Raw genomic sequence first — 72,089 nt, forward strand, 5'->3', positions numbered from 1 at the left:
TGGAACTCTTCTGGTCAGAGACACAAATGCAGACACAGCCCCACGCTTTACATCCTTGCTATCCCCAGCCCAGTTCCCGTCACCCTGTGCACCACACAAGACCCACAGAAATCCCTCAGATCCACAGCTTGCCTTTCAATCCTGCACTGATGTCTACAGCTTGACACATGGCTGCAAACCCCACAGCCTCCTGGCAGCCGCCCCCCCCCCAGTGCCTCCCGTCCCCTTGCCCCGCACCATCGTCACCCTCAGTCAGCCCAGGGGAGAGCCACCGACTGCAGGACCTGGGGCTGGACCTACCTCTGGTCCCCCTGGCTTATTGCTGTGCCCTAGGAGGGAGGACTGCAGTTGCCACAGGCCAGGTGATGACTTGCCTTGAGTTTCTACAGCTCTTCAAGTAACATTCAAATAACACTGCCGTCTTGGATCTCCAAGCAAGCAGGTGCTCATCCAACCTGTTCTGGCTCAGCGCTGCTCAGCAAGAGATGGGTGTGCTCTGCAGGGTCTGAAGCCACCACCTCCGAGCCCTGGAGGCATGGTGGGTGCCATGGAAGGCGCCATGGAAGAGGCAGGGAGATGCATCCACTCCTCAAGCACAGCTTGTGGATATAAGGTAGGAGAACGGCTTATTTCTGGAGAGGGTGGATGGAGATAGTATCTCAGATTTAGGCGAGTGCAACCATTATGCCTTATGAATACCTTGTAGGCATCCTGATACCTCCCGATGAAAGGTCTCTTGCTTCCTCCTGTATGCAGAGCTGTTCATTATGTTCCCAGTGATTCCTAGTCCCAATAATCCCTCATTTTTCTGTTGCAGCCTTGAAAAGCATCCTAATTGTAAGTAGTCTACTATAAAATTGGTAATAAACAAGAGTATTTTGAATGCAGCAGCTATAGCACAAAGTTCTTTGATGTCCGCCGTGCTGCCTCTGTGCTCTTCTGCTTGGTTACACACATTAGACAGCTTACACTCCTTTTGAAGGATTACACCGTGATACAGTATACGACATTTGTCCAAAGCGCTCTTAAATTGCAAAGTACGGGAAACTTGGTCAAACCACCACTATGACCTAACACAGACATCATTCTGATTCATAGTAGCTTAAACTAATTCTTCAGTAAAACACAGTTCTGGATTGGCTGATTGTTAGTAGCAACGTGCTTAGCCTTCACTAAAAATAAATCCAGCTCCTACGAGATCACTAGTTCAAAGCCACACGTAGTCTGATCATAGCTGCGATACCTCCACTTCTGTTCCTACCATTACTACGCAGCATAGCACGTACTTAGTAGTTTACTGTGGTGAGCACCTGCATCACAGAAATGAGTTAAGACCTGCTACATATGGAATTGGTAGCCAAGGAAGTTATTTCCAGATCATAGAAACAAATACAAATAACCTGTGGGGTTTTTGGTGCATTTTTTTTCTCCTCCAGTTGCACTTGTTACCCTTTTTGTGAGGTCCTCGTGATGTGTAACTCCAGGTTTAACCTTGTAATAAGCCCAGGCTCTTTAACTCATTAATAAATGAATTGCAGAGATCAATGGAGAATGACAACAGACTACCCTGGGCCAGGAACACCAGCTAACATGCACAGCTTCCATCACCTAGTCCATTGGCACAAGCCAAACATTTTGACAAGGTTCAGAAAAAAAACCAAGTCACGTTTGGAAGACACAAACCCCTTCTCAGTTTCAGCTATGCAATTTTGCTCAATTCTATTCTGTTCAGTTTTATCCCATTTTCCAACATCGAAGTGAAACAAAATAAGATGAACTAGAACACAGGAGAAAGAAAATAAAAAAATAAAAAAGTAAACCAGAAAAGCACATTCCAAATACAGTCTGACTTTATTGAAACCATGTTTCCTTTCAGCAGTCCTGCTGCACCTTGACATTGCAAATATTTATGCTTTTCCATTTATTTCAATTGGAACTTTATTGCTTCACAACTTCGTTATGCGTCGGGACGATCTTACAAAACAAACCATCAGCGCTGACAGGTTTCTTTCTAAATTCAATTATCAATTCAGTTGCACGTCGAGGGTTCAAAGGAAGGCAATACATGTCACAGGCTCCTAATTCAAAGGTTTTTACAACCTCTTTCTTTTTCAGGCAAAAACCTAATGGATAAAACAAACCTGCAACTATTCAAGTAAATGGCCAAGGCCTCATTAGTTTAAAAATTAGTTACAGATTCTGACAGCACCACTTGCTGAGTAATACGCATCAAGAGTAGTAAACTCTGAGATTAAAGTGCTGAATAAATAAGTCATGGAATACAACTTACTTTTGATCATCTTGTTACCATTGTTCCTTTCTCAAAATATTTATTCCTTTTAAATTATGTAACAACACAAAAATGGCCGAAAAGCATCAAATCAAAGATCCTGTATACAGCAGCCTGTAGCATAGCCCTGTATACAGCCGCCTGTAGCATAACTGCAGCTAAATCCAGCAAGGATCTAGAACAAAGAAAACTAAGATTAAGGAAAACACCAACTACTAGCGCTTTAATACAGCTTGTGTTTTCAAATACTACAGGAATATGAAAATTTCTACTCTACCCAGCTACTAAGCTTGATTCTAAGTGTAGCTTATTTTTATAAGCAGTGGAAGATAAAATTCTCCAAATATAGACACATTACATTTTCATAATCAAAATCAAAGAGGAACAAGACAGTAATTCAAGCACCATCATAAAGCTAATTCAGGAAAAAAATAGGCATCCTGCTCTGGGGTATTTTCAGCCTTTGCTACTTTTGTTTAGCTAAGGAAAAAAAAAGTTGAATTTTTATAAATAATTAAACTATAAAAGCCAATACTTCAGAAGAGGCTAGGATTTGCTGCAGAACTCAGGCAGATATCTACAGCAAAACAGTAACTGCTTGCAAATAATGCTTGCTAACTGCATCCTAAGACGCTCTAGGGACTTGCTCAGTAACGTGAGGGTGATACTGCTCAGGTGTCTAAACACAGCAGTATTTAGTAACGAAAGTAAGAATTTGGTGCACTGGCTTTGAAATAAGCTTGATCGAGCCTGAAGAATGAACTCGAGTAACTAGTTTCCTTTCAGAGGAACATCAGGACAGAGGTTTTCCCTTTAGAAGGTAATACTGAACCTGCAACAGGACAACTGCTAACGAGATACAGGAAGCGTTTTCATATTCTTCAGGCTAAAAGCCAGATCTCAGCCTTCCTGCCAAACAGGCAAAACAAGTGCTGCTTGCACTTGAGAATCAATTTATATATTGAGCATCCTGACAGGGTGGACTGGCCGCAGGGATCCTGCCTGGGTCCTCGGCCAGATATGAAGCTTGTCTCATTCATTCACTCCATGTGTTCTATCCATATCTCATGATCTATTGACAATAAGTGTTTTATATGTGCTGTAATAGGAAGTAATAAAGTTGTTGGACTACTACATGATGAACCTGCTCAAACAACTGACTATTTCAGACATTATGTGAATTTCATCTGTAACTGAGAACTACTACAGCACGAGATCAGAAACAAGGCAATTTGCTGGGAAGGAAGGAGATTCTGCCCTGTAAATCCTTCTACTCCTCTGTTCCAACCCAACAGGTCAGCTTAAAGCTCTACTAGGAACAGTTTGACATTAACATTTGACTTTGAAATGAAATAAAAGTGCTTATGTTGTATAGCTACAGCTCAGAACTTGTCACCGCACTGAGAGGTTTCACTGCCCAAAATTCCTGCACAGCTGACCAGTTCTCAAATCTAAAGTTCTGCATGCCATTTTATGTCCCCAGCCTTAATTTCAAAGTGTAATTATTCCTTAACATCCAAACTCTATAAATATTTAAACAGGAAGGTCTTCCTTTCACACCACATCAGCCATACTATTCTTTCCTCCTAGCACAACAGCAAAGCTGGCACGGAAAAGCTCTGCTATCAGTTGGGATCTGGATTCCTTTGTCCAGCTGCTGAAACAACTCAGGAGGCTCCTTATTCTTTTGGGTTTAAAAACATCGTGTTTTACTGCAGTCCTTCACATTATGCAATTTAGGTGAAACAACAGCGTTTACAGAAACCACACAACAACGCAATCTCAAAACAGATGTCCCAAGCCATAATTAGCATTTTGTAATTGCTTTCAACAATGCTGATTTCTGACAACCCCGCGATTACACTCTTCCATACATACTTGCTTTTGCTGAAGGAGTTTATTTCACTTGGGAGCGAGTCCTGCGATTTAGTTTCACTGTTTCAGCTGACTTGCAAAAAAAGGCGAGAACAAAGGCATTTTTCTAAATGGTAGATGAGAACGATGAAGCGCAGGGCGGCACTTAATAGGACTTGGCACCTTTGTTTCACAAAGGCACCTTATTTAGTCTCCTCACTAAATATTACGGCTTGCACAATTATTAGAAGTTTGATACCAAATTGTAATTGTGCCCACTGTACCAAAGAAACCTACTGCACTCAAAGCTAGCTGTGTTTCAGATTCCAAAAGACAGATCTGGATGATCCAGTATTACTTCAGGGACTGAAGTATTCCAGTTCTGTGCCTAGAATACTTCAAGGCCAGCACATACTTAAAAATTAACTTTCTTGAGTTAAAGATTTATTGATTAGGATCTTGCAAAGGGAAAAACAACTTCAGTGAGAGCTAAGAACTTCTGTTTTCTGGTTCAAGTTGCAGTGATAAGCATGTTAACATGGTGCTCCTACGTATAAAGCAGCTGTAATGTTTAAACCCAAATTTTCTCCTTTGGAATTGAGAGCAAATTACTGCGATGACAAGAAATTCGTAACACGATACACCCAATTCAAGAATTCCCATGTTGCTTCCCCAAAATCATATATTGCATTTTTTTACTTAATATTTTCATTACTAGATTTTATCATCTTAATATTAGATGAAAACAATTATTTAGGGTTTAAGACCAGTTCAAAGAGAGGGACAGGATAACATCCCTCAGCACAAGCTGAAAACTTAGTGTCTGACTATATACTCAGTAACAACAGCCACCTCCTCAAATAAGGAACATTATTTTGCTGAAGTACATCTTTGAACCTTAACTTCCAAATGTTTCTTTGTTCTACCAGTATTTGGGCTTCACTCTTGATTACTGGAGTTTAGAAATTTAGAACAAAAAGAGAGTAATTCTGAACCACCTTCCAAGTTCACTTTGCTTGTAAAGAGGTATTTGATATTTTCTCACTGTCTTTTCACGTATCCCTGCACCAATATTCCAAATAGAAAGGAGGACAGCAAGAGGTGTGTGAGTTTGGTTTAATTATCTGAAGCACTTCCGTGTATTGTTTAGTTGAGGCTTCAGCTGCAACCATATCTGCTGTGGCAAATTAAACTTCAGTTTAGTAGATATAAGAGCAGAAATGTAACATCCATTAGAAACATGAGAACGATTTCCATCTTTTTCTTTTTTATTTACACATAAGTACATGTCAACAGTTGGCATAAACTTCATAAAAATACAGTACCTGTTTGTGCTGTAACACTAGTCACAATGTTTATATAAAGATTTTTTTTCCTGCTTCCTTGAATTCAATTAACATTTTAAAAAGTGACTTCCCAAAAGCCCTTTTTGTGATAGTTTCCTTATAGAAATTTTTCCAAAATCTATTCTGTAAAAGTTAAAAAGCTAATGCATTTTCAGCCATTCTCCCTCACCCTCTCAATAAAACAGATTTTTAAAAAAATAAGAAGTTTGTAGAATACTCATCAGTTGTTACACTACTACTTTATCATAGGTTGCCATTTAATTGATACTGTGGCAGGTGTGATAAATGCCATTCCCATAGCATCTAATATTGCTAGATGCCATCAGGGCTAAAAAGACCAGTCATATCAACAGACTGATGTCGGACCAAAAAAAAAAAAACCAAGCCAAAACAAAACTGAAACATGGATGATATACAGAGAAACATTAGACTTCGTAAGTCTTAAACTGTAGAATCACAATTACTGTGATACTTTCCAACAGCAATAAATATACAAAAATTTTATCAGTTAAACGACTAAAGGATATCCTTGCACTGGGTATCTTGGAAAGTGAATTCTCTATTACCTACAACATTGGTGTGACACCAAGATGACAGACAAACTGCAGAACCAGTCTAATACTGTTGGAGCAATTATACCCACACAATTGACTATACCCATATCACAACCAGGTTAGATTTCATTTTTCATTAATTCTGATGACAAAATCCAGGCAGGATCTAATATAGGGGGAAAGAAAATAGGGCATAAATTTTGAAAGTAATTTCATGTTAAGTTAGGCGCTGGAGGTCTAGTTAAGGCAGTGAAGGATTTATTTTAGTATCTTTCTAAGGCTATGACAGATTTTCCTGAATAAAGCATTTTCCCTTAAAAATTTCATGTATATTATGCCAGCTTACTCTGAATGCATAAGAATGCTAAAAATCCTTGGACACTGAGAAGCTAAACTATTGCTCACTGCAAATATTACCCTTATTAGTCTTCTTTTTTAATATCAGTAAGATTCCAAGAACATGCACCTAAATAATGAAGTTTCAAGTTTGCCTACAAACTTTTCCATTTCAAAAGCAAGCTTAAAAGCATGTGTTACGTGATCCAAAATGATGAAAGTTCTTAATCCTCTCAAAGAAAGAATTTATTTCTCTCAGACGTGACTAGTGAAACTACGTGACTTTTAAGAGAACTTCTAGAATCACCTTGTCCAGAAGGGAGATGGGTAATGAAAGTGACATGAGAAACGTGATGCCAGATGCTATAGCACCATTCCTTTGTTCCTAGCTGTTAGCACCAAAGCTTTAAACAAACTTGCTTTGCTAAGACATTCTGACAGTCCCATTTCACAACATCATTGGTTTTGAGAATGGAGTTACTTTCCATAGCTACTTTTTAACTTTTTTTTGGATCAGTGTTAAATAAAATGTGCAAACATATAATCATTTGCATAGCAAATCTCAAGGGACTGACCCTGAAATAGAAATCCAAACTGTTAGGTTTAAGATATTTCTATAATCAGAATTCACTTAAAATGGTAAAAAATAAAATACATATTTTTCCATTTTAAGTCTAGTAGAAAAGGTATTTCTGATTTAGAATTCTCATAGTTGCTAGTTTAAAAAGTTGAAAGACTGATGGTTCTTCGCATTAAAATGTTATTCCTTTGGAATCTTCAAAACTCTGTAATTGCTATTTTCAAATACCGTGATGAAATATGGCCTGGAATCCTTGCTCATAAGGGTACATAAAGGAATTTTGCAGCTATTAGCAGGATCTTCAACATCCCAAATTTCAGGCATACTGCAACCAGGCCTAGAAAATACATGAATACAAAAAGAGAAATGAAGAAATGGCATTGGAAAGCCATACAGCTTGCTGAACTCAGTTTTGTAACAAGCCCCACCCCCTACCCCCCCCACCCGACTGTGCCATCTATTTTTTTAAGTTTGTCTTTGTATTAGAATTTTTTATCAGATTGCAAAATCTATGAATATAGTAGTAATTTAAAAAATAGTATTGGAATGTGTAAAATTTGTCTGCTTTTGTGGTTATATGGTAAGAATTAATTTAGAGGAGGAAGCATATAAAACAATTCAAATTATGCAATATGCATTACCAGGGACCCTTAAAACTTCCTATAAAATGGAGGGTGAGGTTCACACTCCTAACATTTCTAAAGAAAACTCAGGAAATAAAACACCTTTAAAGAAAGTAGTAACTCCCTGCATTTTTATTAAGGCACGTAATCAACATCAAGCACAGCTTTTTCTTAAGGACATCTTAAATGTGACAAAATTTTCAGTGACCAGCAACGGTTGTAATATTTTGGTGCTCAAACTATATTTTACTCTGCACCTTTTATTCATACTAAGCTTTCATTATACACACATGTCTGTTCTTAGCATCACAGAATAATGACTTGTTTCCTTTGTTAATCCTTTGTGCACATAAAGACCAGAAGGTTGCTAATGCGGGTAAAGTTAATTATACTTACTAATACATGGATAAAAAGGTATTTTGGACACTTTTAATAAAGCACAGGTCAATATTTGAAAGCTAGTACTTGACATGAATCTTAGACCACATGTTTGAGCGGCATATTATTCTTGTGAGATTACTCACTTTTTTCTGCTTACACACAATGACTCTTCCAGAATGTAGTAATTTACTCCTAGTTTTATCAATTCTCTTTTTACGTCTTTTGCAGGTTTTCGACTGTACATGGAATACACTACTTTAGTTCTGGCCCTTCAAAAAAAGAAATATAAAAATTATTTAGCAACATAGCATGCGAGCGTAAGCTTTAACTTTATACAGGAAGGCTGCTTCTTTCACAAGACAATTCAGCTAAAACAAAGTCTAAATCAATAGTGCCATTTGCTTTAATGTGATTATTTCTTCACAAATACAATGAATCCAAGAACAATGTATACAGCCCTTTGATTTTTCTGTAGCAGAGACAACTTTATAACAAGATCCTTGGTTACTGTGAACAGAAAATGTAAAGATGGCAAAGCAATGCATTCACCATATGATATCCAAGGGTAGAAATGACCTTGCTTGGACTGGAGGTGATCAGAAGAAATCACCAGCTCAGCCTCTCTGCAAAAGGTCATACTCATTCCCCTTGTTCAGACTTTTTAAAATGCAGAGTGCAAGACCTGATGTCTGGCTACGCTGACTCAAGCAAAATCATCACTTGTAAACCACGATCCTGTTTATATCACCCAGTAATATCCTCCTTTGATTGTGCAAAGCATGAGGTTGTTAATTCCTGTTCATTTTCTGACACTATATCATCTCCAGCTTATTTCCCAAAAAATGCCCCATCCTGTATTTTTGTAGTTAGAACAGAACAGAGTATTTCAGCTGGAAGGGACCTACAGTGATCACCTAGTCCAACTGCCCGACCAGCTCAGGGCTGACCAAAAGTTAAAGCTAGTTAATGCCAGACAGAACTAAGGACATAAGGCATGTAAAATAAATCCCCTTCTTTTCTGCTTCATCTCCATCTTCTTGCTTTCTTGTTATGTTGGGGGTTTTTAACCAGTTTTACCAAATTACCAAAAAAATGATGCTACGATACTACAGTCAAAAACAGACATTCATAACATTTTTCAGATGAATAAATTTCAATTTAGAAAAATATCCTGATTTTGAAAATAAGTACAAAACTCAGTAATTTCATTACAAAACTTCAGTTTCAATGAGTCTTAATATTTCAGTAATTAGATCTGTTATAATGAAAAAAAATGACAACCAATCACAGAAAGCTAATAGGAATAACTAGATTGACTATCTTGAGAAAAAAAAAAAAAATCAAGGCTGTTTACAATGTCAGGAGTAACTAGAATGAAGAAAGGATATAATTATACACAATTCCAATTCCACAATTAGGCTGATTTTTTTTTGTGTCTGTTTGAAGCCATATCGATCTTACAGTACATCTTTTTTCTGATGACCACAAATCCTGAAGAAATACTGCATGTGTTTTCAACCTGACTGAAATAACAAATCAAGCTCTATAGGGTTTGAACAAATTTTACAATATAACATGATGCCATTCCTGCTGTATATTACCAACACTGAGAGAATAGCAAATAAAAATCAACTCCCAAGTTCAAAATTTACCTTAATCCTGCATCTTCATAGTGAGGATGATTTACAATAGGACGAAGTGTAGACAATTTAACACTTGCCATCGTAGGCATTGCTCCTGCAAAAACTGCATCTGAAATACAGAATGAAAGGCATGTTTGAAATAAAGAATCAAGCAGTATAAAAGCAGAAAAACAATCTTCAAATATCTTAAGAGTAATCCTATAGAAAAACATACAGAGGGTAGGGTAGTCTTCTGGAAAAAGCCTTACATGGTACCAGCAGAAACGCACAAAACCACTTTAAAACAAACAAACAGTTTTTAATATACTTAATTAGATAACTAAACATCTGAGAATGGAGATTTAATAAATCTTACATTTCTTGAATGGGCAGAATAACATATTCATTATGACAACCTGTTTTTATTTGTTACTTCTTACACTAGAGTAAAAAGAGCAACAAAACCTCAGTCCACTTCAGCTTGATAGCATTTCCCTGCTAAGAAGGTAACTGCTTTGTTTCCAGATAGTTTTCTGATACTTTTACTCATTTTAGAAAAAGGATGGGTACAACCACAAAACACACACTCTGAACTCTTTTCTAGCAAATTTACGATCATGGACCCACATGTATAGGACCAGCGTCACTTCAGTAAAAGTCTATTTTAGTTGACTTCGCAAAAACACCTTTGTTGAAATAATACACCAGTGGCTAGAACCTCCAGAGTGGTAGCCTGGAGTCTAATAAAGCAAGATTTTGGTGTCCCTTTCATTTGAGATAGCTTCTATACGGACAAGTATATGTGACTAAACCATGGCTTTAGGATAGTCCCAAGGCAAAGCCAGAGATAGCAGCAATACCTCTGCAGTCATTCATACCAAGTTTTACAGTTACATCTCACAGTAAATGGGGAAAATCATACATTATTAAATACTTTACCTTGTCTGGTATTGACTTTTATCCACTCTAACAGTTCCTCCTGTGGCAAATTGCTGAATTCCCCCATGATGTTCCACTGAGTTTGAAGGTTTGCTGATCCCTCTATTGCCATCAATGCTAAAATAGCAAAGACCAACGTTTTGGGCTGGATTTTACAGAAGAGCCATCCAAACAACTGAAATGCAAGAATCAATTAATTTCTAGACAACAATTCTTTAACGTATGCAGTGCAATTCATTTTTATTTCTCTACAAGGAACCAAACACATATAACAATATGAAACATCTCTGCCATCGCTTCTCCACTGAACTTCTATGAGACCTCATACGAGGTATTCATGTTTACCAAATGTAGGGCATATTTGTAACTCTACAAAAAAAAAAAATTACATTAATGCAGCTTTCAGAGTTGTAGTTCAAATGTCAAACTCTGCAAGAAAAGATGATTCAGTAATGCTAACTGCACTTTGACAGCATTCTATCTCCTATTTAAATCAAGAATTTCTAGCTGTAATATATGGATTAGAGATTGAACTACAAACTTCCAAATTCATGTCAGAAAAGCAGACTTTGGGGATATAATGTTAATGCTGCTTTATATCCTACTCTTCCCTTTCTTAAACTGGAAACATGGCCCTTGCATTTTTTCCTAAAGAGAGTTTGCTGGAGGCTCTAAGCAAATACTCATAAATACGTGAAATGTGTATTTCAGAAGAAAGAAGTACCAAATTTGCTATGTTGAAGTTTAGTTTGAGCAAGAACACTTCATCTCATCCATATGTGACCTAAACCTTAAATAAGGCAAAGTGTGAATTTATTTTTTTTCAAGCTATTGTTAATTAGGAGTAAGGCTTCACATTTAAAAAAATATCAAACCTGCACTAAATAAATACATTTCATTCAGAGTACCTTTATCCATTTTTTAATTAAAGCATGAAATGATAAAATAAAGTTTCACAATAAAATCTCCCACTAAGCTGACTACACTAATTAGGTAGTGTATGTTATCGTTGTTATAAACTAATTGTAAACTACTTTAGATTATTAAAAATCTCTCAAGTCACCTCTCCAAAAATACAGCGTACTCCACTCTCATCCTCAAAGACTTTCTAAACAATCTAGCAAGTACAGCAATACTATCCAGGGAAACTTACTATACCAAATATGCCTCACCACAGTGTCGGTCTGGAAGGATGAAGGGAAATTAATTCATTTATACACTGTTCTACATGAGCAAACCTCCTTTTTACCAACAGTCACAAAAATCTCAATTCAAGAACATCTTAGAACTTTGGAATACTTTATTGAGTTCCATGGCTTTTCAAGTCAAAGAAAAATCACATTCCTATCATGCTTTTATAAAACCTCGTTAAAGTTTAAAATATCTAAATTTACCATTATTTTGTTTACATAAAGAGCCTAGAATGGTTGAGCATACAGACAAGGCAAAAGAAGCACTTCTACAGGATGCTGTTTGTAATGTCGTCATTATATTGATTCAAGGTTTTTCCCTTGGTTTTGTCAGCTGAATATGTTAAGTCTTTCTCCAGCTATTTTTCTTTGCTTTCAAAATTTCCACTCAGGGTAGTATAATTCCTCCTCACAGGAAGAGGAAATGTGTGGATGTAAACAGCTATCATTTGTATTGTCTACCAGGTGCCACAAGCCGCAACACTGAGGGAATGGAAAGCACAGAGATTCCTGCAATGGGCTGAAAGAACACAACATATAAAATTTCTTTCCCGTGTGCAGAATAATTCTAGTATGCCTTCTGCCTCTTTATTCGGTTTTGGGTTGTGCTACAAATGTCCACCTCGGGCTGACTGTTCACTAATAAAAGGATATATTTTGAAATTAACACATTATCTATCTATAGCCTCAAAATAAATTAGTTGTACTAGCATATCACTGCAGCTAAACTTTCATGGTCTGCTAAAGGATAGTGTTTACTTCAGTTACAATGACATAATTGCATATGTTAAATTTGCTTAAATTTTTATTGTATCTGTAAAAAAACAAATTGTTGCTTATTAACTTACTCTTTATGCAAACATCTAAAACTTTACATCACAGTAAAAGTACTGAGTGTTAATCAATTGTTTGGTCACAAGCCCCATCCTCCCCTTCTCATCTCCCTCCATCACAGCAATTCTTCTGAATCAGTATTGCACATATGGTCAAGTTTTTTTCAACCTCAAAATGCTATTTCTGCTCAGCAGCCAAGCAGGACAGAAAAAAAAGTCACTAAAAAGGTCACTTGATATTTTTCTGACTCTCAAAAAGAAAAGTTTTCTTATCCCTTTGCTTGCTTAAGTCAGAGCAGTCCTAGAAGTGGTCTGATTGAGAGCAGCCCAACAGCCTCACGGGCCGGCGTTTCTCTCACATGTTGAAGCCAGCCATGTGTTACCTGGAAGATTACCAGCCGCTCTCTACTAAAGAAAGCGAACGTCAGCCAGACCAGAAAAAAGTCTAGCTTGTTTTTCACAGGTAGAAGTCAGCACCAATCTAAGGAACACACTGAACAGACAAAAGAACCTTCACTGATAAACAAGACAAGGGAATTAATTTTATTTTTACTTACATTGTTCATGTAATTAAACAGCCTTACTATATGGGGCAGCTGGTCATTTATCATCTGCGGCACAGAACATCTGTCCAAACTGGAGTAATCTAAAGCTTTACCTTCCCTAGCATTCAGAACTTATTTGTTTCAAGCCAGCTATGGCACCATGATGCTGCAAAGGAGGAAGAAAGTCCCTGGACCCCAGCATCTGGTTCTACAGCAGCAGCTCCCAGAACAGGTTATCACCTGCAACTGTAGCTTCCCGAGAAGCTTACTCTCGCTCTACAACCACAGAAAACAGCAGAACCACCAAGGACCAAAATGCAATTAGAAGCAGAAGAAAATGTTGACAGAGTACTTTGAACCTGTCCTTCTTCCAATATTTACACAGTGATAACGTGTGGCATCCTCTAACATCCAATACACAATGATTTCCAAAAGCACCAGTTTTCATTAACTTGCCCGATGGCCTTAGCTGCAGCACTAAAATAAAAAACAACAATCCAGGATAAATTACTATAGTGCCATTACTCAGGTGCTTTAAAAAAAGAAAAATAAATAAAATGATCACCAGCTGAAAACTTCTACTAATTCGCCATGTAGCAGCTAGCTTACTATATAGAAAAAAGCAAACAAGGCTACAAATTAATAGAAACCAGTCCTAGCAGCTCATCTTTCAGTCATTACCAATTGCAAGATACTTTTTCCTATCTTTCAGAGACCATTTCTCTCCATATAGCAAAAAAACACAGTTCAAATTGTATTGTTTTTCAACTCGCAGAAGGCCAAGAGGCCTCTTCCTTTGGCATAAAACACAGAAATACTTCTAACTCTAAACTTCACTAGAAAATTCTACAAAAATTTTTCAGTTACAACAGGGCAGAAAAGGTGATCAATTTTATTTCAGAACACACAGTTAAAACAAGAAGAATTAAGAACAAAGATATTTACTTTGGACAGAATTAATCTACATGGGAATTGTTATCTAGAAATTGTACGTCAAAAGAAAACAGGCTTCTTTTTGCTTTTCTGACTTTTGAAAAGCAACTTCATTTCAAATTACTCATAAACACCTCATGGAATTTCATTTAGAAAAATTTAACCACAGTGGAACTGCTATTACTTAAACAACCAGACCACTTAAGAGGACACCACTACTTCAAGAACAGCTGACTAAGAGCTGGGAAACACCACCCATGAACCTTACAGAATAACAAAAGCATAAAATAAATTTCTCTTGTGTCTCAACACTAATTTACAAAGCGGCTAAAATAAAGATAATTTTAATGAGGTTTTGGCATGTTTTTAGCATTTTTATGTTCACTGTACAGATTCATTTGATGTTGGCAAACACTCAGCACTTCTACCTATGCCAAGTAACAAAACGCGCATCAAGAAAGTGATGAGCACAACATTTAAGCAGACTGATACTGTGTAGTCTGTCCAGTTATCAAAAACTGTCCTTCCCTGAAAGAACATCCAGGGAAGCAATTCAGTTTGCTGGGAAACAATTTGTTCAGCTGCCTTAACATGGGAAAGCTTTCTCCTCTTTGCATAATTCTCTCATTCACGCATCTTCCAGTTGTTTGACACAGCCATTAGATGTTCCACAGGCAGTAACTGCCTTCACCACACAACCCTAATTCACCTTTAGGACACTTTCTACAAAATCACGGCATGGTTGAGGTCAGAAGGGACCTCTGAAGGTCATCTGGTCCAGCCCCCCCGCACAAGCAGGACCACTGAGAGCCAGCTACCTAGGACCGTGCTCAGATGGCTTTTGAGTATCTCCAAGGATGGAGACTCCACAAACTCCCTGGGCAACCTGTGCCAGTGCTTGGTCACCTCACAGTGACAGTGTTTCCTGATGTTCAGAGGGAGCCTCCTGTGTTACAGTGTGTGCTCACAGCCTCTGGTCCTGTGTAGGGGTGCACTTCACCCCCTTCTCTGGGCCGCCGTATGACCTCGGGAGCTGCTGGCTATAGCCCTCAGTGCCCTGAGTAATGAGTTGGGCAGTTAAGTACCCCTTGACCATCAACAACTCTTGCTCGGCAGAGAACAGCACTGTCCGTACCAGTAACCATAAGCTAAGCCTCAACGCTTTGGGTGACGAGTGGGGCATTAAGTGCCCCTTGACCATACTGGTAACTCCTACTTGACCGAGGCAGAGGATGGCACTGCCGTAGTTCCAACCAGAACTCCTGTTGGCTGGTCAAAGCAGGGAAGAAGAATGGAAATCATCAGTTATTCCCTGACAATCCTGGAATGTTCTCACCACATCATAGCCCGAGTGGCAACAGAGTAGAACAATATACTGTTCCTGGAGGTTTTGAGAAAATGACAAGCTCAGGCTGCAGTTGGGATGGAACTTTGCTGATGACTAAAGTCAGCCATCTCATGAGACCCTTCTGAGCTCTCCTGCACCACAGTGGCTGTGACCAGCATCTCCCTCTGAGCAGGACACGTCTTCAGAGCTCGCAAACCACCAAGTTTATGATACGAGGGGGACTGTCACGGCAAGTCAGTGGCAGGGCCTGGGCTGGTGCCCCAGCTGCTCGAGGCTCAACCCTTTGCCCGCTGAGGAATGCAAAGGCAAAAGACATGAGTATTTCACTGAACTCAAGGGCAAACTTTTAACAGGTATACCTTTGCTGTAATATATATTGCAAGCTTGAAGTAGTCAGGTTAATTATGTAATTCTGTGATTTAAACCAAATTGATTTGCTGCTAAAATCTTGTGAAATGTGAATAAACCTACTTGCTCTCTCTCTCAACCCCCCAACCCCCTTCAAATCTAATCCATTGTCCAAGTCTGAGACTAGGAATAGATCTGGCCACACCTAAACTCTGTGAGAGTTTCGCAAACAAGGGAGTCTATTCTGAACCTCACAACCCAGCAGAAGGGTCTCCCTTATTCTTTACCCCACTTTCTTTATCTTTCCCTTTTAGACATAAACCATTGACCAAGTCTGAGACTAATAATGGATCCAGCCGCACCTAAACTCTGCAAGAGTTAGGAAAGCAAGGGGGCCTACTCTAGACCTCGTGACTCAGTGGGAGGATCTCCTTTACCCTTTTACACCTTTGATCTTTATAAACTGTTTATACCTCAATTCTATTTGATTTCAACTTGATTTAAGTCTGTGCGTTTACTCCATGTATTAAGTAATAGAGTGAACACTGCCATCAAACCTTGTGCAGTTACATTTCCACATATTCATAATAAACATTTCACCTAAACTTCTTGGTGGTCATTCTTTAAGCGACCTGACCTAACCATTCCTTTCACGGCATCCAGTCACTGGGCACCACTGAAAAGAGTCTGACTTTTCCTCTGGTCAGCCCCCAGCATGTACTAATGCCTGCAGTTGTGATGCCCCCAGGTGAAGGACTTTGGTGCTCCTGTTTCTTAAACTGCAGGAGGATCCCATCAGCGCATTTCTCCAGCCTGCTGAGGTCCCTCTGGATGGCAGCATGCCCATCTGGTGTACCAGCCACTCCTCCAGTTTTACACCATCAGCAAACTGGCTGAGGGCGCACTCTGCCTCACCATCCAAACCATTAATATGGACGTTGAACAGGATTGGACCCAGTACTGACCCTGACCCCCGAGGCACACTGCTAGTTACTGGCCTTCAACCAGACTTTGTACCACCGATCACCCCCCTCTGGGCCCAGCCATTCCACCAGTTTTCAATCTACCTCCCTGTCTGCTTCCCAGACAAAGGACTCTTTACCGTACTTTTGCTGCAAAGCTTCTAAAACAGCTATTTAGATACAGATTCAACAAGTTCACTTCTCAAAAACACAGATATTGAAAGATGCAAAGCCAATTCAAAAGATCTTTTACATCTGGTAATATGTTATTTCAAGCTAGGAAAATTAAATCTGAGTTAGGCATAGGACTTAAAAGGTTGAAATGTTTCAAACATGCAAACCTTCAAAACTATACTTCTGGAAATAATACGCAAAAAATATGCAAGGCAGTAAGTTCTGAAAAGCTGTGAAAACACAGTGGAAACAAAGTCAACTACTGGATAAAATTATTACAAATCAATAAAAAACTTGCAGTGGCATAGAAGTGTGTAAATATAATAAAATCCAGTGTATGTCTCCCTATGTTCAAGCTCAACACACAGCATATTAGCTCATATAATAATGAATTTGGACAAGTTGCATAAAACAAGACATTTGCTTTACTTGGGGAGAGGGGAGAATGGGACTTGTGTAACCATATTTTTCGCAGGCAATATAATCTGGTTTATTTTCAACTGGTACACTCAGATTCAGCAATTACACACACAGAAATTTGCTTTAGGACAAATATCTGGATAATTCTGTAAGTACTGATGTAAGTACAGGATAACAAAAAAAAAAAAAAAAAGACCTTACCTGTTTTGAACACACCAAGGAAGCCATAACACATAGATGTGGTGTCAAAAACAGTTTTAGTCTCATGATTAAAATTGCTAGGACACTGTACGCCAACAGCTGCAATGCATGGTATACCAGCTGCAAAAAAACCCAAAACAAACACACAGAAGCATATTATTTGCATACTTTTTTTAATTTGTGTCTTAAACATACAGCTTCATTTTCACTTTGAGCTTGTCTGAAAGAGTCCAAGTCAAAGTAAAGATCTTCACATTTCAGATAACGATAAGGACTTTCTGTTACCTTTTTTTCTAAAGCGTATGTGGTATGCCAAGGCATGGACTAACAGGAAGGATAAACATTAACAATAAAACCAAAAGGAGCTGAAGAAATGGCTGGCTATGCAAAAGATCCTGAAACATAAACAAGCCATGATATATGTAAAATTTCTTGTATAACCTCTTTACAGGAAGAGACCTTGCTATTTAATACCTAAAATCCCCAAGTACGGAATGAAAGAAGCAAATAAAATCATCCTTGGTATTCATAGAATCACAGGCATCTTGCTTTAGTATTCTCAAAAAAGGTTAAAAAGCATCAGAGATGTCATTCACCATTCCTCACTGAATCTAGATTTCTTGTGGAAGTACTGTGGTAAATCATAAAAGCACTACTGCAATCAGTGCTTTTATTCAACTGATTATCGTATTTTGAATGGTATGATATTCCTTATAGCACAAACCACAAATAAACTGCTGTTAAGAAAGTTTTTCACTGTCCTTGCTGGCTTAAGTTCAAATAAAGAAACCATGCAAGAAATCTGCCATTCAATTGTATGTCACAGAATGACAGAATCATAGAAATGGGTTGGAAAGGACCTTAGAAAGGCCCCTCCCCTGCAGTAAGCAGGGACATCTTCAACTAGATCAGGCTGCTCAGAGCCCCGTCCAACCTGGCCCTGAATGTTTCCAGGGATGGGGCAACCTACCACCTCTCTGGGCAACCTGTTCCATTGTTTCACCACCCTCATTATAAAAAATTTGTTCCTTTTATCTGGCCTAAATCTACCCTCTTTTAGTTTAAAACCATTACCTCTTGTCCTGTCACAACAGGTGCTGCCAAAGAGTTTGTCCCCATCTTTCCTATATGTGCCCTTTAAGCACAGAAAGGCTGCTATAAGGTCTTCCCAGAGCCTCCTCCAGGCTGAGCAACCCCAACTCTCTCAGCCTTTCCGCACAGGAGAGGTGCTCCAGCCCTCTGATCACGTGGCCCCTCTCTGGACCTGCTCCAACAGGTCCACATCTTTCCTTCGCTTAGGACACCGGAGTGGGACAGAGGACATTTTTTTTGCCTAATTTTATTAGGAGAACCCCATGTAGAATTATTTTCATTATGGCCCATTTCAAAACAGAATTTTTAACATTATCTGTCACGTGAAATCCCAGTAAAGACCCCGATCTCCTTCTCAGACTATACAGAGAAAATGGAAGGTCCCAGCCTAATTTCAGTGTCTTTCTGTACTGCTACAGCAAAAGCCCAAGACTCATCTCTCACACTGCCACCCCACCATTAGCTAGTATATTTTTTTGTTCAACATTCCAGAGTTATTCTGGTGACATACCAGACCCAATTTAAGATGAGGGAATAAAAGATGCAAATGTTTAGCTTCAAATAAACCACATACCAGCATCAGACCATTGCAACCTGTATTTCAATATTGAGTATTGGCTTAATATAAGAATAAACTTGTGCAGAAAAAGAACCTTACCTCACCGTGATTAAAACGCTCCTCTCTGAATAAGAAACAGAAAATCACATTATTTGTTTACGTACTACAGAAGCACTAGTTTTACTTTAAAGTCATCTATATTGGCTCTAGACAACTGAGCTAATTCAGTAAGCATGAGTCAGTGCCTGCACAGATTTTTTTCCCCCCTCCATAACAAGCTTTGAAATATATTGCAAATCAGTAACTATCTTCCCTCAATCCCTATATCTATTTGGAAATGTGAAAATAAATTTTAGCAGGTTTTTTTAAATTACTTCCATGAATTAACTCGTAAATAAAACAGCTTATTTAGAAAATGAAACTTCTGTAATATAAGAGGCAAAGCACTGGCACCAAAGAGTTGGTCATTTACTTGGGTATTACATGGGCTGGATTGGGATTCTCAGAAGGAAATACAAATGTGAAGAGTCAAAATAATGTATACTTCATGTTCTCAAAAAACATCTGTGAAGACAGGATGCTGATTCCTGTTCACATCTGTTGAAATTTTGATAATGGCCATCAGACCACGAAAAGTAAAGATCACCAAAATGATTAGTGAAAAATTAAAAACAAAAAAACTAAAAAACCCAGGAAGCCAAAAGATATGTCAAATTGTGCAATTTGACTGCTCTTGAGCACAGCATTAACAAGTAATGTGAAATGGCAGTGACAGGTACAGCATGTACTACAGATAATTAGAAAATAAAATTAATACAGTTGGGATCCCTTCCTAAAGATGAAACTCTGGTATCTTTATAACCCAGAAAAAAAAAAAAATGGGGAGGAAATAATTTGCATTCACTATTTATAGGAGAAAAGAAAATAGGCACATAAATATTGGTTTAGGAACAGAGCAGAAAAATAAATGATTAAGTAGAAAACGTAGGTGTAAAAAGGGTTAAGGTGTCTAAAACTAAGTTCAGCAGATAAACTTAAGTTTTCAACATCCTATAAAAACACCACAAATAGTACATCCAAGCCCTTCAAAAACAACCGACAATGTAGAATTCTGAATTATTTAGCAATTAGAAAATCAAATAAACTTCCAGCAGAAAATTCCATATTACATTAAAAAAGACAATAACATTTACCTTTCATATTGGCCTGCCTGAGACAAGGCCCACGTAAGATATTTAACTGCCTGAAGAAAACAAGAGCCAAGAAAAAGTATGGATAAACTTTCAAAAGCATTCTAAAGCATTTTCAACATTCGCTAAATTAAATTGCACCTAGGTATATTATATCATTTGAGATAATACTAAAATAAAAGACATGCAATGTTTTAGCTAAAAACTCTTTTTGAGTATGTTTAATAAGCCAGACAGTTAGCAGTTATCCCATCTGTTCCTGTGTAAACTGTAAGTTGCTTTTACACAGATTACACACAACCAAATTTACAAAAACAGTTATCAACTTCAGCTATAGTACCCATCAGCTAAGTGACAGAAGCTTTTTTGGTGCTTAACATCAAAGCAAGTTTTACCATTGGCTCAGGATGGACCTTTGCAAAAATCTATGTAAAGAGAACACAGAATTTTAAGTAAATATTTTTTGAAACCTGTATTTTTTCTAGCTGTATTGGGTTTACGTGGCAGGATTTTGGTAGCAGGGGGGCTGCAGGGGCTGCTTCTGTGAGAAGAGGCCAGGGGCTGCCTCAATGTCAGACAGAGACAGTTCCAGCCAGCTTCAAAACAGATCCACCGCTGGCCAAAGCTGAGCCCATCGGGGACACTGGTGGGGCCTCTGTTGATAACGTGTTTAAGAAAAGGTAAAAAACACTGTGCGGCAGCTTTAACAGCCAGCAGTGAGAAAAATGGGGGAAACAACCCTGAAGACACCAAGGTCAGCGAAGGAGTGGGAGGAGGTGCTCCAGGCACAGGAGCAGAGATTCCTCTGAAGCTTTCAGAGAAGGCCGTGGTGATGTAGGTTTTCCTCCTACAGCCTATGGAAGATCATGGTGGAGCAGATATCCACCCTGCAGCTTGTGGAGGACCCCATGCCACAGCAGGTGGACATGCCCTGAAGAAAGCTGCAACCCCTGGAGAGCCCACACAGGAGCAAGCTCCTGGCAGGAACTGCAGCTCACGGAGAGGAGTCCACACAGGAGCAGGTTTTCTGGCAGCAGTGCAACCTGTGGGGGACCCATGCTGGAGCAGTCCGTTCCCGACAGACTGTATCCCATGGAAAAGACCCATGCTGGAGCTGTTCTTAAAGAACTGCAGCCTGTGGGAGGGACCCACCACACTAACTTCTTCCCATCTCAAAATAAAAAGTGACCCCTTCAAAAACCTGAAAAGTAAATTCAAGGTAAGGGTGATTCACTAAATCAGTCACTTACCCTTTTGATGATTACCCCAAAAACCACCAGAACGACTGGTAATAGCAGAGTCTTTGTGTATCTTACTGGAGTCTACAATAGAAATAATTCAATATATATAAAATGTGTATATATATAATCATATATATTAAAAAATGCATTAATTGCTTTCCAATCACCTATAATTACTTCAATGGTCATTTAAAAAAAAACAATATAAAAGAGTTCCTCCTCAAGTAAAATGTAAATTTAAATACTCAACAAGAACAAAGCAAGCTTAAAGAAACTCAAATTTAAACTCCACCCAGAATCACACTAGAGGTCGTAATATGAGGGTCATTAGTAAATTACTCCCATTTATTTGGCAAGCTACCCAAAGACTAAAAGTAGACTGTATCTCAATTTGAGTACTGTTGGTTGAGTAACCTATAAATATTCCAAATGCATACCGAGATACTCATCAACTAAAAAAAGTCTACTGATGCCGCATCAAGAAGCTTCCATACTTTTCTGTAGTCTAAATCTAACACACAAGACTTTTGCAGCTCTCAGTACTTTTTCCATGTACTCAAAATCAGTTACTGACAGACATATGAAGTCTTTGGTTTGCAGAACTGTATCCTTTGACTTATCCCTCAGCAAGCACTTATTTCATTCAATCAAGCACATTTCTACATCCCAAATCAAAACATTATTTTGTTTCTAGTTCACTTAAAAGCACTAAAACCAGTTAAATTTAGCTTAAGTTCATTAATGTCTCTAAATTCACAAGTAAGCACTTGAACTTACGATGGCAGTAGGAGGTTATGGCTCTCTGATGTTTTAAGTTACAAAAATAAGATAAAACAAGAAGTTCCCTCTTCCATAGTCGTCTATTTTGATCAAATTACCTCTTTTTCCATGAAGTCAAACTCTGCAGCACAGGTATACATTAATGTATCAAAATCCTTGTAGCCAATAAATTTAGATTTTAATATGTTTCCTATATGAGCCTGGTAGGATATACACAGAGAAAAAAAGCTGTCATAAGCAAAAACTGTCCTGTTTTCCACAACAAAGTTGTTTAAATGTAAACGGGGAAAATTTTTAACTGAAACAGAAGTTTATACCATTTACAATATTGTTATAAGAGTACCAAAAATTCTTTTTTCATTGTATTAAATGACATTTCAGAGTGTAACACAGATCGGACTGTGTTAAATAAAAAGCAGAAAGCAGCAGAAAACAGGCGTTACCATTGCAACTGTGTTCAACAAGAGTAGAGTTTTGAACACCCATATTTTAAAATAGAAGCTTCCCATCTTTCGCCCCTTGATGCACATCTGTAGATAGGTTTTTAACAGCAGAATCTGACAATAAAGGAGCTGAAGTGAAGCAAGGAGTCCTAGTTACAACAATCATTTCAAAAATGTCTTTAAAATTAGCTTCAGAGGAAAGTGCACTAAGAAATTGAGTAAATAAAGATGTAGGTAGAAGATATTCAAAATAAACAAAGCTTTGTAAAACCACATCTAAAAACAAACACAGAGCATTTACTAACTCAATAGTAAATAATTTGTCTTTTCGCGAACTTCAGTAATAGCACTTCAAAGTGATACTACATAATGAATGAGAAAGCAAATATGCAATCCCTCTGCCATTTCTGCAAAACACATCTTGGAATTTCAAGAAAGTGTATCAGTAAGATGCCAAAATCAAAATATTAAGAATTAAATAATTTTTGAAAGACACCAACCAGATACTCATATAAGAGAACTTACATCATCAGCTATTCCAAATGCTAAAGAAGTTAGATATTTCAAGGTGACTGTCCCAAATAACCAGGCACATCCTTCAATGACCTTAAAAAAAAATTCAGAATGCAATAAACATGTCTCAAGATACATTTTCTTTTTTTAAAGGGTTATTATATTTAGCTACTAGCTACAACTCTCCTATATTATCCCAATTAAGTACAGTAATCTCTAAACAAGGATGCTTCCCAAATTTCAGTACATTGGGGTGTTTAAAGTTTTTTTGTATTGTCTACTATAGATGAATAATTTTGTGCAATTAATTTGTATTATTCTTGTACTGCTGCACATGACATTGTAGCAGAGGAAGCAGCAAATTAAACAGGGGCAGCCTGACTGCCAGTTCCATCTGTTGTGCATACACCAGTGTGCAGTGATTATTTTCCACCAATAGCCTCTCCATATTATCAGGATGTACTATTCTAGTAATTCAAATCTTTGGAGGAATTTGCTGATTTAAAGTACTTTCTGAAGATAATCTCAAGTTAGAACTTGAAGGAAATGTAAAGTAAATATGTACAACTACTACTTTTAGTTACATACCATGTTTATCGCTGTACCAGAAAGATTAAATCCTTGGCAATCTAGCTTAATCTATCTAATTCTTTATAAAACTAGATCAACTGAATAGCACAACCCGGCTCAGTATCTGGGACCAGCAGCAAATGCTTTCAGAGAGAATTCAACAAAATACAAAATTATCTTTACCCTAGCGTAACCAGGGTTTTACATGACAACGGGTTGCATTCAAACAAACATAAATATCTAGGAGGCACCTAATCCGTTACTGAATGACACTTGCTTTTTTCTTCCCTTTTTTTTTTTTGCTTCCACAGCATCTTTCTTCTCTCTTATAATCATATTGCTGCTAACATAAGGAGCACTAAATAAACTCTAATTATATCCTACTTCTATTTGCTGGTTTTGCTATATTTACTTTTATTTTACAAGATGTCAAATTCTAACCTATTTTAAAATCTCAGCTATTTAGCAATTCTAAATAATTACCTTCACACTCTACTTAAATTTGATGGTATTACATTTTGGGGAACGGCATTCTATATTTTTTTTTTTTTTTTTTTTTAAGTAAGACACATTGACTGAGACTGCATGCAATATTTAGGATGCTAAATTATGAGTTTACAAAATAAAAAAATATTTTCTGCTTTCTCTGCAGTTATTTCTCCATGACTTCCATCATGTACTTTCCTTTTTGATGCCTGCTCAGTAATGAATTGAAATGTTCAGAAAAGTTTTCATAAGAGTACCAAGTTTTTTCTGCTGAGTGGCAAGGACTTATTTAGAATCACTTATTTTATATACATACTTAGGGGAGTAGGGGTGGTCTTTTGAACACTTACCATTTAATCCCACCCTTTAATTCTTACATTCTAACATTCACACCTTATCCCATGGAGCTTATTTTCTTTTATAGCTCCAGTTAGATATCTTCCCCTAAAGGTTTCTGAAATTCAAGTGTATTACATTCACCCACACACTCTTATCTATATCCTTCAAAGAAGTCAAACACATTTGTGAGGCATGACTTCCTCTCGCAGAGGCTGTATCGGACCCATCTCACTACACTGCGGGTACATATTGCCTTAACAACTTCATCACTGTCCAAGTCTTTGTTCTTTTACAAAATTTAGACTTAATGGTCTGCAGTTCTGCAAATGCTTTGGATCTCAGTTTTGAAAACCGACATGAGATTTGCCTACGCTCCCATTTTCCCAGCTACTACATGCACTGCAGTTTGTTATAGATACTTTTTTTAAATTTCTTTACATTCTTTTTCCTTTACAATAACTGTATTAATTCCATACAGTTTTGCTAACAGGTTACCCTTCCCGTGAGAATGTCTGTCTTAAACCAGGCATAGTCTCGGTAGGCTCCCGTTTCAGGTGTTTTTGCAAGTTAACATTATGTCTTAAGCAACTAGTTGCTTCTCATGTTTTCTACAGCATTATATTTCATTTATCATAGTTTTGGGAGTGTCCTCCATGCTTGCCCCCAATGCCTCACCCCAGTGTTTTACTCCAATTTGCTTCCTTGTGTAATCATTATGTTGCCTGCTGCTGTTATAAAAAACATCCTAAAAAAAATAAATATAGGACACACTTTAGTGACTATCTAATGCAGCATCTTAATCTCCATTTCTGCAAGCACTGTTAGCCTTTCACTTGCTTTTTCTAAATTGTCCTTTATTTTAATGGGATCTTCATACAGATCTTAGGTTTTGTAAACATGTTTAAGTCTGTAATTAAATATGTTGCTATTTCAGTTTTCTCATATAAATGCATGTTTATGCCCTTTTTCTTCCTTCAGTAATTGAAAATTAATTTCTAGGAACATGGTCAATTTATTAAAGAGAGTGGTTCAGCTATATTTCTTGATTTTCAACTATTAGAAACTAAACCAGTTCTGTATTTCACAAAAAATAAAAGAAAAAGAAAAAATCATAGTTCCTTTCTGAAATTCAAAATATATGAAAATCCTTACCCATATATAGACTTCTCTTCTGCTGCTTTTCAAGACTTTTGGACTCAATTCAAGAATTCCCTAATAATAAAACGAATGCACATTTTCAGGAACATCTATTAACAATAACACATTCTAGTACCCTGGATAAAGGTAATTTTTTTTTTGTTTCTTTTGGGAAGCACCTATTGTACCTCACAGCTATTTATTAAAAAAATCTCCATAATTAATACAGCCTGAAAGATAAATGAATATACAATATTGTGATTTCACCCTGTACTGGCAAAACATGCCAGCATAAGAACTCTTACTGCTGTTTATATACAATTAATGGAAGACCACGCTTCTCCTTAACAAGTAAGATTCTGTATTATACAGTTCTAAGCTTCTTTAAATCAACACCAATGGGAAACTGAATTATATCTGCTTCTACAAATGACAAGAGACATCTGAAGCAATAAATAAATTACTGGCAGCATAATACAAACAATTGTCACACAAGGCAACAGAATATGGGGGTGGGAGGAGTTACTGGTATTTTTCTGTGTCACATTATGCTCCTCATTTTATGACACAAGGAAGACTCATTTTAAGCTAATTTGATGAGCAAAGTAATGAAGAAAAATTGAGAACTAACTCAAAAGCTTGCAGAAATGTCCATATGTGAGACAGGCCACTATAAGCACCCAAATAACAGACAAACAATATTTTTTTTTTTTCCAAAGCAGAAAATAGGCAAGGAACTCAGTGTACCTATACTTTCTGTAAACTACAAAAGCTGCTACAAGAAACCAGAGTGGGTTTATAACAAGCAAACTCTACTACAGCAAATACCACTAGTCAAGGCAGCTTACTGTTAGCACAAGTGAGAAATTACCACCGTTTTACTGATGGACAAAATATAAACAAAAGGGGAAAAAAAGTCACTGAGCTCAGCCCACTGATTTGTAGGGTGCTAAGCTAGATCTGTTGATACAATCTTACCTCCTACTTCCTATGTACGTAAACCACTTAAGACAAATTGTATGAAACAGAGGTTGGGGTTTTTTTTCGTATTTAAGGAAAAATCAAAATAATGAATAATGATGAACAATCGCTCTTCAGTGAATAATTTCACTGACACTGCAGTATGACTCAGCAGTTTCAAACAGCCTTAAACCATTGTTATATATGTTCTAGTCATTTGTTCTGTATTTGCAGTTTCACTACCAATCAAGAAGCATATGAAAAAAGCTGCTCCCTGCTCATCTTCCTGTTTCAGTTACTCTGGTCAAAAACTACGTATGTGGTAAATTTTATATTTTTATAAAAAGACGACAGATATTAAAACAAGAGAACTGAGGCTTAACTGAAATTCTTTTATGAAGAGGTCTTGGTGTGAAAAATATTTTTTTTAAATTAGTCATGACTCATTCTCCAAATATCTTTCAGGTCTAATTCTGCTTCTCATGTGAAAGATTTCCCAACTATCTGGTAACACAGCAGTTTCACATTTTACATCAATACATACATAACAGTACATCATTTCAGTCTTAGCATGTCATAGGATGTTTTTCTTAAATAACTTACCCAGATAACTAGTAAAGATGCTGCATAATACGATGTCAATAACATTGAATTACCAAACATCAGAATAAAACACACTACAAGAGATACCTGAAAGAGGAAAATAAAAATAATTAAATTTAAAATAGAAAAGGTAAGAATCGCCAAAGTGTAGAAATTACCTTGTGTTAACAGCTTCAAAGACACCTACTTCACAGCAAGTACAAGCTTGATACACAAATTTACAAAACTGTTCTGAAAACACTGATAATGAGGACTTAATGGCAGCAGGTAGCCAAGTGTAGATTATGACTTTAATTTATATTTTAAAAGTACTTACAGACAAAAAGATCTGATCATAGACCTAACTCATCTTACGTGACATAACAGCAACATTTTTGAAGTTACTCGTAACACGTTCATTTTTTTCAATTTATTGTATTATTATTTCTCTACCCCATTTTTACATTTCAGAATCCTGGACAACCATAAAAATGTCAAATAAAATGTTTGTTGCCTTCTTTCTTCCAAGCTGAGAAGCATATTTTTAAAATATGATCACCACCAAAGTCAAGGAAGCAGAACTCTGTTTGATCATATGCACTTAACTGTATGAGGTTGAAAGTCAAGGCTGAAATACAGCTTTTATCCACCATCCTGATCTCCTACTGTGCTTTGTTTTTAACAGAAAGCAAGCTGAATTACATTTTCTAACTTGGAGATCAAAATCAATGATCCATCTCTTTCTTCTATACAAAGGAATAAAGAAAAAATAATGTAGCTATTTGTAAAATATGCAGACTTCTGTACTCCCCTCCTCAAATAGTTAGACTTGCATTTTCCACAGAAAACTGTGGGGAAGCAAAAACTGAAGATATCACCAAACAAAGACTGGCAGTTTACCCAGCCTCATTAAGCTTTCTCTGTAATATAACAGGATTGTTTATCTATCTGAAAATAGGCTTTTATGACACTTTGGCACCAAAATTGAGATATAGCTATGGACATAAGCCAAAAGGCTTAAGTATTTCATCCTGCTTCTGTCAAAAAATTACTAAACGAAGATGCTTATTTGCAAATTTTCTTGGTAAATCTGGCTGGGAACAAGCATTTGGTATCCCAGGTTTACTTGAGAAATGAGTTGCAGAGAATGTACTACTGCCTTTTATTTATAGTATTTCAAAATACATATGAAAACATAAGAAATACAATTTAGCTCAAAGCTTCTTTCCTGCAGTAAACATTCTCTTTTTGCCCAATGAGTCTGCATAGCACAATTTTAGCAAAAATGTATTTTTAAAGACAACCATATTTCTTTTAAAAAGTTAACGTCTTCCTGTACATTTAAAACTTCAAAGAGCAATACTCCTGATAGCAAAACCTGATCATCATTTTCACTTTAAAAATTAACATCATATACATTATGCAAAAACTTACATGACTTTTACTTATCATTGCCTTTCTTTGTTGACTTTCTCATCCATTTATGAAAAAAGTTTTTCATCAGACTAAAAATTTATTTTCTTTGTCCTGCATTCCAAATATCTCCTTAAACAGTTCATCTTTGCACAGCGAAGACCGCAGTAGTCTTCAAAACCCAGTTTTAGTTGGGGTTCTTCTCCTTCAATGATAAAGAGTCTATTCTCTAATCTTGACTTACTATCATCTCATGGTTTTTGTTTCTGCTAACCTATGGCATGAGATGAATGCTGCGTTATCAACTTCTCATTGCTTATGCTCTCTTACTTGGTATGTTTTCTAATCTGTTGTGTGAGACATCATCTTCGAGTCCATGGAATGAATAGACAGAAAGGAAACACAAGTATTTCTACAAATCTTTTTGGCTGGTATTTTTTCTGGAGTTCAAAAATTCCTGCGTGCCACAGGGATCATAGTTTCTGACACTGTGATATAAATATACATAAGAGCAAATATTCAAATTCAGGCCCCTCCATCCCTTTTTATTGCATCTTTTAAATCATTTGGAAACTAAGGAAAACACTTCAGACAAATGGCCTCTTTTGGTGCTCTGACCTGTTTGAGAGGATTTAAGTTTTTTTAAAAGAAGTATTACCATATGAGCAGTGAGTATCTTCTGTAATTTGCTGGAGTCAATATAACCCATAATACACACAGCAAATAATGAAGCTATCTAGAATCAAAAGTGAAAGGTAAGTTAAAACCATTTGCAGTGGTTTACTCTTTCTAGCAGAACACACATTCATATGAAAGAGATTATTCAAACAATCATTAACTTCTATTGCTACTTTTTTGCTAAGTACTTAGTGTTTTTTGAAAGAAACAATTATGAAATGCCTATTGTGGTTCTATGAATAACAATTACCAAACATATCTGAATATTTAAGAAGTAAGCATTCAGCTTTATAAAAATGCAAGTCACCAAAACACATTACTAACATCAGCTTTCACCATCAGTTTTACAAAAAAACCAACAAACAAAAAAGCCCAACCAACAAAAAAAACACAAACCACCCAAAAACCCCAAAACCAAAAAAATCATTCCTTAATATTATTTAACCTTAACTTTTCAGCAAAGTATGGGAACATCCCTAATTTGCTGCTGAGGAAAATGAGATTCAATTGATCAGGCAGCTTGCTAAAAGTCACATGGGAAATTAATAAAATTATGAATTGAACCTGTAATGTCAAATTTCAGGCCCAGCTTCTTAAACAGGTTATAGTGATGAGTTTCTCACAAAATTCTACAGAATTTAATGGCTTACTCTTCTGCAGTTAAAAAACTTGCATACCACAGCATATATTGATTGTCCAAAACTATCAACTCAAACCAAGCAACATCTGCTTCAAGTAAGACAGACAAATGAAAAGGCATGGAGACACAGATGGATTTCAATCAACAGGCTTCATTTCATTCAATTTAACCACTAAGGAAGTGTGTTGTGTAACAGTATCCTACTGCTCATGTTAGCACTTACTATATTTCAGCACTAGCTAAAGTTACCTCAACTGTCTGAACTCTCAGACAGTCAGATTTATGCTACTACTCACAGGCTCATCAAAATTAAATAGGAAATCATGCGAAATCATGCCAGATACTACATGCCATGCAAACATTGCTCCACTTGAAAATTTGGAATAGCCTAAAGAGTGCAATATCAATGCCTTTTTTTATTTTTGTACTTCAATATACAAAGTTTTTTCTTGTTCTGCACTTGTTCCAATGTACTGATCTTAGACTGGAGGCTGCTTTTAAGGGAAAGGTAAATTTTTTAGTCCTGGAAACAGAATATCGAGTGGTGTAAATGGTCAGCTTTTAAGTTTAAGACTAGAAAAATATTAGTATGATAAATGGTGTGAACCTTTCCTGAGAGCAAGAGTGAAATCTGGCTAAAAGGAAAGCATCAGTATAGTTGTGAATTCAATGGCTGGCTGTACAAAGCAGTCAGTTTGCCTAGATAAAACAAAGATACTACTTAAGAGTTGAATATGGTCTTACCTGTGTTAGAAGAACAAACTGAGCAAACTGCCAGGGAAGCATGAAAAAGATATTAGAAACACACAGTGCAATCAAGCTTCCTGTATTAATATTCGGAATCCTTGGGAAAAAGAGACAGAACAGGCATCAGTAAGTAAAATCACACAGGTGTTTGTTTATTATTGAAAAGCACAATAGAGAACACAATAAAAACAAACTTACCTTGGAAGTTAGCTAGCAGTATTGAGCAACTACAAATAACACTGCTCAAGTAAATTTAATCTCAATTTTCCATCAGTTTCCAAAAACAATAGTTCTGATGCTTAGTTTTTCTTAACTATTTGATGAGCCATTCGTAACCAAACAAGTCTTCTCCTGGCAGCATGTAATATAGCAGGCTAACCTGTATCACTTGCAGTGGTCCACCTTTTAACAACTCTACTATGGTCAGGTCACAACCATTTCCATTTCAGCTGGGACCACAACTAGTCTCAGAACAGTCTGCATTTGAAAGTGATTTCACTCCTGTCACTTTTCTTCCATATCTACTTTCTGCAACTTTCTGCTAGCAATCCTGAGTGAGGTTTCAGGGCAAGAAACAATGACAAATACATGAAACTCATCTTTTAACTGAAAACAGCCCATTCTCTATGCCCTGCTGTGTTATTTATTCAATCCTGTTACTATTAATACAGCCCTGCTGTATTATATACTCAATCATTAGTTCTGAGTTCACTTCAGAAACGTGCCATGTTTCAAATTTCACTAAGTGGCCTCCAACAAATGAGGACACCACAGATATTCTGCTGTAAAACCCAAACCCAACAGATTACAGCAGTGTCACCAAATTCTGTAAAATTTTCTTCAGCTTCTTTTCCAAAGCCTCAAGATTAACTTCTATTGGAAGTCATGCGGAGCTTGAGTCTAATGTATTGAGTAATACATTACACAAATGTGATCCAAGTGATACAAATTATGGAGCATTTAAGTTCTAGTCTCTGTTTCAAAGATAGTTCCTATATTTCATTGGAATACTGCTATACATAAAACAGAGCTGCTGTTGAAGCAGAAATTATAACTGAGAAACAAAGTTAAAATGTTTTATCCCCTTTTTGGAACCTCACTCTGAAATGCTCAGATTAAATACCTACTTCTCATCGGTAAGCAAGCCCAAGTACTATTTTATGTATGAAGATTTGAAGAATAGGAGTGAATCTATCTAATCAAGAAGTGTCATAATTATAGGTACAGAATATATGTGCTCTAATGACCCTAACTCAAAGTGTAATTTTCTCGGGTTTTTGTTTGACCTCACATTTTAGCATTAAATGAGCATGTGTCTTTCTATCATGAAATCTAGCAATCACTCTACAAACCATTCCTCAAAATATTTTTCCAGACAGCGTGTATCTTTCCCTCATCTAAAACCCACAAGTTAGTGACGAGCAAGAAATATTTTTGGTTTAATCATCAGTAATTACAAATCAGTACGACCTCATAAAGGAAAGTCTGGGGCTACAAGTACAAAGTTCAGTTAAATCATAAATACACTGCAAATTGGATGAAATGGAGTTGGTGGAAAAGTCCTCAGGTATTAACAATCATGCTTATTTTTCACAGCAGAGGCAAGGCAATAACATAATCATGTTGCAAGCCAGAAACAACCATGGAAAAGCAGGGCTAATGAACTCAAGAGCAACCTTGCATTAATGTAATTAGATTGCTCTAAATCATTGAACTAGTTAATTAGGCATAGAAAACCACAAGAACATACTAGCTTACGGGTGCCTATAGCATTCTCTGTGGCATAGCATAGGCTTAGTCTAAGTGCAACCAACATACCACTCTCCAAGAGGGACAAGACCAATTGATGGAGTATGAGCTTGCTTCTCATGGGAAGGAAGTGACATCAACCAAAAATTCTGATTTTAAGTTTAGATACTTATTTGCCAACACAGTAATTCTGATTTTTAGTTTAATCATGTCTTCAAGTTGCAAAGTTTTTCCTTTTAATAAGTAATATGACTGCAGTTCTACTGGTGCAGCGTCTGCAATGTAACAGCCACAGGAAAGTTTCTGTGTTAATGACATCATTGCTACAGCACACAGCACTACTTCAATAACTATTAAATAAATGCATTGAAATAAATGTCCTGTGACATTCAATTTTTTTAAATCATTGTAAAGAGCTAAGTATAAATTAAGAGGTACCTGAGAATATAGGTCAAAAGCAACATCTGAAGCACAAGAAACGGGTATGAGAAACTTTCACGAAGAGGTGGAGTCCACATGACACGAGTGCACTAAAAATAAGAACTGGGTTAGATGGTAACATTTGCCGCTACATTTCCATAAAACAATGCTTCTGTATTTCAAAATTAATGACCACTGATACCTCAATAGAGTAAAGCCCAAACTACATGAGATTTTACTCGTGAACAAAAAAACACACACACAAGCCAGGAAGCAGAAAAGAGGAGGAACAAGGAAGCAACTTCCAGGCTTGAGGTCTATGATGCACTGTTTAATTAAAACAGATCACTGTTTCTCCAAAATTAAATGTGGCAGCTAGAGAACATCCAAGAAAAAAAGCCAGGACAGCAGCTGCTTGTCCCTGCTTCTGCTGAAATGGAGAACTCATTCAGGCAACTAAAAACATGCTCAAATTCAGGCACTGACCTGCCACACTTAAATGGAGAAACTGTGCGAGGAGAGGATGTGAAGGATAAACCAACATGCTCTTCATTATGCTAGAGTTCTCTGGGTTATAAACATTTCACGTTTCTACTAGTAACAGCACAGAGAGTACAAAATCCAAAGCTTCCCTCTGAAACAGGCCAGTAAAATTGAATATATGAAATTAAGCTCTTACAGAGCTTACACTAACTTACATACATCACTCTTAAACCCTAATAAAGCAAAGCATAATACAATGAAGTCAGCTGAAGAGGTTTTCATTTCTTGGGGTTCATGGCAAACAGCTCTGCTATAACTGTCATCTCCAACATTTATATTCAGCTCTTTATAAAAAAGTGCTTGCAGATGGCAGTGGCCACCACAACAAAATAATTACAACCATGTCATACAAACAAAATGGGTATCAGTAGATTTTTGCACTAGAAATTGGAAGTAGGTTCTTTACAGCTACAAGACGACACATAGTTCATCTTAACACAAACCATAACAAATCTATGAAAGCTTATAGGATGCTGATGACAGGATGTTCCTTCTCCTTCGCTTCCTATAATCTTAAAACCATTTTTAAAAATACTGTTTTACCAAAGAAGACACTAGGATCAACGTTATACAATGCCTTGCTTACTGTCCTGTTACTTCACAAGCATGTTAAACTAATAGTGTAAACCATGTAGAAATAGTGTAAAATAAATGGAACATATAGGAACCCATCACACTAATCAGTCCTTACTATCTGAAAGCACTCTCTGTAAAAGCTGCACCCTGATTACTGCTAAAATAAACCTTTCGTAAATATATATACTGATGTGTTGTCTTCAGCTGACTGCACATATGTAATTAGTTAAAATTATTTCTGTTAGCAATAAATATAATCATGATTATTCTAAAGCAGTACAGGCTTTTTGATTATTTTTTCAACACTACAGCAACATTTGATTTACCAAATCTTTTGATACTGGAGAAGATAAAGACAGGAAAGAAATGACGAGCATATACAACCATAAAAAGGAAACATTACGTTAAAAGTGGATTGACTAATGTAGGCCATGCTATTTTTCTATATTTGGAATGTAATAATAAACTCGATCATCTGTGTATGATTTATCCAGGCTGTAAACTAACTTTGCTGCAGGTATAAATACATCAGACCCATCTAAGCTCGAAATCGTTAAAACACAGTAGCACAAGCACAGCGCAAATAAAAACATCCTGCCTTAGGATCACGGGCTCAGTGCCAGAAGGCTAACTGCTTTTACACAGCATTGGACTTGAGGCAACAAGACCTGCATGTCACACTTACTCATAGCTCAGTCCTATCCTTCCAGGAAAGGAAAGCAAGCTTTTAGCAACTCGTCTAACTCCACTGTGCATACTGCTGAATCAGAAGCAAGGTGATTTCCATAGAATCAAAGGCATATCGAAGAGTTAAGTAAAACAGGGGAGTATCATACACACGTGTGCATTCCTTGAATGTGATTCAACAGTACACAGAGTGAAGCTAGACCATACCTACATACATGCAACTACATATATTACCATAACTATAAACACAATGATACGGAACAACTCTGAGTTATTTCGTTCAGTACAGTACAAATGCAAAGAGCCAGCTGAGGTCTAACACTGCACCCTGACAAGTCCCACTGTTCTCCAGAAAGCCATACAGCTGAGCCTGAATCAGGGTCACCCTACTTAAGCTCCACCTAAGCCCAGACTATGTCGGCACTGAGCTATGCAGACCTAATTGCACATCATTCTCCAAAATAGACACATTATCTGTGTTCTTCCCCCAAGTCAAGTCATCAGGGGGAGATGAGCTCTCCTACAGAGTCTCCTATGGACAGGAGAACTGTCTGTGCCACAGCAAAATAAATGCTTCTTTTCATTATTGCTACCACTATCTTTGAAGTTTTCAACTTGTTCCTTTCTGAAGTTACACTTCATCACCTTCACAGACTTCACAAAACAGCATGTACTCCTGTCAGTATTTCATAGCAAAGGATAAAACATCCACTTCACTTCAGAATGCCATTACAAAGGATGGAAACCCACACAAAACTCTGTATTTACCCTAGACAGCACCAAAAAATGTTTAGAAACTGTAATGTTTACCTAGTCTGGACCAGGCAGTTAACATCCATGGGTGAAAACTCCTCACAGAGGGTATTTAGAGAAAAACATTTCAAACGAAAATTAAAAATAAAACAGCTATTTCATAACAGATTTTTGTTTTATGAGACAGCCAGCAAAGCTCACTATGAATAGAGGCATCTTTGATTCTGTTATGTGCAACTACATATTCTCACTACTCAAGAGATTTCTGTCAAGTTCAGCTCAGTAAAATAAGAAAACAAAACATAATTTTAACCCTTAACAAAATCATAAGGTAACTAGTTTCCATCTAGAAAATCTTCAAAGTATGGCTGCATTTTAAGTAAAATAAAGCAAATAGTTATATAAATGTATATACATAAAATGAACATTGAAAAACCAGAAAACATTGACCAAGGGTATCAGAATAAAAGCCATGAGTTTCCTTCCAAAATATGAAACAATGACATGAACAGCATTAGCTGGGGACACAGGGAGATGTTTTAGGTTGACAGGTTGGGGCTTTTTCTGTAATGCAGCACTGGAATTCTTTATATACATACACAGTTTCTAAATTCTTTGTATCCTAGCTACAGTATATCAGTATTAAAGAGGTTTCTTTGCTTTGGGGTTTTGTATGTGTATGTGTATTCATGAATTTCTGGTAAAATACATAGTAATTTAAAGAAAACCTCATCCATTTCTGAAGCTTGTTCATATAGTACACATAGCCCTGTTGTGTCTGGAATGGGCACAAAAATAGAATATTTTCATGTTTTGAAACTTGAAGTCATTGTGCTACTAAGATTTCAATCTCAGGAACACTTTACAATACATTTCCTTGCTGATTTTTTTTTTTAAAAAACATTTAAGGTTACACATTGTACTGTGCTACACATTTTCAAGTCATAGCCTACTGTGCTTTCAGTTATGTCTGATTCCCTTTAAATTCATCCCCTAATAGATAAGCAACATGTCATCTTTAATGAAACGAGAATTAGCTTAAACTTTAATGGAAAATAAAAGAAAAGTGGGGTGGGGGTGGTTGGGGAGGGACTCCTACCTCTCCATGGTTGAAAAAGAAACACGCCACGGTAACAAGGCCTCCCAGACGGCTCCCGCTGTGGAAAGAACAGGGAAAATGGGTACAACAGAATCTCATACTGGTCAATGTTGCTTAAAAAATGTGGAGCAGCCCTTATGTACAGCTGAGTTTATTCAGTGGGGTGTGGGAAACACTTTCAAGCACCAAGAAAAAGCATTCTACAGTGTACATACAATATTAAAATACTAGTTAGTCAGCTAAAGTTTATTTCAGAGCAGACCACTCTTCATGTATCAGCTCTTTTCTGCAGAACACCAATTTTAACGCAAATAACTTGGAAAATGATCATTTCACTCCTCACAAGCTTTGGTTTAGATCATTACATCTGCTGCACCAAGAGCTTGGTCTTGAAAAGTGCTGGGGGTTTTGGCTGGTTAGTTGTTTGGGTTTTGGTGGTTTTTTTTTTTTTGGGGGGGGGGGAGGGGGCGGTGTTCTTTGTTTTTTTTTTTTTAACAGCAGGCCATATAAATGGAGTATTTCTTCCCCAAGACGTTGAGCAGAAAACTTTAGAATTTACAGGTTCAATCACCCAACAGGGAATTTTGGTCTAAATCTAAGACTACGTTAGGGTAATAAAATCAAGCACATTCAAGAAATATATTTAGAAATTAATTCATGACAAGGTCAATGCAGATACAATTTAATTCTTATGTGAAGTGCTGTGTTGTTAAGACAAAATTTTTTAAGCCCTTGACTTAAGGATTTTTATACATTTCTAAACCAAATTCACCTGCTGAATAATTTGCAACATGGAGTCAACACTAAACCCAAAGATATTACTTCAATTTATCCCATTTCAAAACAGCAATAGATAAGGTTCCTATTTGTTTGACTAGATTTGTAATTGCTCATGTCCTGTGACAAAGCAAAGAACACTTTTGTGCACAGAAGTGCACTACTACTATGAATGACAGAATATACTGGTTTTGCTACCAAAAAAAAGTATAAGCTGCTTTAAAGATTCTCTTTAAAAAAACAAACAAACCTCAGATCCTGTCAGATCTTTCACCCATCATTAATATACACTAATACACAAGTCAAACAGAATCAGTGAGTTCTGGGTAAAAAATCTGAGGATTAAAGATACCAACTGAGTGCTAAAATGGTCTCCAGGGATTGTGCATTCTTGCACAGAAAAAGCAACCTTAGTCCACAAATTCTAAAAGCATCAACACTGAAACCCAAAATGACTAAATGAACGTGTTTAGTATTAAAAAAATGGTAAGTCTTAGAAACAAGCAAACTAAAAATTTGCAAAAACACACCCAGAAACAAAATTCAAGGTCTATGCTAGAAGTTAACATTGCGATAAAACCTTAAAGTCTAGAATGCAAAGGTCTTAATTGTACTATGAATGCTTTAGAGCTATGAGCCTCTGTAAGGGGTCAATCACAAGATTACAAGGAAATCTACAGCACAAAACAGGGAAATGCAGCTTGTCAGTATCTTTTCCAGAACAGGAAGCTAGAGAGCCTATTTCACAGAGGGTTATGTATAGCGTCGAGTTAGATGGGTTATCTTCTAACAGCACAATGCTGTCATGTAGAAGGTCAGCAGTAAGCCTTTCTGTCAGTATAAACGATAAAGGATAACTCTCCACTGAAACTCCAACACCATACTACAACTGGTGAAGTACATGCCCTTCAGCTGGAACCTACTTCACATAGAATAATCTAAATTTAATAAATAATTAGTAATTTTTAAAGACTTGCAGATGATCTGAACAGTTAATTTGTCTGGTAGAGTCAGCTCTGGAATAATGAAAGAACTCATCGTTTGACTCCCTGGGTAGAATAAGCTGAAGCTTAGTCATCTGGGGAAAAGCTGTTATTCATTGATGATTAACATGCAAGAAACAAAATACTGAAAAAGTACGGTCAGAAGGAGACATGGGAAATTCACTGGTAGTCCCTCAAGATACAGTATTTGACAATCAGCTTAGGTATTCTGTCCTTTGACTACAAGAGAGGTGGGGAAGGCTGGGGGGAGGCAGAATCTCACAACTGCATAAGGTAGTTATCATCAAACTGTCATTCCTTTGCCCATAAAGAAAACCTAAAAAAAATGGCATGAGTTCTCACTCTGCCGCTTCAGTTACCTTAACAGAGAATGCACAAGAGCTTGAGACTAACTTGTATCATATAAAAGATTCCAAAGTGCATTTGCATAACCAGAGACTGTAATCAAGTGTTAGGGCAGGGATATACTACATCCGACATCCTTCTAACCTTGTGGGAAAGTTGGTTAAAAGAGCTAAACAGCAAAAACTAGTCCTACAAAAGCAACTAGTTTTCTGCTAATTTAAGTCTTTGAACAAGCTCATTGTAGACTACAGCTAGCACAGATGTGAGAGCACATGCTAGCTTGGAAAGTAATGGTAAGAAAGTGGTCTTCCACCATCCTATCACCTTCCATCACTAGTCAAAGTTGCAAAGAGACTAAAAGCAAATAAAGGCTGAAATAAAAACATGTATTCTATGAATTCTATGAATGAAAGGCAGAAAAAAAACCTTGAGATGATTACTGCTAGCAAATTTGGGAATTAAAAAGATAGAAAAAAATATTAGAGGATGGTTTTCCACCAACAAATGAGCCAGTCTATGAAAAAGCCTTTCAAAATGCATAGCAGAAACAATTCAGCTTTATGAAGGAGACTTACTCCACTTCGTAAGATTACCTACTCAATGTAATAGAATTGCACTACTCCAGATTCATTTATTTTATTTTTCAACACCTTATGGAAAAGCCTAACATTCTGGCTTGCTTAGACTAAAAACAACCTTGGAATACCCACAATGACTAAGCAGTCACCCAGATCTGGTATCCAACTATGAATATTCTTCAGAATAAATAAATAAATAAGATCAAAATCCCACCTGCAGGAAACTTCATAGTCACTTGTTACTTTCCATAACCCCAGATAGCTAGTGGCTTATACCTTGAAAGAACTGCATTTATATTCTAGTCATCTTGACTACCTACACTAGAGATTGTTTATATTAAAAACTGAATTACAGTCAATACTTGATAGTCATTTACATTCAGCACAGCCCAAGCCTAAGGAAAGTACTGAGAAATTAAGTCCTTACTGATTTTTCAATGACATGAATATATAAAACGTGGGTCTCCATACACCTCCCTTAAGAGACAAATGACATATTAATGATACAAATATTCAAAGTTTATCTACTTCCTCAAGAGATATTGATTTCCTGTGTTAAGGAACATGAACATACACCCTTTACCAGCAAACACCTAATAGTTGCACCGGGCAACTTCCACTTTCCACTGCCATCTCCTGCCCTGCACTATTCTTTATTTGAAGCTATCAGCACATGCTTCAGAGAGAGCAGGAAAAAAACACAAGACAGTGAAGCCAGGGAATGAGAGGGAAAAGCAATCACATCTCTCAGAGGAAAATGTGGCAGCCTTCTGCTTTTTTGCAAAACTGACAAATGAAAACAGAGGTAAACAGAGAAAAATATTTCCACTTCTGGTTTCCTGCTGAATATGGAGTCTATTTTTGTAAGAAAAAGTGTATTACAGTTCCTGAAATTCAAGGACAGATACTGAAAACTAAAACTGGTAGAAAAAGGGAAGTGTATACATATCTCCAAAAGAATGCACTATCTGAAAAACATTCTGCCTTCTCAGTTAAGTCAAAATTTAAAGACATGCAATATGACTCCAGGCAAAGCACTGAGAACACTCCAATCTTGGTTAAAAGTACACTGTCATTCAAACTTTGTTTAAAAATAAGTTACACTGATAATTTTAAGAGCAGAAACCTGTCAAATTCCATTTAAAAACTGTAGAGCAGTTAGTTTTATGCACAACCCGGTGGTATCAATGAGATACCACTTCACGGAAATTTTCCACAACTTTTTCTAGCATCATCATTTATTTTAAGCAAAAAACTTCTCTGTTCCAGTAATTTTTTAGTGACAATGTATATGCAATAAAAAGCACTACAACTATACAAACAAATAAGCAATGTCCCACAAAAACATTGTAGCATTCACTTTCTCAAATTTTGTATAAAAATTTGACAGCTAGTACCAACTAAACAGCTGTCTCAACTGCCTTACCTGAGGTATGTACCGTATATGAAGAACAGTGACATCATTAATCCATTCAAAAGAAAAATCACAGCAACATAAAAGGAAGCAGGGTCCCCCAACCCTAACAAACAAACAAACAATCAAATATAGAAGAGAGATCATACTGCTTATAAACCACCATACAATCAGTACAATAGAGCACACAGCATACTACCTTAATTTATCTACAGAAATAGAAAATAAAGTTAAATGTCACCAAGATTATTGCAGATTCAATCAAAAGACTTCATTTCCGAGAGACAGAAAAAGAAGCAAAATAAGAAGAAGAAAAAAAAAAATGGGGGCAGACACAGCACTGGGGTAGGCAGCAACAGAGCAAGCCAAGAGGGAAGTATTAACTGTAAAGAAAAAAACCTGCAGTGTACAGAAGGCATAAGCATCATTAAGAACATTCTCTACAGGCTATGTTTGAACTTCAGAGAGCTTTTTAGAACAGGTTTGTACTCCCTATGCTCTCACTTCCCATCTCTTGCAGGAGTAAATCCATCCTTAAATGTATAACACACACAGGTCTCTGCTTCCTTCGTTTCATTAGAAGCCAAGAGATTTTCCAATAATGCAAGTCTTTCAATTTATTCATTCACAAACACTTCTGCGTTCACACTTCTGTTGTTATTCTCGTTCCCATTATTTCTTTAAACCCTCCTGGCTCCAATCATTTCAGCAGTACCGCATTAAAAGCCTTACTCGTTACAGAGAAGGTAGCAAAACTTCGTTTCGTATGCAGAACTGACTATTCACCATTGCTGAAAATACAGCAAGACAGTTCTCCAAAGTAAGATGACAATATGCTCACCAAACTTGGCAGTCTCAATAGTAGCACTGAAGAAAGTTCTTATAGCCTTTGTGCAAAGGAAAAATACTAACTTGTCACCACACAAAGACATTTTAAATGATAAAAAGAAACAACTTCACAAGCTGCCTGCCATCCATCATTCAGCTTTAACCGACTGTAGAACACCTCAAAAGCGCTTCTTGGCAAGGTACTTTTATTGCACAATACTCACTTGACAAGCCAAGTCTTTAATGTGGGAAAAAAAAAAACCCAAAAAGTGGCAGCGTCCAAGCTTTGGTACCAAAATCAAGGTATGAGACTGAAATTCTTATGAGGAATGGTAGGTCACAAGAGGAAGGAGATTCTTCCAAGCAGAATCACTACACAAGATTTCTCCAAAAGGGAGCCTTGTGGTTACCTTTTTTCCCCTTCTTCCCCACTCCCCAAACTGTAGTTAGGGGAAGAAATATAGAGGGTAAGTTTTTGAAATGTAGGAACTTGGAATGCATTGAGGATTCTACAGAAGCTACAAATATTTAATACACGTACAGTGGCTTCCAAATACATTTAGGAAACCTTATTCTTTATACAGCCAGATATCATGAAGGCTCAGAGTAGAACTCTGAGGTTTTGAAGTGCTGTATAGGAATTAAACCTAGGTAGGAGGAGCTATCTAATAAGCAAAGCCCACATTCTCATCCCTGGTGTTCTTAAAAATGTATTAGTTGTCACTTATGTTGTGAATGTGCCAAAACCACAGGCTTAGCCAAAGGGAAGCATGTCAGTGACAAAAACACAGGAATATTTATTACTTCTAAAATATGTAAAGCCCAATTATATGCTTCCAGGAAGAAACTAGAATATAACACAACTCACCCTCGCAGCTTTCAACAGGACTAAGCCCTTCTCCTCTGTTTACAGTCCAACATGTCTTTGTCGGCACCCCAAGGAAATCCATAATGGCAGTATAGATGCGGTACCAGCTGGCAAGGACCACCTAGGTGGAAAACAGGATTTGAAGTTTCTGAAAAGGAACTTTGAGATTAGCTCAATGCCCAAGGTAACCTCTCTCATTACAACTGGCCCTCATCCAGTACTTTTTAAGTATTTTAAACTCAAGATTTATCTCAACTACTTAGCATTTTTGACTACAATATCCTAAAGGCATCCAACACAGACCAAGCGCTCATTAATAGAATAAAATTATGCCTGCTTTAAAACAGAAATAATTTCATGCATCAAACCAGTATTTGAAAAAAATATATATTTTAATATCATCTGGAAGGTTCCCAATTTTAACTATTTTTATTTATCAGATATTAAAGTATCAGGTTTTGTTGACAGAGGACAGTTAGCCAAGGTAAATCCATTAAGACTAATTACATTTTTTTCCCACATGGCAAGAATATTAATGGACCAAATCTTTAGGTTTTTACTCAGATAAACTGTGATAGGTTAAATTTAAGCATTAGAAAGGGCTTCCAGATGCAATGTAAGATAGCATTTCCACTTGCCATGCAAAGGTAGTTATGTTCTTATAACAACCACCGAATTAAATCTCCACACCTGAAACAGAAAACAGCAGTATTTTATACATAGAAAAATGATGACTCATCTCACAGCAAAGTCACTAGTTAACAGTACCAAGCTATTTTGTCAGGATGTAACTGACTTTATAGAGTTCATAAATGAGTAATGTGGCCATTCCAGTTGAGCTGCTTTGAAAGTTATAACCCAAGGGTTCCCAGACCGAAAATATGTTTCACTACTGCAGTATTAGCTGTCTCAGCCCTGTGTCACAGAAAACATGTACAAGAAGGATGATCCCCTCTTTTCTTTCCCCATACAATCAATAAAACTTCATGTCACTTCTACCTTCAAGAAAGGCAAGAAGGAAGCACGGGGAATTAGATCTTGATCTGCAAGAATGTGATGGAGTAAATCCTCCTGGAAACCACTTCCAAACATACTAAGGACAAAAAAGTGATTGGAAGCAGTCAGCATGGATTCACAAAGGGAAAATCACACCTCCCCAACTTCATAACCTTCTGAGATTATTGTCTTCATACATGAGGGGACAGTCATGGATGTTTCATTTTATCTGGTGCCAATTCTGTTCTACATCTTAAGACAAGGTGACAGCACAAGAAAAAATCCTCAGCAAATTTGCACATCATACAGAATAGGAAGGAGCGGCTGATACTTGTGCTGCCATTCAGAGAGACCTCAACAGGGTAGAGAAATGGGCCAACAGGAACCTCATGAAAGGGAAATGCAAAGCCCTGCACCAGGGAGGAACACCACCAGGCACCAGTACAGACTCGAGTTAACCAGCTAGAAAGCAGGTTTGCAATAAAGGACTTGTGAGTCCTGGTGGACAAGTTGTATTTGAGCCAGCGATAAGCCCCTGTTGCAAAGAAAACCAACGGTATCCTTAGGCTGTATGCCACCAGGACAAGAGATGTGATCCTTGCCATCTACTCAGCACTGCTAAGACCATATCCCCAGTGCTGAGTCCAGTTCTGAGCTGCCCAAGACAAGAACATAGAGTAAAGATGACTGAGACACTTTTTGGTTGACAAGGCAAGAGATGAGCACAAATTGAAATACAGGAAATTCCACTTATACATAGGAAAAAAAAATCATTCTTTCTTTGAGGGTGATTAAGCACTGGAACAGGTTGCCCACAGGTGGAGATACACAAAAAGGGAGATGACCCTGAACAACCTGCTCTACTTCACCCTGCTTCAAGCAGAGTGTTGAGACTAGGTAATCTTCATACATCACATCACTTCCAACCTCAACTGTTTTGTGATTCTACAACTCATTAATTTTTAATACCAGGGCTCCAATCATCATGGCTCAATTCATCTGTGGCCTTTACACTCTCACAATGTAAATCTTAAATATTTAAAGGACAACTAATCTTTCTAGACCAAGACTCCATGCCTCAATACTGTGTCCTGCAAAGTGCAATATCCTGAATTCCTGGAGGCTTTATGAACATCTGTGCCCTAGCACTTCTGACTGTGCATGTGTGCATACATGAAACAGACACTTGCCCTATTTCCAGACAGGCAACAATAAGACTGGGGAACCAAACCCAAATATTTCCTCTTATCACCTGAATGCCGTTTGTACACTGCCAACAGAATGTATATGGCAGCTTAAGAGACATCTGTGTAGCGTATTTGCATCACCAGCCCTGAAGCTGACATTACCCTAAGAACATGAAACGATCTTGCTGAACCAATGTTGCACAAAAAAAATAATAAAATATTAATTTATCAACTTAAGCTTTTTATGTCACAAGCGCTTGTGTCTGCTGCAGATGTACCACACATGAATACTCCCTAAAAAGGTACCAGGTAAGGTACTTCATGCAACACACAGAAACATTTTTTGCCAAAAGCTACTTTACACAGAACAATTAACATGGGCATAAGGAAGCAAAACAATAGTACAAAACTGTTAGGTCAACTAGAGCACAAAATTTCTACTGTCCCTTATCAGACGAGGCAGTGAATGCAAAGCTTGGAAAACAAAAGACTGGCGCTTAGACACAGAAAATCTCTGTGGGCTGGGCCAGTCCTTGCTATGAAAGAACATGTCAAAAAAATCCAAGCCCTTTTACTCGTTGCCTTTGAGCAAGCACTTGAACACCAACTACATGGGTCTTTGCAACACTCATCACTCCAACTCAAATTTGCATCATCACTGTCACACACAGAAATGTCAACTGTTCCGTAACAACGAACAGCCAGAGAGCAAACGTAATATATTATCTCTCCACCACAGAAATTAACACATTATCTCTCTGCCACTTTGCATCATGGATCACTGATGAAAACACCACCACAGCTACTGGAACAACCTGACTGTGCAGCAAATACCTGGAAAATCAAGGATTTATTAGGACTCCAAGAGTGTACAACTACAAAGACTAACTTGTTGCTTTTGACAGATATTTTTTTAACTGCTTATATTTATAATTTACACAGATGATGTAGTGATTGCTATGGACCCACTTTACCGTTTTTTTACTTCTTTTAAAGTTTTCACGGCTAGTACCAGCTGTACATGCCAGTGAGTTGTTCTGCTTTCCTTAATCGGTTTAACATCCTGATTAGTAACTGGATTTCAAGGCCATTTCTGATGCAATTAATTTTGAAATCTGCTAAATAAACATTTTATTAAAATTCAGCCTTAATGCTGCTATTGGGCTGAAAGAGCTGGAAAGACGCTAAAACATCAAACAGGCAATGAACGCTTTCAGAATACGTGATGGGATACTGAGTATCAGAAGAAGAAATTTCACTGCCAACAAATAAATCCACAAGTGTCTTCCCACCACCTAGCCCCATTATAATCATAAGTAAAATTTGATTATAATGGGCAAATTTATCTGAAGTAAAATTAGATAAATTTGGAGAACATACTTCAAATGTCAAACTGCACCTATTGACAGTTTTATACATGTAGTTATGTGGAAACAAGAGCACTCAAGAAATACACTCCTTAAAAAAAAACTATTTAAAGGAAGGCTAGACATCAAGCAGTAAATGACTGAAAGGAGCAGAGAAGCCTATTTGTCTGCTTTGCATACCCACACAAGCACAGAAAAGATGAATGAATTCATACCTCATACCAAGTTCTACTGAGCCAGTACAATCCCAGAAAACTGAATGAACAGACAAGCCTACACATTTTGCACAGTAATCTACCTAACGTTCTTACAGAATGTCAGCCACTACATCTGATTGCGCTTGTTTTGATTTCATCATCCATTTACTTAGTCTTTCATGGTGGTACTGAGAAATCTCTAACAGCAAGTTCATCCGGCAGTTACCTTTGATTTTTGCATGTCAGTCTATAGATGAAGTCAATAAATCTTTATCAGCTAAAGAAAGTAATTTTATAGTATTCAAATAAGGTGCATGTTCCTAATGTTGCATTTCTAGAACTTAACTGAAATCCTTCTGTAATTAAAAAAAAAAAGCAAACAAAACTAAAAAAAAATATCCCAACAAACCCAAAACACCAGGGAGGATAACAAAAAGCAGTCATCTATAGCATTTAGTTTTTCCAGAGCAAGGAATTAAGAAGCAAATGAAACCACTACATGCAAGCTGTATAAACACATACATGCCAAGAACTTCTATACATACCATTCCTGAAAGCAGCTCTGCTCTGACATAGTAGGAGCATGAGCATAAATGCTAGCACCCAACAATTACAATCATTATTAGTCCTTGGCTCTCCAAAAAATAAGCTGTTACTCATACATGGAGTTACAGAAACGTACATTAACCAAAAGAGTTTTCCCTTTGCAAAACATGTGAGACACACTGGCAAAACATTTCTGTACTTAAAAGACGTGTATTTTTCATGACAAAAAAAAAAGTAGAAACAATCTAACAAGGTAACAAGTCTAACACGAAGTACATACAAAACAGCAGTCAGTCTTCTACAGAGGAATTTCTTCTGCAACATGGAAGTAAACTATTACCATTCGTGGATTTTAGGGCCACAGTTCACTGTGATGTCGTAGTTCACTGTCCTACACAAAATGCAAGCCAAAATAACCTCTCAGTACCTGCGACCATTATTGTCACACACTACTGGTACTTCATGTGTTGTTTTTCCTGCAGTATACAATGTCAGAAACTTACTTGCTTCTCAGTGAAAAGACTGAAAGACGACAAGTATAAAATCAATTGCAACTTTACAGCATGAAATACTAAGACCTAGAAAGTATTCACATGTGCTTGGACAAACTTGAAGTCTGAGACTTGATCACAATGTATGAAGTCACTTTCTCAATTTAAATCTGGAATTTAAATACAATATTTAAGTAACACTTCATTAGTCACTAGATCTTTACGACCACATTTTCCAGAAGGACATTTCTTTCACATTTGTGGTCAAACCTGAAGAAACCAAAGATTTATCAGAAGGTGTTATTTTTAAAACATAACTCACCTCTGGGTAAAGATTGAACCTTTGTAAGGTGTTAATCACTAAAGGGTACTCAGTTAGTCTGTCATTCATGATTGCCCATACTCCATTCCAAAATGATGGTGCCTCAATAATGATCTTGAAGTAGGAATAATAAAGACCCTACAGGAGAGCAGAATCATTATTTACAATTACAAAGGTCACTTCTGCTTCATGAACTGCCATAAAGCTTCATCTTTAAATCAAATTTTGTATTATAACAAACAGGAAAAAACGATTCAAGATGACTAACCAGTTTTTCAAATCCCTTCTGTTAGTGCCATGAAACCAGCAATGTGAGTTTCCTTCCACCCTGTTTTATTGCACCTCTACAAATCTCTCATTTGGCTGGTAACTATACACTAGCATAGTATTTCACAATTCTCAAAGTAAAAGCAGCCAAAAGGTGTACACATATGCAAACACTTCTTAATTAAAAAAAAAAAAAATCCAAAACAAAAGCTGCATAACAAGACTACAATTGAAAGTAAGCTACAAGGTACTTGTAGTCTTCTAGAATCATACTTCTAAATCATATTTTAAATTAATTGTGAAGAGATTCATTCATAGTGATCATCTGTAAGACACACAAATACTCTGCACGCAAAACTGTAATGCATGTTAGTTGGAAGATATCAATATATTTACTTATCCAGAAAGTATTATGAAATTTTGGAAAGCCCATGATCACAAGATTAGACAGAAGTTTTCCAGTCACTGAATTTTCATTGAAACATAGTCTAACCATTTCCGTGCGAAAAGCCATTTCTCTTTCTAATGTTGACAGGTGAGAAAAATGACGGTCATTTTCAAAAAGGGTTGTTATGTGACACCTGTTAAAAAATAATAATAATTACAACTGAATAAAGAGTTTTAGAGCCTGTAGTAATTCATATATACCAAGGAACAGCTGGCAAAACATTCAATGAAGACCCAAAATTTACTTACAAGCTGCTATTTTAATTTACTCATCTATTATACCAACACTCTCCTCTATTCAGATTATTTCAAATGAAAGAAATATGAACCCATAAAGCATTTATTAAATTCTATTATGGAATTAGTTATAATACTCTAATGTATTTTAAGTGTAGACACTTAAGAATCAAGAGTTTAATGCTATTAAAACTATCAAGTCTATATATTAGAAAATTCAAATATCTGTCAAATGAAAAGAATGACAGAGTAAAAACTGGTGAAAATTACAGTGCACATACAAATAGTGTATGTTTTTTCCACAAAACTCTTTCCTGATGTGTATTTTAACACAGTTATCTGCCATTATATACAGATGGGCTTACCATCAAAACTATATTTAAATAAAGGTGTAACTATGGCAGGGGGTGAAGCAGTCAGGAAAAATTCAAATAGTTTTGGAGCCAAAACTTGGAAGTTTCAAGATGAGCTTAATCTCCAGAAAGGACAGAAAAAGAAACAGAGCAGTGCATATGACTACTTTTGAATAGGAATTTGCAAGAAACAAACTATTAAAAATCAATAGTTCTTTTTGAGCTAGGAAACAAAACCAGAGTAGCAGAAGCTGCTACTTTTTATCTCTGCAAAAGCAGCTGGTGAAAATCACTACAGAACCCATTCTACGTCAAGTCTATACCACAAAAAAGAAGGGTAAGGATTACGATGGAGCCTGAACCACCAGGATTACATTGACAAAAAGTAGTTAAAAGGCCACCCTTCTGCATACAAATAAAAAAAAAAAAAAAAGCCCAGATTTCTCTGAAGACGTTAGAGAAAACATGATGTAAATCTAAGAAGTTAAAGCAGAATCTAAATAAGCAGAACACAGGAGAAAGTTGAAGGATTCACCGGGACTTTCAAAACCCAGTGAGAGTAAAAAGATCTGTTAGTGGAAATGCACCTGAAATTGCATAGCTAAGCAACAATTTTCCACCTGGAAAGCAGGCTTCACTCTTCACTGACCAGGCTTAAGAAACCTTTCACGTGAGCTTCACAAGAACAGAATTATTCACCCTAAGACAACAATTTGGGTTTGAGAGGAAAGACCTAAACGTAAATTATCCCAATAGCTTGTCTAAATATAAGTCAAAATGATATTTTTATTGTTTTAAAATACCATATTACTCTCAAGAAATGAATTTAACCTTACCAGTGTAGAACTCCTGCAATAGCAGCTGTAAAGGAAACAAAAGGTATCAAGTTACTCAAGTATTTAAATAATTGAACATGAAATCATGTTCATTAAAATAATTACAGTACTACTTTGGAGATGCACAGAAGGTACTCGGCCTCCAGAGGAACAGAACAATAAGAACATATGAATTAACCTTCATGGCCAGCTCTTTGAAAATCTGAAATTATGCTGATGGTATTCAGCAATATTCCCACCTGTAGCACTCAAGTTGATCCATCAGAATATAATGGACCCATTTCAGCTATCAATAATAAAAATTAATTATAAACATCTTTTTAATAGGCATAAATATTTTTAATATTTTTAAGATACATACGGTGACTGTTCACTCAAATCCTGATGCATGCTAGAAGCAATGCTGTTAGGTCAAAGCAAAGGCAACACATAGGCAGGACCTAGTGGCCAGAAAGGGCTAAAGGTCATTACGAAGCCATTGTCACCTGCAGCTTGCCATCTCCTGCTGCCATAATCCTCACATACTGATGGTCTGGCGGTTTCTTCAAAATCTGCTAAGTCATGGAAATAGTATAGACAAAAGTTCCAAGCTGGAAGGTATAAATACATCAGCTTATCTAAAAAGTTTTTTAGGCAAATCCACCAGCAGCTGGACTGCTGAGGCTTTTGTGCTTCCTGGTGCAATACAGGGGACACCTGCATCATGATGGAAGAGGAAGAATAAGCACTCCCACCATCAGCTAGGTATTGTTCCGCTTATGTTAGGAATTACAAGTTATGAGTTGCAAATTAGAGAACTTGCAAGTTCGAAACCTCATGCCTTAACATGGGAATTCACCAATACATCACTTAGACTGGTCCGTATAAAGCAGACTGAGCCCGTGTTCGTCATGTTTGTTTGTTTTCTTTCCTAAGGAGGTCATAAAATAAAGTTCAATTTGCAGAGTAAATTGTCCTGTAAATTTGAGAGATCCAAATGGACCATAACAACAAACACAAGTCTAACAGACTATAATTGCTAAAAAAAGGTAGACTCTGCATGTAATAACATTCTGTTTGTCCATTCGGAGACTATCTGCACTGCTATCGCATAGATATGGAAAAAGGGAGGTATTGTGATGAGCATAGGAAAAAGACAAATTACAATAAAGTGGTGGGTAAACAGCAGGTCTCCAACTTCTTCAGCATGACAAGATCCACAGAGAGCAGAAGCCACTTCATCTCAGTTGTGAAGCATTCACAACATATCCAGCGCTCACCACAGAAGCAAAGCCAGCATGAGTGAGGGATAAAAGGCAAGCATTTAGAAGGACCACAGTGCTCCTTCTAGACTGTAGGTGTTTTGGTTGCCCTCTAGGCACACAGTGGCTCTTCGCCATAGAAAGGTCGGGTAGACTGGTTGTCTTCAATCCAAGAAAATCTTTAAGGCTAATGATGAGCCTTCGTATTCGCGTAGGCTATACAGAGCAGAAGGAAAGCCGAGAGGACAACCCCTGTCCCTGCTTACACCCAGCAGGAGCCAGAAAGGTGCTGAGCACCGTGCACCTCTCCAGGGTGCTGAGCTGGAACCCCACCACCACCCACAGCCACAGCACGGAACAAGTCAGGCTGCTTGCACATAGGTAAAACATACATCCACTGCCGCACATCGATGCAGAATATAGCCAGCAAGTTAGTGAACACACAAGCATTCAGACTACACGTTGCATGTGTATGGTGGTCTTTCTAGAAAGCAGAAGGGACAAGAGAAAGGAAAACACCTTTGCAAAGCCACTAAATTTATGTGGAAGAGGACTGGACTGAATATATAGCCTGGTATATATTCCCCAACCGCGTGTTCCTCCAACACAGAGCCTGGAAGTGCTGCTGCTGGCAGTACTTGTTATCGCTGTCACCACAGGTCATAATGCAACAAACTGTATTTATAAACCTCCATTTTAATATTAAAAGTTTTGTACACAAAGATGTGCGAGGTGAAACTGTGCAAAAGAAAAAAAAAAAAAAAAAAAGAATTGCCTGAGGGGGGGGGGAAATTTCTAAACCACCTGCCTGTACAATCTAACGTTTACCTCAAGTTACATACTTCACATAGTAGTTAAGATTACACATCACCACACTGAAACCTCCTTAGGAGTTTTTTAGCTCCACTCCAGTCACTGAAGCCTGGATTTCAATTAGAAAATGAATACTATGAGATTTCATTTAAAACTTTACCTTTTTACATATATTCTCTAGGAGGGGATATCACTGAAGGATTGCTCAGTATAGTTCATATGAAGTGGAATTTAATGTCTTAGGAGTTTCAGGAGCTACAGATATTTTTTTTATGCTAAGGACATTTACGTTAGTTCTGATGGAGAGCTGCAAGCTCCTTTTTCAGAAAAGCAAATATGGATATGATCTGGAATTCCAGGTAAGCATATTAGCTATATCAAAAACACAGCAAACTATATTCCTTAAACAACCAACATTTTGCAGTAACTGTATGAAAAGAAACAGAGCAGTCCATACTTTTTTGAATTATTACTTATTGTCTCACATTTGCACAAGGAATTATTTCATTTCTCTGCAACATTTCTAAGATCCCCAGTAAGATTAGATGCTGAAATACATTTACATATACAAACACCCCAGCTATAAAAAAAATATCCATTTTAAGACAGATTACACATTAGGTTAAGTAGACACAGTAAAGTCAAAATAAATGCACACTAGCTACCAGTACTGCTCGTGATCTCAGATTCGTATGGTTCCAAATAAGCAGTATTTTATTGTTGCAAATAGATTATCTATTAATATGGAAATTACATTTCATAGTCAAACATACTACTTATTTCATAGAGAAAACAACATATTTAAATCTCATTCTTCCCTTCAGCAAGTGTTTTATTTAAAGTCAAAGTGCTAAGTGTAAATACATTCACAGTTATTTTGGAGAATTTCATATACGTTTTTATAAAACCTCACAATATCACTCTAAGTATAAAATGAAGACCTTTTACAATCACACAGCAATTCATGTAATTACTCACATTTCAAGAGACAATGCACTTAATTCATAGACTTCCACTATGAGTCCAAATTGGCATTTTTCAACAGACTGCATCCAGACTTACATTAAGTTAGTTTCTGATGGAAAACATGCAGATCAGCTCTCTTAAAAATTACCATCCTTTGATCCCATTGATGTCTTTACTGGGGAGGGAATGAAGGAGAGGACAGGAGAGGAATACTACAGCCCTAATGCCACAAAGACTTACACAACTACTATGTACTTGAACTTGCAGATGCCATTTTCTTACCCAAACTAAGAATCCCTAAAAGCAAATCATAGGATCAGATTTTTGCAGACTAGGGCTATTATGTAAAATCTGAAAGTTTATCCTTCAGATTTCCTATTTTTGCCTGTGTTCTGTTCCAAGAAAAGCAGTATGAATGGCATATAAAAAAGCATTCTAATTCTGGAAATTAAATACTGAAGAAAAAAGCCATAATATACAGAACTCATTTACCAAGTAGAACAACAAATGCTGAGATGCTGAAATGCAATAGACTGTGAAACATACTAGAAACCGATTAATACTTTGCAAGTATCCCCAAAGTGAGTAGGTAGGAATACAGCCAAACTGGGAACAATGAAGAATGTGCAAGCATTGACTACTTCTGCAGCTTAGTCAGATGTTTCACTGTGAGACTGTGCACAATCTAGAAAGGATGTATTGAAGAATAAGGCCTCAATTCAGTGGTCATTAAAAACAAAAAACAAACAACAAAATAATAGGGCAAAGCATTGTATAAGAACGTCCTTGAATATCTGACAACTTTATTGTTGCATGTAAATTGGAGCTAATTCTTAAGAGAAGAAAACCCACACCTCACAATAAAACTAGCTCCAACTATAGGAGCCTCTGTTTTTAAAATCTGGAACTTAAAGCTGCAACAGAAGAACAACAAAAATTCAAACACCACTAAAACTAACCAAAACCACTATTTCCTATTTAGTATATGTACATTCTTTGCTACTGCAAATACTGTATGCTATTATGTACTTTGCTATCGAGGCTTTATTCCTATTAACAAATAGCCCCCTGAAGTATTTAATTGGTTATCTGGGTTTGACAGCCAAATTCAAACTCCAGAAATGATAAAGCTCTCTACCTAATCTGCTTTAAAATTTCAATCAAAGGAAAGCATTTTTCAATTTTGACCATCACTTTACCCTTTCTATGTCATTTATGTAACTACTAGTCAAGGAAATGCTGGATGAATAGAGGTAAACAAAGCAAATCAGGTACAGTTTATTCATCAATTAGTCTGTAAACGCAGGGTTCTTTCCCTGCTACCCCCTTTGCAACGTAATTCATCAAACTGAAGAAACTCCCTTTGGCAACAGGGACTACTGGTGGTGTGATTAATAGTACCAGCATCTTTGGAATACCCTGACAGTCTTTTAATATAATACTGTTAAAAGCACAGCCAATTGCGCATCTGACAAATATGCTACTATTTAACATTTGTTAACTTTAGGAATGCATTTCTTGTTTAATTTTGCAAATCCTTCAGGTGTTTCTTCCAGGACTTTGGCCATTGGCCATTTTGTTATTTACTCCAAAATATCCCCGAAGATATTAACATCTGAATTTACATCCCCCTATAGTTGTATGTTCTTTCACTTGCAATCCTTCCCAAACAAGCCGGTTTTATTACATTACTTAATAAGAGTTGCATTTGTGGGGGGTCTTCCCCTAGAAATTAATGACCAGATAGGAGAAATCCATAAGTATCTGGACGATTATTTTTCCTACAAATGTTCTGATACCACGTCAACTGCTACAGTAACAGCTTTTCAAAAGTTGGCAGGTAGGATGCTTTTTCCTGTCCCTTTTCAACATGCTATGCTCATTTTAGTTTTCCAAGTTACATTTCCAAATCTATTTCGATAGAGTTTACAAATCCGCAGAAAGGTAGGTAAAAAGAACAGTGTCTTCCCCCAACCTATTCCTTCTACTTACCCAGAAGGAAAGTGAGCCATATCTTGCTATCAGCTTTGACAACGAAGGCCTTTCTGTCGTCAACAAATACTGTCAAAAGAAAAGAAATACCTTAAGCATCAATTAAGACCAGCCGCTGCGGAAAAGGAAATCTGTCGGAACTCTGCAGCGTTAGCTTGCTGTACAAACCTTGACTAGACTTCAAAAAAGGCTGGAAGAAATTTCATACAGCAAGTTAGTAACTACATGTAAAAGCTTGAAACATCACAGGCAGAGTACCAAGGTGACTGCACAAACCATCAGGTTTTTAATTCCTGAAATCACTTGTACAAAATAACTTGTCAAAAGAGGATTCCCACCTAGGTACGTTATCGACAATGTGCTGTAACAAAGTCAGCCTGTTACAGAACCGGCAACCCTCCACCCTTTCCACAAAGCCTTACCAAGAAATAAGCTGGTCATGCCAAGAGCAGAAGCCGAGCTGGCCACCGCAACTGGGGAGGATGTTTTAACATGGTTTAGTTGCACAAACAGCACATTTTCCCATTTCTCCCCCGAAGGATGCTCAAGTGCTGAAAAGCCCTTTGCCCCCCTCCCCTGGCCCCCGACTCGCCGGCAGCACCGCGGGTCTTGTCTGGGGGCTTTTTTTCGGGGGGGGGGGGGGGGGGGGGGGGGGTGTTTTTTTCTTTAACCTCCCCCGCCGCAGCGGGCAGGAGGGCGGGGGGGGGGCGGACGTGCAGCCGGCCGGTGCCGGACACAGCGCTCCCGCCTCCCCGCCGCCGGGAGCCGCCGCCAGGCCCCGGGGCCGCCCGCCCCCAGCCGCCCCCGCCCGGGCAGGGACGTCCCGGTGCTCCCCCTTTCCCCCGGGCCACCGGAGGGGTGGCGCCGTGCCCCTGCCCGTGCCGGGCAAGTAGCGACACCCGGAAAGCGGGGAGGGAGCGAGCCCAGCCCCGGGCCGCTTCCCGCGGGCGGAAGCGCTGGCCCCAGCGAGCGGGGGCGGCTCTGCCCGCACCCCCGCCTCACCTCGCAGCCGGTCTCCGCAGACGCGCAGGAGTCTCAGGGGGTCGCGGCCCAGCACGTCCCGCTCCCCCTCGGCGGCGGGCCCCTCCCGGCAGGGTCTCTGGGGGTCGCTCCTGGCTCCCCGCCGCCCGCCGCCTCCCTTCCGCATGGCGCGGGCCCCGCCGGGGACCTGCCGGCCGGGCGAGTGCGGCGGGCGCCCGCGGCCCCTGCGGGGGCTGGCGCCCGGCGACTGGCGCTGCTGGTGCCCGGGCTTGAGCGGCGGCGACTCTTTGTTCCTGCCTCGGCTCGGGACGGCCATCTCCGCATAGTCACCGCCGGGGCCAGGGTGCCGCGCCGGGGCGGGGAGGGGGGGGAAGCGGAGGGGGGGGGGGCGGTCCTCAGCGAGGAGGTTCCCCCACCCCCGGGCAGGGCCCGGAGGCCACGGGGCGGAGCCGGGGCCGGCGGGCTCGTAGTAACGGGGCGAGGGGGCGGCCGGTGACTACTCCACCGGGCTGCGCCGCAGCCGCCGCTGCCGCCGCCTGCTCCGCCCGGTTGGCCACGTGGGGGCGGGGGCGGGGCTCCCCGGCGGGGCGGGTAACGGCTCCCGGCGCCCCCCCCACCTCCCGCGCCCCGCCCCGCCGCTCACGCAGGCGCCGCCCCGCAGCCGCGCGGAGCCGCCGCTCCCGCCTCTGCTGCACGTGCGGCTCCCGCCGCTCTGGTCCGCTCCCGCCGGCGCGGCCGCGGCTCTCCCGCCTGCCCCCTCCCTCCGGCGGGTCTCCCCGCCGCCTTTCCCCGGCCCGCTGCCAAGCCGTGCCGCCTGGCGAGCGGCGGCTCGGGAAAACGGCTCAGCCCACCCCGGGAAGACCCGAGATTTCCCTGGAGAGAGGGAGAAGGCGGGGGTGGGGGGGTGTGAAGGAGGGAATGTGTGTGTCCCGGTCAAATCCCGCTATTTTAACTGCCAGGAGGTGACCTGGCTGGGGTGCTGCCGCCTCCCAGGGGCTTCCCGCCCTCAGAAGACACCCCGTCCTCCTCCTGGGGCTTTTGCAGTGCAAAGGTGGGCTCGCCCTGCCCTGTGCCAGCGGTGTGGCCGCAGCCCTGCAGTCCCCGGGGGGCGAGCTCGGCCGGGCTCTCGGCTCGCAAGCCACGGGCCGCTCCAGCCGAAACGTTCCTGCGGGTTCAGAGGCTAAAAGGGCCTGTTACACAGGGACCCTGCGGGACACGGGCCCTCGAGGCCCAAAATGCTGTTCCACGGCTTTCCTAGAGCAGTCCTCTTCAGTGCCTCCCAGCAGCAGTGAATGGCTGCTATGCCAGCTGCTGGAATTAACTGTTTTTTTAAGCTTGGTGAATATACAACACAACCGTGGAACAAGACCCAGTTACAGCAAAGCTCTCTGTCCTTTTCCTCCTCCCTGTGCTTTTCTGCTCAGCACGCAACAGCGATCAGACATTGACTCATCCTCATCCGGTAGGGATGTATTAATTACCACTTTTTGACAATGTTGATTGAATATGGCAGAGTATAATTTCTTTAACAGCTGCCTCTCCAAACAGATACAATCACCTTCCTTCCCGACCTCTTGTTATGTTTTTTCCCCTCTGGAAGTTCTTTCTTGACTGTACATGTTCCTTGACTCCCAGGTGCTCTTCATCACTGTCTTCAGGTCTTTACCCTGCTCACTCTTCCTTTCTCTATGTCTCTGCTCCCAAGTTTCCTACATGTTTGAGTTTTCGCGGCATCATCTTTCCACTAAACTCTTCGCTTATTTTTCCTGGCCTTTCCACCCTTTTCCTCTGACATAATGGATGTGGGGCTTTTTCTAAATCATTTACAACTTCTGTTCTTTATATTCATCTCCTTTTCCTCGTTATTGTTTATGAATCCTATCCTGTGAAACACAAGGTTTGAGCCTTATGTGGCAAATACCTTACTGAGATAGTATTTTTTAAATGTTTAATAAATATATAGTCAGCATATTGTTAGCACAGGAAGACAATTTTGGTCCAGATTCAGCTACTGAGATGACAAACGTATGAGATCAGGATGGCCTTTGCTGTCTTTGAAGTAGTAGGAAGGTTGTTACCACAGTAAGGGCGTAAAGATACAAACTGGTACAGCGGGGTAAAACAAACAAGTCTGTGGGTCTGACAGAAGGCCTGTGTGTCCACACAGGCTCTTGCTTTGCTTGTTAGGGGAAAAATCATCCTTCTACCATCAGCTGTTTTGGGGAGATAATTGCAAAGGGCATGTATAACACAGATCTCAAAAATGAGCAAGGAAGAAATAGTATTTTTCATTTGACCATCTTATATGGTTACATAAAACAGCCAGTCTCCTGAGCATGCAGGCCCTTCTGACATAAATTACCTGTAGCAGTTTTACATTTCAAGAAGCATTTATCTGTGCTTATTATATACAAATATAAATGAAAGCATAAAAGGAACACCATTAGAGAGTTTGAAGACTACATACTATATACCACCTGCTTTCCAACAGACAAAGTTCCACAGTTTGCTTTTTCATATTTGATTTTAATCATGCAGCCTTGTCATAAAGTTAGTAACCAAAGAAGTCCATTGCTGCTGGCTGAGTGATTGACATGTACAGGCTCCACACAGTGAAGGAGTTCTGCATGTAACTAGCATAGACAAAGAGTAATATGATATGTTCAGCTGATTTTTAACTCCTGAAACCTATTTTCATTTTTTGCCAAAATCAATAGAGCCATGGAGCACTTACAAACTTGAAGGGTTGAGATTATTAAGAGTTCAAATGATTGCTGTAGGATGGCTTGACCACTGAGATTAGCTGGGCCTGCTCCAGCCTGAAGCAAATCAATCACCTTCAGGCTGTTTTCTTTTAATAAAACTCTTCAGGCAATTTATTTCAAAAGTTACCACCCACAGAACCTGATTACAAAGGCATGTACTACTAAACTAAACAACTCAAAGGATTTTTCAGTGTTATAAGAATGCAAAGACAGAATATCACATTCTTAAACGTGAAGGTGCCGGTATTCAGCAACTATGAATTGCTAAAGAAAACCATTAACGCTACTTCAAAAGAGCTGCAGTAGAGCAGTACACCTCTAAAAATAAAATGACACTTACTTCAATCTGTAAGAGACACGAGTAGTAAGAAACCTTGAGTTCGTATCATCACAGGAGCTGCATATTTTTCCAGAAGTGCTATGTTTATTTCCAACATCACATTTCATACACAGTAGCTCATTACTAATCCTGCCCATCACAGCAAAAGGAATGATCCCAGTAAGCCAGCACAAACCTTGCTGTTTATAACAAAAGGGGCTGGGGAACATGGTAACTGATTGATTCCTTTCAGCTCACTGAAGGGTATATACTAGGCCACAGCAGAGACATCATCTTAATCAGCTTATCCTAACTTCTTTTGTCCAGGGCCAGCAAAATCTGTAAAATGCTGCTTTACAGATTTCTGCCATCCCAGGACGAAGCACATCTGGAAACACAACATTCCTGTTTCTGGTAGGTCTTCCCTGTCTCTCTGACCACACAGTTTCCATGATCACGGGACCGTCTATTCATATTTCCAACTCACTCTGTCAGATATCGGCAACCTCAGGGTGCCAAGTTGGATGGTGGTTGTGACACACTGTCAATGGAGATAACCCATGGTCCTCAGGTATCAGGCCCTGCAAGTAAGACACATTGCCTTGGCAGTTCCTATATGTTCTCTAGTAGTATTCATTCCTCACAACACTGGACATGCACACCTCATTACCAAATAGTCCAGAGCTTGCTGGCTCTTCCTCCACTCATTCTCATCTTTGGTACTGTTTCTTGCTACCAGTTCTCGCACACCTCATTACCAAATAGTCCAGAGCTTGCTTGCTCTTCCTCCACTCATTCTCATCTTTGGTACTGTTTCTTGCTACCAGTTCTCTCACTCTTCCTCTTGCCTCAAGTGAGACCTTCACTTTGCAGTTTATTACCAATGCCAACCCTTTCTCTCTCCCAAGGTGATCTGAACAAGAGTGCCGGTAGAGAATTGCCTTTTTGTATCTATAATAATGTTTCTGGTACTGCTGTGCTTTGTTCCAGTGGCACTGCCTCAAAGCATATTCTGCAGATTTTGTGGCAAGACTGCTATTGCCACCTACCACAGGGCTTTGCTTCTGTGAAGTTTGTGTTGATCCCCCACACTTTCACACATTCAGCAACAGACTTAATAATAGCAGGACTGCATTGTAGCAAGCTTCAGGCTCCCTTTCCTTGGTTTTTATTTAATCCAAGGTTAGCATGCAACGAAGGCATAACCTGGAAAGTATGTCTCTTCAGCAAACAATTGTGTGGCTCTTGCCTGGTTAGATGTACTCAACCCAGCATTAAGCTATTCATTTTGAGTGCTGACAGCAACATAGCTGCAGCAATGTGGAGCTCGGAGCCTCAGGTAACTAGCCAGGCAGTTAGAGCATTTTGAGCTCCATACCATATGGCCACATCTGATTTCACTGATTATTAATTCTGCTTGAGCTTCAGTCACAGAGAAGGCAAATTCTTACCTAAAGAAAGAACTTTACGAGAAGAGAAATAGTTGGGACCTCTTCTCGTGACGACCAGGCTGAAGAGAAGTACAGAAGGCGGAGGGGTCTCTTAAAGCAGAAGTAAAGAAGCAGGATTGCCCTTGGAGTTAGTATGTGGAGAAATCTGCCGGGAAAAAACAGCAGAATATAGTGGCAACCAAGTTATAGCGTGTACCTTGTCCTACTTAACAGCTTTGTGGGGCCAATTCTCTTTTTGCAGGATACGAATATCCCCCCTTGAGTTAACTCCTTTAAACATGCTTGCCTGTATCCTGAAGAGGGAAAAATACACTCCTGGTGAGTTAGTAATACAGCAGTCTGATCTCTACTTGCACATCTCTGTTCACATCTATCGTTCCTCACTTTTAAAATTTCAGTTGCATTTTAACTGTATAGGTATATGTAACTATATATAACTGGAGCAATTGCAGTTGTATTTCAACTACATAGATATATATATATAAATACATAGAACGGAACATCTGTGCCTGTCTGGCTAACTTCTCATACAAGCAAAAGCTTGTTTCTACTAGAAACAAATGAGAACAATTTACCTAGCTTGCCTACCTTGGCAACAAAACCCCCATATTTTTAGAATGAGAAGTCCTGAAGACCCTTCTTTCTTTGACACAGAAATTACCTCCTTCATTTCTATAAATATGATTGTAAGTCTCAAACTGCCTGCTGCCAGAATAACACTGAAGAACATTAGTGACTCAGAAAACCCAATTACTCTCCACCAGACTTTTTCTGGTTTCTTGGCTTTCAGTTTCCAGTGCCATTTTCATGCTTTCACCTTAAATGCTTCCCTGCAGTTCTGGAGGGAAAAAAAGAAGAGAAAAAAAGAAAAAAGAAAAAAAAAAGTTAAAGAAAAAGGAAAAAGAAATACTATGAATATCAGGAAAACAAATTAAGCTATGCTGGGAACCTCACAGATTTAATGTAATCTCCAGCTACCCCTCCTTCCTTGCTGCAGACAGAGCAATCAAAGCAGCACAGCCATCCACTTGCCCTGTTGAGCAGCTGATTTGGGTGATTTGCCAATGCCCCTTCTTATAGCATGGAGTGGGATCATCAACTCTCAACCGGGGCCTGGAATGTTTCTGTAATTCTTCACTGTTCGGAGGACTTTTAACTCCTCTGCATGACATAATCTCCTTACAGCTTTCAAAATTAAGATCTCTTGCTGTACACTCCACGTTCTCACGGCGTGGCATTTGGCCACAGCGAGTAGTCATGCTAATTTGGCATAGATGCTGTGATTCACAGCCACAGCAACTGCATCTTGTTACACTTCTATTTGGAGGAACAGATTACAGAGTGAGTTATCTCAGGACCACAGAACCACTACTACAAGCAGAAGTGATGGATCCAGCTTACCCTAACCTGATTTACTAGCCACCATGGTTTTGCTTCATTTTTTCCAGAGTCAGTGTTTATCTGGTGCGTCTCTCAGGTAGCTACTGCCAAAAGATGCATCAGCAAAGATGGAGGAAGCAGCTTGCAGCGACAAGCGGGAGCTATGTGGCAACAATAGAACAGGTTCATATGAATATCGACTGATCTCTGTGTGAGACTGAAAATATGGACAACATTTATGGTGGAAAAATGGGAAAGCCAGCAATGGACTCAGAACAGAACCATGAGAAATGCAATGATCTGGAAGTGCTCACAGAATAACTTTTCAGTTAACAGCTGCCAGAGCAGCCAGATGTGAGAAACAGTAGGGCTCTTGAAACATGTTGCCATATCAAAGTCAGTAAACCGACACTGCTGGAGATTTACTGGCAAATCTCCTTTGGCAAGAGAGTGAGAGAAGCTTGTGGACCACTGTGAAATACTTATAGACAGCTGTATTGGAAACAGCAGCAGGATGTAAGTTTGCCTCTTCAGAAGTTAGCCAGTTTATTTCTGTTTCACCCTGTGCTTACCCTGATATTCATTTCAGCGGAGACTTCAGTATATCCTTTACTGCCACTAACAGAATGGAATCATAGAAGCACAGAATCATTTAGGTTTGGAAAAGACCTTTAAGATCAAGTCCAACTGTTAACCCAGAACTGCCAAGTCCACCACTAAACCATATCCCTAAGCACCACATCTACATGTTTTTTAAACACTTCCAGGGATGGTGATTCCACCACCAGGTAGAGGAGAGGCAGACTAATTACCGACAGACAGTGACAGAAAGTACCTTTGGAAAACTAAGTGAAATGGCAGATCAGACCAAAGGCAAGATGATCATACACATCAAACACCCCTTCAACGACAAAGCCATGACTTGGGAATGTTGCTTACTTTCTGTATATGACTGAGAAAAGGTGAATTCTCTGTGACAAACTGAAGTGACTAACATGGTTACTTTGAGGGCTGCAGGGCATCTTTTCTTGGTAAATCTGGTCCTTTTGCCAGAGACCTTATCAAGAGGAGAAAAAAAATATGCTGAGGCTACAAATCCTTTAATTTATACCCACACAAAACTTAAACTTAATACAAATTTTACACACAAAGATTTTTAAAATCTCATATAGGGTCCTTGTTGGTCACTAACAGCAGCAGTTTTTGTCTTCCACGTTTCCTTCCTCACCTTTTCAGCTTTTTGATAATGTGTCTCAAAGCATGGTCCTGACTATTTGTGTGCTTTCATTATACATTCTGAGACCTTGCTAATAACAGCACCCAAATCAGGCTTTAAAAACTGAAACAGTAAGATGTGCCACAGCATCAAACAACTTGATGGAATTCGTCCCTTTCTTTCAAATTTCCAGTTGGAAATATAGGTCGTTTGTAGCCATCATGGTGTTACACTACCTATCAGTCTGTCCCCCCTTTACTTTTTCACATCAGCACTCTAGTCTCTTGAACTACCATGAAAGAAATGGTGTTCCCTTTCAGCTGGAAAAACGCGTTTGCCTCTGTCCCATCTGCTGTGCTGACAAGGAGGTACAACCGCGGACCGGTTTGGAGTTCATTGTTGAGGTCACAGCGCCCTCTACTGTCCATAGCATCCTCTTCAGAGAACCACAGCATCATCTTGGTTAAACACCCAATATGCCGTGTTTATACACTCAGTAAAAAAGAGTAAGTGGGGGGTGGGGGGGGTGGGTTTTACCAGAATTAACACATTCATTTCTGTTTCAAGATAAATTTCCATCTAGACCAGAAGGCCAAATCTGGGCTGTCCAATTGGACAGAAAACAGGTCAGCCAGGGCATACTCATTACTTGCTGACGATAAGGCTGCTTGTCAGAGTCGCTGTTAATTTAAATTAAACCACTGATGTGCGCAGAGCTTGAATCACACCTGACCTGTAAATGTTGAGTAATTCCACATAAGGAAGCACTCTGACACACATGCAAAGTAAGAAGAATCAGGCCTGTGTTTCAAGTACAAATTGTGAATACATCTGCCACAGATTTGTATTGCTCTTGTGATCATTCAGACTCTGCAGATACAAATCACTTATTACATACGGAGGTGTTCTTTGCAAACTTCTCTCCTGTTTGTGTTTGCCTTCATTTCTCTTGATGAGTGACGTGAGGTACTGTAGGTGATTCCATGCCCCTGTGAGCGTCCCCTGGAGCACCACAGACTGTCCCACAAGTGAGTCTGAGACCATCCCTGCCCTCCTGCCAACCCACCTCTCACAAACAACCACAGACCCCTTATGACACTCCCTCTCGCACCTCAAAGCTCCATTTATCTTCACATGAGATAGGGGCTGCTCTGCCCACCCTATCCCTGCCATTAGAAAATCCTACTTGCTTTTGATTTTAGCAAAGAGAAATCAAATCTAAAGAAGCAGTTATAGCCAACAAAAATCCCTAGCCTGGCCCACTTTTTAAGAAGCATGCAGCGCTGAAGGGCTGATGTGAGGGGTGGGGGAACTCTTCTTTTTAAAATACACTGTTTGTCTCATATTCTGAATTTTTTTTAGCTTGACAGAACAACTCATAGCACTCAGAGGGCAGCAGCTGGCTTATTGTTTCGTGAGGCAGGTACAACCACTCCAGCTCCTCAAGGTGCTACCACGTGTTTCCCAATAGGGGATCTTCTAGCATGATTCCCCATAACATGACACGTAGGAGTTCAGAGGATTTTCCTTCCAGAGACATTACATTGATGATATATATCAAGGTATATATTGACGATGGACTGAAGCCTTGACTACAGTACAGCATTCATTTTTTCATGTTAGTCTGATAGCAAAATGAGGAGAATTCACTAAACGATGCACTTTCAAATGTACACACTCATACATGTGTGTGTATTTGCATGCATGTATGTATTAAAAGTATCTATAAAATACTAAAAATCAAACAGCACTGCTGGGCATGGAAGGCAGATTTCAAGTGTAGCAGACATACTTGTCTTTATCTAGCCATTTTTTCCATGCAACTGCCACATCATAAAATCACGGGTAATTTCACTGATACAGAGTAGAGCTGAGGCTCCAGAATGAGCTCCAGGGCTGCACTGCAAGGAAACTGTGGCCCAGTTGTGACCCTGGCTTTCTCTGAAGAAATACTTCACAGGAAGAATCATTTTAAAATTGCCACTTACTGGAAGGAGAAAATGTTGACAAAAGGAGTATGCTGGATGGGGTGAATATTTCATGCTGGTTTTGGGTGCAAGAACAGACTGTTGGGATTGTGCTGGGGAACAGAGAAATGCAGAATGACTGATAAAAAGGTGTAAAGTTCTAAAAGATATTTTCTTTCTAGAAAGGTTTCCCTTTTCCTACTTGCTGAGGCGATATTTGGAAAAATTCACCCACTTTTCAAACAGAAAGAGTTTCACTGCCCCACTATTAACCCCCAAACTGCCTGTACCAGGTTTAAAGCAACTTCTTGTTTACATGCTGTGTGCATATGCAGAAGTGCATTTTGCAAGCAGCATTGAACCTCCACATTTCAGCTGTCATTATAAGCCTTATTGCCAGCATTATTAGAAAAATTGCAGAGGAAAGAATGCAAAACAAATTATGACAGTCTTACTTTATGGTAAACTGATAAAAAAAAATTTCTTACATTATAGTGAAATCAGTCAAGAGGATTTTATAGCTGTGGAAAAACAGGGTGTTTCACTGGAGTATGTGAAAAGGAGTTTCATGTCTCACTCATGAAGTCATCTATTGACTCCAGTTAGTACTGGTGAGAGCTCAGTTAAAGGAATGTGTCTGATAGAGCACTGCACTTTAGGAAAGATGTGGACCTACTGAAGGATAGGGATTTCTCCTAATCTCCTTTATCCCTCACTGTCATTCTTATTTTACATCAACCATGGTAGTTGCAAGGTAGATTTCCCCCTCCACCAAACACATACACGCAGAAGAAAACCCCCCTTGAAGTCTACACAAGGAGGATGTGGAAAATAGCCTGGAGAAGAATAATCAGAGGTAAGGTAATATCAGTTTTCAAACAGGCAAAAGGCTGTTACAAGAAGAGACAGAAGCACTGGATAAGGAGTGAAGAGCTAAAATTACAGCCTGAGTCAGGTTAGATGTTAGGACCAGTTTCCAAGGAAAGAACAGTTAAGCATCAGACTCTTTAAAGGACCTGTGGAATCTCCATTGTTCGAGGCTCTTAAAAGCAAATAAGATAAACATCTGTCAGAGGTGGCTTAATTATAAACTGATCTTGACTTGAGCCAAGGAGATGATCTCTGAAGATCTCTTCCTGCCCTACTTTTTATTATTATGTACCAACTAATCCCCCAATGAGTCTTTACAAAAAAATTGCATCCCAAGTATCCCCTGACCCAGCCATGAGCTAGAGACCACCCAGCTCCTAGTATACCCAGGAGAATGCTGCTTTTACCCTGAGCTGCCATTCCACGGTTGATTGTCATGAAAGCTCTATGTAACTCTGAGATTATCAGTCTTCTACAGTGAAATACATCAACAACGCCTTCAGATTTTGCCAACACCTGAAAAAAAACAAGACAAGAAAAAGAACTCTGGAAGCAGAAGAGCAGGACCGAACCTCTAACTTTTACTTGGGCTTTTGCTTTGAGGTGGGGGAGCAGGAGAAGAAAAGGGGAAACACTGAGTTTGCAGTTGAAAACTATCTTGGATCTTAAACGAACACCAGAGTTTCACTAATGGGTCTGCCACAGATACATTTTGTAAGCACAGTGGATGATCTAAAATGAGGTAGTAACAGGGAAGGAGGGGAGTTGTGACAGTAACTGACTAGTAGCATTAAGAATAGGGACTGTGCATGTGGAACAGGACTGGAGAGGAGCAGGTAATAAATGAAGAAAAAAATGAAAAGTCAGAGGACAAAGAAGGAAAGAGGGAGGAAAAGTCATATTGGAACATAACTTTAAATGGGCAAGTGCAACAGAGGCCTAACTCCAACAAAGGTTCCTCTGTTTTCAGTGTTTTATATGTCTTTAAAGGAGTGCAAGGGGTAGAAGGGAATACCTAAATGAAGGAGAGAGTCTTGGTCCTAGAGCCTAGATCCACTGACCAGCTGCTTATAGTAGGCCAGAGGCCCTCGGGTCTCACATTTGTGAAACAGTATGTAAAAGCTCCATCAGTCATAATTATTTTTTTCATGTAATTCAAGACTGAGAAGACATCCTTGTATGTACATTCTTTGTTCCAGGATATAATAGGTGTTTCTTTCTCATGGAACAATATCCACTCTATTGCTCACATTCAAGATTGGGTGGGTCTGTCTGTCTCTCGCGCGATGGATTTTTGCTGCCTTCCTCTCTTGAACTGACTCTGGAGGTCTCTTCCTCCTCAGGACTTCCACAAACAAGTCTTGCAGAGAGCATGTTTCTGGTCCTTCTTCCTCATTGTCACTACTGTCTGGAAAAGAAGAAATGCAGCCCTTGTGCATGAAGGAAAGGAAAGCTAAAGGCAAAGGAGTTCACACCTTACACCTTACAATAAAAAGGAATGCAACTGCATCTTCAAGATTTTCTTACATTTCTCCTGTTGTGAGCTTTACCTCAATAAATACTATCACGTTTCTGTCCTCTTCTTTACTTTTCAAAGATGCCCTATACCTGTCTTACAGTCCCTGTAATTGTAGCACTCATGGAATCGGAGTCTTCTTTCCTGGTGTTTAGCTCTTCTCTTTCTGAAAAGCTCCCCTAATATGGCTTGGAAGAAAAAGTAGGAATTCAAACTCCATGACCAGTCAAACATATGTCTTTATTTCTGAGATGGCAGGGCTATGGCAGACACACGCTCTGGACTTCAGTATTTTCATTAGAGATTTATTCCCATTTCACTAAGGGAGTCCAGCTGAGACATCCTGATCCTCCAGCAGAGACTGTATTCATCCCTTTCAGGGGATGAATCCATTCCTCTCATTGTGTCCACTTGCATAAAGAATCCAAAATCATTAAGATTAAATAGGAAAATAAGTCCTTAAGTGCATTGTTTTTACTCAGTTACCTACAGAAATAAATCTCTGTATATACATATATGAGCTTGTCTAATTATACCAAATGATTCCTTGCTCTTTAGCCAATTATAACTTAATTCAACAGTCACACTTTACAATAGTAGGGTGTGTTTTGTATTTGGATGGCTTCTGTATTAACAGTTTAGCTCTATGCCAACAGTGGAAGGAAAAGAGTACAAAATACTGAGACGAGAATAAATCACAAGATGTCTTTACAGCTTACTGTCAGCGTGCTTTCTGAGACTCAAAGAGAGGGCCTGCAAACGTATGAAAATCACTGCCACAAAAGAAAACACATGCATCTTTACACAAACATGCAATCTACATAGTTTTGCCCTGAGTAAGGTGTTAGGTGTGGCACACTTACCCGGTTCAGCAGCAGCAAGCCCTGAACAACTATTCAGCTATGCCAGTCCGGTGTGGAAAGAAAGCTTTAAGTGGGTGCAGACATCTGCTTTAAGCCTCGCAGGGCTTCCTGAGCATTATAAATTGGCTTTTGTGTAAATGAAAATCAGGCTGTGTATTTTCTGCCCTCGGATGGTGTTGAGTACGTGTTCCAAAAGATAACTTCTTTGTTAAGATACAGACCAGTACACTTGTATTGTCTGCTGGGAAGGAGTTAGAAGTAGTGCATGTGGATAGAAGCTAATTATTTTCTCTTGTTCAGAGAGCATTTGTGCCAGGAAAATGTTCATATTTGCTGAAAATATAATAAAAAAATTAAAAATTAGAAATCTTACCATCCATAATCCAAAAAGACATTACAGTTTACAACTGCCTGGATGCCATGCAACCGGTAAATGGAAAACCAACCAACCAACTTACCAAGATAAAAGCAAACTAGAGAAAAGCCTGACCAACTTAAGAAACGTAAATCGATAGCTGAGGCGGGCCAGCAGCCTCTGACCGCAGGGGTTTTGCACCTGAGGACCTGGTAAAAAATGCGAGAAGGTACCCAGCGGGCAGGCTGCAGCTCCCTGCCGGGTGGGAAGCGCCCGCCGGAGCGGTGCAATGGAACTTTGCAGCAGCGACGGAGCAGGCTGCTGGGGGAAGAACGGCCGGCGGGCCCCAGCGTGGGGAATGCCGGTAACGGCACCCGGGCACACGGCGAATTTTGGCTGCGCCGGAGCCGTTCTCCCCCCGTGCTGATGCGTCGCCTTCCCCGGTCGCTCCTGCCACCTTCCCCGCGCCGAGGCCGCGGGCCGGGCCACCCTCACAGCCTGCGCGGGCAGCGGCGGCCGGCAGGGGGCGCGGACGGGACGGGACGGGACGGGACGGGACGGGACGGGACGGGACGGGACGGGACGGGACGGGACGGGACGGGACGGGACGGGACGGGACGGGACGGGACGGGACGGGACGGGACGGGACGGGACGGGACGGGACGGCAGCTCCTGGTTAGAAGCCAAGATGGGAACTGTTCCCGTGACTGCCCCGCTTCAGGCCAGGCTGCTAGGGCACGGGCTGGGGGGGGACGGGGGACGGGGGGGGGGGACGGCGCACTCACTGTCGCCGGAGGTGAAGCTGTGAAGGTGCGTGCTGGGCCCCTGCTGCTGCCTGCTCGGCCGGTTGCGCCCTCGCAAGGAGGTCCCGGATTGACCTCCATCCGATGGGTTCCATCTGGGCTGGAAGCCTTTCCCTCAGCCCTGAAGATTCACGGCAGGGCTGTGCTGTGAGGGGACATCCCGCGCCACCAGCTGCGCGCATGGGCGTCGGGTGGGCTTGGTACAGCACAGCTTCTAGCTGCTGCAGCCCAGCCTCTTGCCTGCAGCCTCCTTGTGCAGGGAGAGACGTGGTTCCCTCTTGCATGCTCTGCTTGGGGTCAACACCTGACACCTTACCATGCCTCAAGCCTGTTTCTCTGCCATGCTGCAGCAGCTGGAAGCTTTGAATTGCACTGAGCCCCCCTGACACCCCTGCATTTCAGCTGCAGCACGGGTGTCCCCCCACAGCACAACCCAGCCCTGGAACTGCAAAGCATGGCAGGGAGACAGGCTGGCGGTGGGGCGGTGTAAGCTCTTGACCCCAAGCAGAGCACGCAAGAGGGAACGGTGTCTCTCCCTGCAAAAGGAGGCCAGTGGCAAAAGGCAGGGCTGCAGCACGGGGTGCACATAGGGCACCTCCACCCTCCAGCAGAACCAACCCTTCACAGTGCAAGATCCTCCGGAGCAACAGGGAAGGAGCAGCCGCCCTCAAAGCGCTGATCTTGCATGTGCAAAAAAGGATGTAAATCCACCACAGCACACCACAGAAAGGTGTGTGAAATTATATATAGTCTCAGCCTTTATAGCAGTTAGGACTGCAACTTGATGTTAGGGCAGGGGGGTTTGTTAGGATGCTTTTTTGGCACCTGACAATAAGACGTGTGAGGGAATGGCAATGTATAATAATGTTAAAATTAGATATTCAAATGAAGGAGGGTGGCTTAGGACCCCACATGGCTGAGAAGTTCAGTGATAAGTGAATTTGTAAAAAGAAAGATCTGGTTCCTGGAAACGGAAATGAGTTTCTAACTCAGACCAAATGATTTTCAGCTGGAAATAAAAAGAAGAAACTATATCACAAGTAAAAAAAAAAAAAAAGTAGCTTTGATAGGTGATAAAGCATTTTAATATTTCATTTTGAAACTGATGTAAATAAATGAGGAAGAATGGTAACTAACCTGAGGACAGTCATATATTTTCAATGAACACAACATTGTGCATTCACCTGGAATGAGTGGTTCTTCCTGTTCTTCTTTTAGATCAGCCCTTTATACTCCTCCAAATCCAATTTTTGCATTTTCATTTAATTCTGAATTAATTTCCCCCGATTTTTCCAGTTCATCAGCCAACCAAAAAATACCCACAAGCTCATTATTTTAGATGTCTAAGTACAGCTTAGTGAAAAGTGAAAAGTCACTTTTGCTGTAATTGTTTGTTTTGGTTATATAACTGGAATAATTTATGTTAGAAATAAATGTATTTGCTGGCATAGCAACAACAGCAAAAACTATTTTGCTGTTTCCAGTACCAAATATTAAAAGAAAAAGAAGTAATGCCCTAACAAGTATCATAAGGTGGTTTAGATATTATTATTATGAATTTTGAAGCAGATTTCACCTATTCCTCCCCATTTATTTTTTTTATTGAAGCTGGGGTTCTTGTGAAATTTCGTTTCTTATGGGCATGCTTTTAATAAAAAAAGGGAAACATTACAAAATTCACAATCAAATTACAAAATAAGAATTAGAGGGTCTCTTGCAGAGGAAAACAAGGTGCTCTAATGCTGAAAAGAAATGTTTTAGTCTTAAAATCAGGTTACAGGGATTGCAGCCATCCCATATTCAAATTTAAAATGTCTTGTACCTTACAGCTCTACATCTGGATATCTGATACAATTGAGGTTGGGTGGAGCAAAGTAGAACAACTAGTTTATAACATCTTGTAGATATAAATAAGGAAATCCAGTAAAAAGAGCTGAAACCACATTTGTGTTTCGTGAAGAAGCTCCCTGCTACAGTCCTTTCCATCAGAAAGACACTTAGCACTTGTAGAATCAGATCTGTGCCTGAACTTTATCACTGTTAAGAATCATTACTTTCTTTACTAGCAAAAGTACAAACCACCACGTAGTACTTCTGCAAAGGCTTGATTTTTTTTTTTTTTAACTTGCAATTTCCTCCCTAGCTTAAAATGCTTCTTGCAAGTGCTACTTTTCAAAGTGACTTCACATGGACAAATCTATTTTAAGGCATTTGTTAATTCAACATCAGTGAAATGTGGAGCGAAACAAAAATGAAGTCATTGTTCATTCTAAGATTATTTATGTCATATTCAGCGGGGAGGGGGAAATTTTGTGGAGCTCTGTTTCTTTTCTCAATTTTATTCCAACAGCTTGGTGCACTTATTAATTCTTATGGCTTTCATTATTTAAATGAAGATGATACACAGTTCTCCATTTCCTTTTCTGGGGTCTTTTTTGTCTTCTCGGAATAATTTCTCCATCTGGATGCATGCTTAGCCCTTGTCATGAATCACAGATAAAGCAGAAATCCATTATTGTTGTCTCATTTGTTGTCTTTGTGTGTCTGAATAACTGGTTTAGCCTCAGCCATGCAAGTTATTTTATGTGGACATACTCCAGAACCAAAGTAGTAAACAGGGAGTTCTGTGCATTCTAACATAGAAATTAGGATAAGCATTCATTTATCCTGTGCTTTAGCATGCTCATACAGGTGATTTTTAACATTTTCTTCAATGAGGATCCAATGTAGCTGAAACTTGGATGTACAATCTGATTTTCCTGCAGGTTACATGATAATGGAAACCTTTATCCTAAGCTAGAGTTGTCTTTAACCATACTGCAGTTTTGTTTATGATCATATTGCACATGACTTCT

General features: G+C 39.1%; 1 protein-coding gene across 2 annotated transcripts; it reads right to left on the bottom strand.

The window, feature by feature from the left end:
• Nucleotides 1-5,390: 5,390 nt before the first annotated feature.
• DPY19L1 (dpy-19 like C-mannosyltransferase 1) lies at nt 5,391-56,283 on the bottom strand. 2 transcript variants are annotated; one of them, XM_055708705.1, is made up of 23 exons: nt 55,751-56,283; nt 54,749-54,817; nt 49,737-49,761; nt 48,357-48,444; nt 47,597-47,734; nt 42,491-42,611; nt 40,807-40,900; nt 36,677-36,734; nt 33,037-33,128; nt 30,847-30,946; nt 29,443-29,520; nt 27,393-27,479; nt 25,845-25,904; nt 23,310-23,390; nt 22,440-22,541; nt 21,571-21,642; nt 20,324-20,373; nt 19,230-19,254; nt 17,480-17,599; nt 10,526-10,700; nt 9,617-9,716; nt 8,108-8,233; nt 5,391-7,297 (listed from the first exon to the last, which is right to left on the bottom strand). In XM_055708705.1, exons 1-23 carry the CDS (start codon nt 56,043-56,045, stop codon nt 7,141-7,143), a joined length of 2,313 nt encoding a protein of 770 aa, XP_055564680.1. In that variant the 5' UTR covers nt 56,046-56,283; the 3' UTR covers nt 5,391-7,140. The 2 variants fall into 2 exon arrangements, with proteins under 2 accessions (XP_055564680.1, XP_055564681.1); XM_055708706.1 differs by lacking the exon at nt 29,443-29,520.
• Nucleotides 56,284-72,089: the final 15,806 nt, after the last annotated feature.

Source organism: Falco cherrug, chromosome 4 (genome assembly GCF_023634085.1).
Source record: "Falco cherrug isolate bFalChe1 chromosome 4, bFalChe1.pri, whole genome shotgun sequence".
Taxonomy (NCBI): domain Eukaryota; kingdom Metazoa; phylum Chordata; class Aves; order Falconiformes; family Falconidae; genus Falco; species Falco cherrug.

What these genes read in the sequence shown, in the direction of transcription:
- DPY19L1 (XM_055708705.1), bottom strand. Translation starts at nt 56,045, where the DNA reads ATGGCCGTCCCGAGCCGAGGCAGGAACAAAGAGTCGCCGCCGCTCAAG. An exon ending in AGATACTCACTGCTCATATG is followed by an intron (nt 27,480 to 29,442) that starts GTAATACTTCTT and finishes TTCCTCTTTCAG; the next exon opens with GTATCTCTTGTAGTGTGTTT. An exon ending in CAGGCAGGCCAATATGAAAG is followed by an intron (nt 19,255 to 20,323) that starts GTAAATGTTATT and finishes TTTCTTATTCAG; the next exon opens with AGAGGAGCGTTTTAATCACG.